This window comes from Pagrus major, chromosome 23 (genome assembly GCF_040436345.1).
Source record: "Pagrus major chromosome 23, Pma_NU_1.0".
Taxonomy (NCBI): domain Eukaryota; kingdom Metazoa; phylum Chordata; class Actinopteri; order Spariformes; family Sparidae; genus Pagrus; species Pagrus major.
In genome coordinates this window covers 13,800,718-13,872,171 of record NC_133237.1, presented here as the reverse complement: position 1 = coordinate 13,872,171, position 71,454 = coordinate 13,800,718, and the positions used below count along the sequence as shown (strand labels likewise).

General features: G+C 40.5%; 5 protein-coding genes across 5 annotated transcripts; 4 read left to right on the top strand and 1 right to left on the bottom strand.

The window, feature by feature from the left end:
- Window positions 1-25,860: 25,860 nt before the first annotated feature.
- LOC141019952 (H-2 class II histocompatibility antigen, A-Q alpha chain-like) lies at window positions 25,861-28,392 on the top strand. The gene is given in 4 exon segments (XM_073494991.1): window positions 25,861-26,131; window positions 27,053-27,298; window positions 27,379-27,660; window positions 28,256-28,392. Coding segments are annotated over 4 exon segments (936 nt in total).
- Window positions 28,393-29,421: 1,029 nt separating this feature from the next.
- On the top strand, window positions 29,422-31,136 carry LOC141020186 (class II histocompatibility antigen, B-L beta chain-like). The gene is made up of 5 exons (XM_073495255.1): window positions 29,422-29,465; window positions 29,570-29,836; window positions 30,083-30,361; window positions 30,445-30,579; window positions 30,690-31,136. The coding sequence occupies exons 1-5, from the start codon at window positions 29,444-29,446 to the stop codon at window positions 30,737-30,739; spliced, it is 753 nt and encodes a 250-aa protein (XP_073351356.1). The 5' UTR covers window positions 29,422-29,443; the 3' UTR covers window positions 30,740-31,136.
- Window positions 31,137-42,563: 11,427 nt separating this feature from the next.
- Window positions 42,564-60,214, top strand: pitpnc1a (phosphatidylinositol transfer protein cytoplasmic 1a). The gene is made up of 9 exons (XM_073494990.1): window positions 42,564-42,626; window positions 42,856-43,004; window positions 47,730-47,818; window positions 50,267-50,274; window positions 53,938-54,009; window positions 55,422-55,517; window positions 57,763-57,918; window positions 58,530-58,593; window positions 58,877-60,214. The coding sequence occupies exons 1-9, from the start codon at window positions 42,564-42,566 to the stop codon at window positions 59,185-59,187; spliced, it is 1,008 nt and encodes a 335-aa protein (XP_073351091.1). The 3' UTR covers window positions 59,188-60,214.
- Window positions 60,215-61,335: 1,121 nt separating this feature from the next.
- On the bottom strand, window positions 61,336-65,230 carry slc25a19 (solute carrier family 25 member 19). The gene is made up of 7 exons (XM_073494603.1): window positions 65,078-65,230; window positions 64,268-64,428; window positions 63,823-63,978; window positions 63,541-63,711; window positions 62,589-62,769; window positions 62,351-62,481; window positions 61,336-62,270 (listed from the first exon to the last, which is right to left on the bottom strand). Exons 2-7 carry the CDS (start codon window positions 64,397-64,399, stop codon window positions 62,055-62,057), a joined length of 987 nt encoding a protein of 328 aa, XP_073350704.1. The 5' UTR covers window positions 64,400-64,428; window positions 65,078-65,230; the 3' UTR covers window positions 61,336-62,054.
- A 146-nt stretch (window positions 65,231-65,376) lies between these two features.
- On the top strand, window positions 65,377-70,712 carry mif4gdb (MIF4G domain containing b). Its single transcript, XM_073495295.1, has 6 exons — window positions 65,377-65,460; window positions 66,230-66,342; window positions 66,547-66,656; window positions 66,940-67,095; window positions 67,596-67,688; window positions 68,546-70,712. Exons 2-6 carry the CDS (start codon window positions 66,264-66,266, stop codon window positions 68,771-68,773), a joined length of 666 nt encoding a protein of 221 aa, XP_073351396.1. The 5' UTR covers window positions 65,377-65,460; window positions 66,230-66,263; the 3' UTR covers window positions 68,774-70,712.
- Window positions 70,713-71,454: the final 742 nt, after the last annotated feature.

Genomic DNA, 71,454 nt, shown 5'->3' with positions numbered 1-71,454 from the left:
ATATATATATAACTTCATGCCTCTGAAATTATATTTTAACATTTTCCAAATGGCAACACTGCAGTACTTTTACTTACTTGCAGTCGAAAGCAGGATTAGTTGGAATGGAGTAATTTTACATCATCGTATTTGTACTTTAACTTTTAAACTTTAAACTGCAAGTTTACACTTGTGTATACTGTATGTAATACACATGCTTTTAAACAAGATCTCAATTAAATTCATGTTGTATTCATGTTGACATAATCAGACTGATTTGGATTGGTCTTATCTGCAAGGTGACTCAAATGTTTCAGAAAATTTTTTTTAACATCTCCGGGATTAAAGGCCGAGCTCCAGTCCGGCCAAAAGTGTTTGCTGCACACCTGAAGGTAATGTTGTGCAGCACTCTCTGCTCTGTTTGCATGAAATAAAAGTCCAGCAATCACCCGCTCTCATTACAAAATCAAATTGACGAGTCCTGATGTGTCCTACCCCGAGAGGTCAAACTGGCATCCTGTGACAAATGAGACCTTATCTGTTCTGTTACGCTTCATTATCGGTGGACATTTCTTTATTGTGGTCATTTGAAGTGTGATGCACGGAGACATGTGTTCTGTGCCATTATTCAGCCCATTATTTCCACTGGACGGACTTAATAAACGACGAGCGTGTCCATTAAGAAACAGACACATGTCACAGACGGTGACAGTCACATTTGTGTCACGTGTGTTAACTTCCTCACATCTCGAGGTAAGTGTTTCCAAATGTGACATGCATGTATAATCCCCTGAATGTGTGTGCGTGTACAGTATTTTTAATTGGAGGAGCAGAGGAGAGGCGGAGCACATCGAGCAACATCCAATCACTGGTTTTCCTCAAAGGAGCACTGCGCCTGCATTATAATCCACTGTATTTAGGTGTGACCCAGGTGAGTGAGCCCAGCTATCAAAGACAACAAACTGTTTACAATGAGGAGATGGCTGCAGTGCACTCCACCTCCACTTCCACCTCCACCACCATCAATGCCTGCCTGTCACCTCAGTTCCATTTGTGCAAATGTAATTTCAGAGGCAATTTGGAAAGCGAAGGGAAAATCAATGGTGTGTGTCACAAAAAAAAAAAGCATTTCCTCATTTGAATCTGTTTAAGACTCGAGACTGGTATTCTTTCTGGGCTTCTTTGTAAATCAGTTACAAAGTGGAAATTGATACTAGAGGAGGCGGCTGAGATTAGGTAAATGTAAAGTAATTCAGGTGCACAAGTCGTCCACTCAAAGACACAGAAGGAAGATGAAAGAGGTGGAAAAAATCATGCAAAATGGGGTTAAAGTCCTTAATTTTTTCCTCACATTGACATTAAACAACAAAAGAGTTCTCATCACATCTGATTTTGAAGATTGATTATTATCTGAATTCTGTTAATAAAGAGCAGGAGTTGTCCGCAGCCTGAACAGCTAGAGACGAGCTGTAACCATCAGTGATACTGGAGGAAGGAACTCATCAACTCATGGTGTGTCTTTGTTCCCACTCCACAGGTGAGACGAAGAGGCGGGGTGAGGGTAGCCGTGTGTGTGTGTGTGTGTGTGTGTGTGTGTGTGTGTGTGTGTGTGTGTGTGTGTGTGTGTGTGTGTGTGTGTGTGTGCGTCTAACTTTCATCATAGTCTAGACAGCACCTTGGAGCCCCTCGGATGAACTCATTAGCCTCAATCTGAAGGATCATTAACTCAACTTTCCCATCTCTTTCTCTCTCACAGCCTTGCTCGTTTGAACTCTGCCCACTCCTCCCTTTTCATCCCCTTTCTCTTGCCCAGATCTTCCTCTTTTCTTTCATTTTCTTTTCAGCTTCTTCCTGCTGTTCTACTGTTGTGCTTTATCATTTATACAGCAGCCATACTCATCTTTTTGGTTTAGTTTTCTTGTTTTTACACCCATATGGAGGGTGAAAATCAGAAAAAGAAAAAAGAAATAAATGAGTAATGACTAATGCCAGTAAATGCAGTAGAGAAATTAATTAATAAAAATGACATACATTTATATTCTGTTAATCTGCTTCTGTATTGACTTGAGGTTTGTATTTATTGTCCTAGTTCTTTATTTTATTTTATTTCCCATTGTATTGCCTCTGCCAAAGAGGTTGTTTTCACGTGTGTTTGTTTGTTGTTTAGGTTGTTTTTGAGCAGGATTACACAAAAGCTACGAAAAGGATTTCTACAAAACTAAGGTGCTTGTTATATTATTAATTTATTTATTTTTGTGTTATTTTAACCTTTCATTTTCTTTCCAATTATTTTTTTTCTGGATTTTCTTTTGACTTTTCTTGATGCAAATGATTTCAATAGCAATGTACTAAATTACCTGCTGAGGTACACTTATGTACACTGCAACGGAAATCTACTTGTGCGCATTGCTACAGTAAGTGTGGTCAGTCAAAGGTGAACCACAAAGTCACATTGCAAAATCAAATGGACAGTTTGGGTAAAACATTGCTGAGTCACTGTCAACCTGTAAATTCAACTAATCTTTCCGATAGTCAGAGGGATTTGATCACTTGTACTGTCGCCATATGATGTGAATTCAGTGGACACGAAGCATGAAACTAACTAAAGTATCTGGAAAAAGGACAGTGAACTAACTGTGCCAACTCAGTCATTACTTATTCAACAGGATGTGGCATGGTGAGTTTTTTTTAAAATATTCCTTCATTGACAAAACAGCTTTTGCAATTGAAGTGGTTGTGAAAACTTTCTTTACTGTGTTTGTGTTGAGTTTTGCTGCGTCCCATCCATCAATGACAAGGAACAGGAAGAGACACAAACTGACAAGAATTCACTGCATGAGAAAACAGCAAACAACACAGAAAATCAATAAACTGAAAACTTTTTAACATCTCTTGATGCCTCTGCACTGATTGGCTGATGTATAGCAACCAGTGTCTCCATAGTGATATAGAGCAAGCAGCATAGCTGTGAGGACGGGATGATCAGCAGCCTGAAAAAAGCTCTGCGGCCACTGTGACAAAGCAAAATCATTATATCTGAAATTCTAGCACACACAGTCATGCGCACAAGCACGTACTGTACAGTATGTGCACACACACGTGCACAGGAGGAAAACACATATGCACATACACACACACACACCTCAAAGTGCTCCTCTCCTTTACAACATCACACCCTAATAGCTGTGATATCGAGCAGTCGTCGTTTAATCTTGGAGGTGAAATGCAAGCTGAGCCCCCGAAAATGAAAAAAGATCTCTCACAGCAATATCTCTCCACTGGCAATAAGTTCAGATTTCATTATACATTATGCAAGAGACAATCTTCTGCTCTAAATTAAATGTGCATGACACCTAGATGGCTGTCTGACCCACTCGATTGGGAAACTGGAAGTCTGAAATTACCTGGATTAGAAGACACATTATGGCCGCCTTGTTTATAGAATTGCTAAATCTAAGTCACGCTGGCCCTGAAGCACCATCGCTCCAGGCTGTACATGTTTGGGTTTTAGACCAGCATTAGGGAACACTGAGAAGTGGATTGGCTCTCAGTGTATCCATGGAAACAGTCTTGACATCGAAGCATCAATCACGGCTCTGAAAGGTTGCGCGTGCATGATTGATAAAGATGAGTGCAGATGTGGAAAAAGAAGAAGAGCGTTTGTGTTGGTAAAATCTCCTCACCCTCAATTTTTTTTTTTAACTCTCCACATTTGAAAGCGCTAAACCTGCGGTTTAGTAGTTCTTGTTTTTTTCTATTGTCTGTGGCTGTTCTGATGGTAAATAAGTGCTCTACTGTTCCTTACCACAGTAATCTTCCTGCATTTATGGTATATCAACACAGCCTCCCTTAAGAACACTTTTTAACTAGAGGAAAAAACAGAGAATTATCCCACTGCACTCGTTAGGAGAGGATGCTTGTACTTTTTTGACTAAACAGCCCTCAGTCTCTACACCCTTGAATGTCCACAGTGGAATGATATAATTTCCCTCAAAACATTTAAAGCACAAACTGATCTAATCACAAATCCAGTGAACATTTTCAAATTGGTCAATGTTTGAGGCTAAAGGGCAGGTTTTCTTTTTACAGCAAAGCAGCATTACAGCGTTCTTGTTTTGGATTTGAACTACACCCTCGACTTCAGACGCAGCTAACGCTTTTAGCTTCTCAAGACTTGATTTCGCCAGACAAGCTGTATGGAGATCATTGAAACAAGTCCCCATCTACTTCAGTTGTTGAGGGGAATGTTGCAACGCTGTTTTGTTGTGAAGCTCCAGAAATGGTTTGACGGAACACTGCAACACACTTAATATAGTCATAAGTCATTATGAAAACAATGTGCAGTATGTCCTTGGTTTGGGGTTTTAGTCAAATTATTTCCTGTTTTTATTTTCTAAGTTTTACTCTTCTTGTATGTCAAGTTGTTCTATTTCCTGCCTTTGTCTTTTTCACCACCTTTACGATTGCCCTTTAGTTTCACCATTTCCTTTCCCAGACATTTGTCAGTATTTCATACTACCAGTGATTTTAGGATATTTGTCTTGTGTTTCTGAACTTGCATGATTTTCTGATTGCTCCCTTGGATTTGTTTGCTGGTGTTGGGCTGTTTTCCTGGTTGGACCATTGCTTGGCTCAGCCTTTTGTTCATTAAATGTGGCTTGCATTAATATTATAAAACAGCACCAACTCAGCTTCAGTGTCTGCATCTGGTCCACTTCCTCATGTTCCTCGTTTCTCTGTAAGCACAAGCGTGACAGTACTTCCCTTAAGACTCCTGACACCATCAGGCCTCAAGGAGTGAGGAAACGGGAGCCACTGCACGAAGTGCTGTTTTGACAGTCCCAGCGCAGTAACGGGGACAGACAGCGATTTATAAAATCCCTCAAAGGTGTTCTGTCTTCAAATTGCTGTCACTGTCCATGTTAATATCACCTCAGCTGCCACCACACAAGCGTGCGTTTGACAGCACGTCTTAAAGAGTCTGCTGGAATTAAGTGTACTGAAGTTTGTGGTAGTTGTGTGTCCTACAGTGCGGGATAAGTGTGTCCATACATGTAATATATGCTAATGAGCGGCATGTGTGAATCCCCGTGGTGAAAACACACACAGCTGAGAATGGCACCCTCCATGTTTTCAAAATTATGTGACATAATCACCTCACACCCTCCTGCCGCTTCTTAATAACTCGTCCTCTCTCACTAATGAACCGGCCACATTTCACTGCTCTGATGAGGCCCAAATCAGGCAGGCATGGTGCTTAACGCCTGGTTCATACATGACATAGAATCACTGATGGCGATGATACTATTTTCTTGCTAATAGGTTAAAAGTTAGGAGTAGGGATCAGTCATTAATGCTAAATCATCAAATGTGACAAGATTGCTGAAAAAAGTTTTTTTATGCTACTTACAACAAGTCTAACTACCAACTAACAATTCTGATATCCAGAACCAGACCCACAATATAAAACATGTAAACCTCACTGTTTAAAACTCATTGAGATCATTGTCATGAAAAGTATTGTGAGGCTTGCTATGGCACTAAAAACAGAGTTGGCAGCTTGCTCTGATGGAATGAATGAAACACTGAGTTTTATAATGATTTTCAAAGAAACTGCATTTAATGTGGATTAGTCCCATCTGGTTGATACCTGACAGGTTCATGCAGACAATTGAAGACGAGCAGGCAGGATGAGTACAGGCAGGTGGTGGTAGGCGGCTCGCAGGTTCAGGTGGCAGAAACTCAGAAGCAAAAACAGAAGGTGAGAGAGCAACATCACAGATAGGATGAACTGAGAGAATGAGAATTGGCAGAATGAGAGAATGAGTGGGAATTGGCCGGATAGGTATCTACAGGGCTGATGAGGAAGTGAGATGCAGGTGAGGAGGCGGGAGGGAAGGTCTGGCACCTGCAGAGCAGATGAGGGAAGTGGGAACAGGTGAGCTGGTTCCAGGGCTCTGGTATTGTGCATGCTCACTCACTGACGTGGCTTACTAGGACACTTAATTGGATGGAGTCATTGTTAATGTGATCGGTCACACCTGGGCTTTTCCTAACAAGTCAAAATGTCTGTTGAAATACTCGCCTGCACTCCAGCTCATAAACATCTTTACCTTCCGCTATTTTCTCACAAGTGCCTGAACTGTACTGCGCATGTGCAACTCTCAACAGAGATGAGAAGGAAGCGAGATGGCTCACTCCTTAGCAGATCCAGAAAATAATGTTCGTTATTACTCTTTCTGGCCTGCTTACTGCTGTGAACTGTAGCTGCCATTAGCTCTTTAGCTCAGTTAGTCGTGCAGCTAGCGGTTCAGGAGCTTTGAACTAGGCCTTGGACGAGCCAGGGCTAGCTGGTTAGCATGCTAACTTAACTTAATATCTCTGAGACACAGTATAAAGGTATCATAATGCCAAATGTTTTCACATTGTTGGTAATTTTAGTTACTTTTTGAATGTTCTCAACTAAAATTCTTTCCGTGTAATGAGCAACAAATGTTTTACTTTTTGAAAACAGATATCCTCCTCTCCTGAGTTTACTGCATCAAAACTGTTCAAACTTTGGCAGAAGTTTTTTTTGTTTTTTTTTTGCTCATGACAACCCCCTCACTCATAATAAGTACAGAAAGGAAATATTTTTTCGGGCCTTAAATGTGTGTTACCACAGTTTGTCAGGATGTTCAGTGTATTCTCAGCAAGAGCAGAGCAAGATGAAAAGCAGAACAACCCACGGACAAATTTTCCACCAAGCAATAGGAGGATCAAAGAAGTTCTGAGCGAGCTGAACCGAAATCCTTGATGTGCACACTGAATAGCTCAATTTTGAAAAGCAGCAGCTCCGTGTTTAACTTGGATTAAATCGTGTCCTACTAGACACACAAATGAAGCGTATAAAGACATCCACCCCCGCCAACCCCAGACCCTCCCTTCCAGTCTATTCACCTGAATGTAATGCCATCATTAAGCTGGCCTACTACGCCCATCTAACACCAGTGTTTTTTGTCGTCTGATCGATGGCTCCAATAAACCCCTTACTAATTTGGGCTCAAGCTCAACCCCCACTATCGAACAGGCTGAGAAACAAGCTCTTTCCTCCTCAGTAACAGTGGACCAACTGGACCGAGAGGTTAGAAAGTGACAGTAAAGGCCAACTAATGATGCTGAGCAGCAAGAGGCGAGGAAGCCAGGTCTCTTAGCAACAGTTTCTCCTCCCTGCCGACACTCTCATACCGGCTGGAATAAACAGTTTTGTGTGTCTGTGTGTGTGCGAGCAGATACATGTGGGTACTGTAGCAGACGTCATCAGTTTGACACCACAAACAGCTTAGCATAATGTCTTGTGGCAACTTGGAACAAACACTGCTTTTGTTTTCTTGCAAGTGTGAGTGTGTGTGTGTGTGTGTGTGTGTGTGTGTGTGTGTGTGTGTGTGTGTGTGTGTGTGTGTGTGTGTGTGTGTGTGTGTGTGTGTGTGTGTGTGTGTGCACTGCATGTATTGTGTCTGTAGTAAAATGGGTATATGTGTGGTGTGAAGTCTGGAAACTTGTCATTACTTGTAACATGTTCGAACCCTCTCAGTGTGAGCAGAGCTGCAAATCAGTTATTGGTCAACTATTAAATTAATCACCAACTATTAACTACTATATAAGTTAAAATTCTCTGATTCCAGCTTCATACATATGATTTTCTGTTTTCTTTACTCCTCTTTGACAGTAAACTGAATGTGTTTTGGTTGTGGACAACAATTTGTGACATTTATAGACCATAGTTTGAATCACGGCAGATGCAGACATTGATATTTGTGGATGTTTTCTTGCTCAGATGTCTGTGCACATAAATCTGATTCTACGTCTGTGCTGATGCCTCTGCACTGTCTTGTTCTGTGACGTTATTAATAGTGTAAGAAATGTATTTTAGATACACAACGCGTGAGTGCATTGCACCCTCTTGAGTTGAGACATAGGAACTTCTGTTTCCTTTCTTTACAACACAGAGGGAGAGGTTTAAGGTTTACTCTGAATCCAACCAGCCACAACACTGACATTCACTGCTGCTTGATTTATACTAAACTAAATTATTACTAAATTATTGGTTGTTTGAGATATTCTTAATCCAGTTTTCATTACCTGAAAGGAAGAACAACCAACCTTTGAAACTGCTGTTGGTATAAAAATCAAACTCTCTTTTTCTATGTTATGAACAATATATCATATAAAGTATAATAATTAGATACATTAAAATAATATCTGATCTTTTGTGAAGCAGCTATTATTTTTATTTCATTTTTTTTATTTGATTTGAAGTTTTCTTTCTTTCTTTCTTTCTTTCTTTCTTTCTATTTTTTTTCACAGAGAAGTAAAAATGTCACCTCCTCCCCAGGTAAGTGTGATGTCAGTGCCTCTCTTCCCTTTAACTCCTACATCTCTGAAATAAAGGTCTCTGGTGATATCTTCTGGTTGAAAAATGTACTGCATATTACATTTTTCTGTTGTTTATGAGTGGTGTTTTTGAAATGCCCTGGAACTGAGAAAGTTCAATATAAACATCTAATATATCGTGTATATGGTGTGTGTGTGTTATTGTCATAAAACTGTACAACCTGACTTTCATCTGAAACAAAACAAGGACAGAACATGACATACACCATATATTTTCCAAAACAGTGAGTTTGCTCACTAAATAGCTAAACATGCAAGAAAATGCAGGAAAAGGCTTAAATCAATATATAGGTATGCTCAGGCCTACTCCTTCCAGTATAAGAGAGCAGCCTTTCAAAAAAGTGTAGAATTTGCAACTGGTTTAATCAGTGATTTAAAATTTTTCCGATTACTGCTTTACATAACAAGTATAAACCATTAATATGACTGTGACAAAGAAAATAATTATCAAATATCTGGGCAGATTTCACTATGAACAACAACATAAATATGTAACTTCGGACATTAATTATTGTAATAAACCTTTGTAATGAGTTTTAAACATTATAATGACAGTTGACCTTCTTACTTTTGCTGAAGCCTTCTTAGTAAGTTAGAAACTCCCCCTTTATCAATTCATTATTGGCATATCTGCAGACTTGATGTTTATCACTCTTTATTAAAAAAACTTGCAGTAATAATAATTTTCTAATACCTTCCAAAAAAAACAATGATCTTTTCATTATTATTATAAGATGAGACAATCTTTAATCAGTGATTTAGTTAATGAATATTAATGAGGGTTTTCACAACCTGGCAACCCACAAGTTGTTTTTAGAAGTAACTTACAACTGATCCATTAAGCATTATCAAATGATTTATTAATCATCAACAAAGTCATTTGTTGCAACTTATAAATCCTTCATTGCAGATACTTAGTGGTATGGAAATATTGAACATATTTTAATATTTCTCAGTTTGTTACCCATAGAAATCTGCAACCCCAACCTTCAACTTCCGAGTATGTAAATTCATATGAAAACGACACATTTCAGTAGAGATTAGCTAAACTAATCCTTCAGGGTTTGTGTAACATCCTATCTGATAACATGTCTCATTAAAATTGCTTCAGATTGCTTGACATCCTGTCAGTTTTTGGATGAAATGAAATGCTGTAATATTTAAATGTTTAATTGCTAATACTCCCAATAATGCCTGTGGAAGAGATTTTAAGTTTTATTTTTGCTTTTCACCATGAGGTGCAGACAGTTTTCCGTGTTTTTTTTAAAAACTAAATAAACAATCTCTCTTTGTTTTCATGACTGAATAAACTGAATAAACAACTGACCTTAAAGGACAACACAATTTCGTACTGTTTTACTTTGTTTATATGTGGCGGACCCTGCCTCAGACCTTTTTCTGGGGACCTTATTTTCCTCTGAGAACAACTTGTTTATTCAGTTATGGAAAAATAGTTTCCAGTTTCCAGTTTGAATAATGTAATTTGATAATTTGCAAATCATGAGACTCAATAAATGTTTTTTAAGAAAAACGTTTCTTAAATGTACTTCTTAAAGGGCTTTGGACATCAAAATTGCACACCACGTCTGGGCCCTTTAATCCTGGCTTTATATTTCAGAACCATAGGTCAGCTCTACATGTGGGTTCAGTCCTGGATCAGAACCAGAGACTACATATGGTCTGTGATCAGAATCAAAGACAGAGGAGAGCATCATCGGGAAAAAGACTGAAAGGGTAACTCCAGCAATTCCACATATTAAAATATGTTTACAGGTCTTGGGGAATTTGACTGCATATGTGAAAAAAGTAGTATAAAGCCTTTTGTGGCTCCAGAGGAAGCTGCATGTAGCCTGATGAAATGCCTACAGTGATGGCTGAGTTGCATTCTGGGTACTGTAGGCACCAGGTTATGAAAAGCAGTCCGCAGGTCTAGCATTGCACTCCTCTAATACTGCTGGACTCATTACGGACAGTTTAAAAAACAATGAATAAAACTAATACAGCAGAACCAGAGATATCACCTTATTTATTCTTCCTTTTCAAAACCTGCTGCCTACATTACCCACAATGCAACTTAGCCTCTGAGTGACATCACTGGAGGCAATTTATCAGATTACATGCAGCTTCCTCTGGAGCCACAAAAGGCTTTATACTCCCCAAGACATCCCTGCAAGCACACTTCAATGAGTAAAACTGGTGGAGTTGCCCTTTAATGATACTGTATACACCTTTTTTGTATTATTATAGACCTTCTAAAGTATATGATGTGTTTTCTATATACAATAATGAGTTAAAATATATGTAAACATCTTGTTTTTATTGATTAAATCGTGAATATCCTGAAGCTCTTTGCCTGTGAGCCAGAATAACACACAGGACTTCCGGTCACCTAATTAAAAAAATAATATCTCATTAAGTGTCTGATGAAAGAGCCAATACGGAATCGAATCAATCGATAGCATCCAGACTAATGAGCTACAACACGTTTTAACTATTACTTATATTCATTACACAGCAGATCAACGGTGGGGTGGTCTTTCATTGTGGCGCTTTTACAGTGACAGTCAGGTCCTCTCACTTCCTGTCCTTCTCTCTCTGTCTCTCGCTTGACGCAGCTCCTCCACACGGCTGCGCATCCCTCCACGGAGCTGTCAGGCAAACTCACAGGAGCGGGAGGCACGCTGGTACATTAGGTGAAGTGTCCTTTTTACAAGTGAGCACGGTGAGACGAAGAGCTGAAGAAGCGAGAAGACGACGAGGAGCTCAGTTCTGGTCCGGGACGCTGTTGTTTTGGAGCGACTTGTCCTGGAGTTTGGTGTGATCTCTTCACACTTTCCGAGAAAATTAACGCTGCTGGTGCAAAACTGGAAACTGTGGTTTTAACAGCAGGGTTGTTGTAAACCTCACAAGACCCTCTTGTACTTCTGGATCTCTCTCTTTCCATCTCTGTGTGTGGAGACTCACGTAGGCAGAGCGGAGGTGATGCAGAAGTGAGGGCGCATTTAGGGGATTTGTGGATCTCAGTGGCTTCGTCTCATTGGACACATGATTTCAATTAAATAAGCCGAACTCATTTAGAAGAAACCCCCCCGAAGACCGAAGAGTCCGTGACACCCACACCCTCCTCTGAGCTGCCATCACCTTTGTGCAGGGACTATGTTGATGAAGGAGTACCGCATCTGCATGCCTCTCACAGTGGAGGAGGTAGGTGAAGTTCATCTTGGATTGTGTTGATCTCAGCCCTTTGTGTGAAGGAGAGTTTGTTGGATTCGCAGTTTTAATGTGGAATCGGTTATTGCAAAGTTGTCAATGATGCGCTCACGGTTTTGCGCCAAAGGACACGTTGAGCTGCTGTCACCGCGGGGTGGAGCTGCTGCTGCTGTCTCTCTCTGACAGATCCACTACTCTTTGTGTTGAGGACCAGTAGTGCGGTGTACTGTAAGATAGCGTGCAGCAGCAGCAGCAGCAGCAGCAGAGGGGATCATGTGATTATTGGAGGTAGTGAAGGACAAACCGTGGATCTGTTTTACTGACTGTTTTTTCCTGTGATTGTACATTTGGATAGAACACCTCACACACCACACGGTCACACATGAGGAGTCACCTTTGTGCTCCTTGCAGTAAATGATGCTCATGCAACCAGATTACACATGTATCACTCTGTATGTGTGCTAAATGACTGAAATGCAAATTTGATGCACATTTTTGTGTGAGGATGAAGGAGAGGAGCATCTGCTGGCTGAAGTTCCCCTCAGGTCACAGTGACACAGAAACAGCTTCACGATCCAGCAATGCTGCTGCTGCTGCTGCTGTGGTGTTTCAGTTTATTTGATTCTTATGTCACACAACATCGGTATGCGATGCCATAAAAGGTGTAACTCATTTGTGACTGTGTGCGTTTATGCGGGTAATCTTCAGGTGATTCATTCCAGTGTTGCCTGAACCTAAACGACAGATGTTCCAGCTGAGGTGTTTTACTGTGTCATAAAGGATCTGCACACCATTTAATCCAGTTTATGATGTGACAGAAGCTCTCACTTGTAAAGGTAACCAGTTCAACTCTGAATAAGTGTGTTGCCACAGTAGATCAGAGCCACTAACATTAAACCGAGGGTGAAATATAGTCGTCATCAGAGCTCGAGCAGCCTCTCCTGTAGTCTATCGATCCTTATCTTCTTTGGTCCTCCTGATTAAGTAGTTGCTGCGAGTTTCGTATAATTATCAGCACGCTGCTTTATCACATGGTGTCCTCAGGCTGATTGTCTCTTCTGCTGTCATTCGCTCCAGCTGTGATGGAAGACACCATCGTCCTCTTTGGCCAGGCAGCTAAAGGCTATCACATCTGTTGTTGTAATGATTATAACGGGGGTTCAACCTAATCTATTAACCTGCCTTTGACTTGACTTGTAATATATTCATTTTTGCAGTGCACGTCTGCACACACAGACATCATCAGTAAAACTTGGAACAGTGTTGAGAAAAGGATTTTCTAATGCAATCGTAATGTAAAAGGAAAACCATTAACTGCTCTTTTCTGAGTCAGTCCAGCAACAACTAGAGCTGCAACGCTTCGGTGAAGTATTTTGATAACTGATTTGTGGTTTCAGTCATTTCTAAAAGCATAAATATCAAACATTTGCTGGTGAAGTGCGTAAGTGTGTGGATTTGCTGCTTTTTTCTGTCATCTATGATATTAAATGAAGAGTCTTTGGGTTTGGGACTGTTGTCTGGACAAAGACGTCACCTTGGCCTCTGGGAAGTTGTGATGAGCACTTCATCACAGATTACTCCATAATGACAACAATCATTCATTGCAGCCTTGGCAGCAACAAATTACATTTTGAAGTGGTCATCTGAACCAGTGCAAACGACATATTTGTGCTGCTTTGTGTTCTGGCTCTAATTGGACGCACAATAAAACACATCTTCTCACATAGTCACCACACCGTATCTTTCCTCGCACTCGTGATGAGTAATGATTCATCCGGTGCTTTGGTGTCCTGGTTATAGTATACGCATTGCTTACACAACCCGTCATAAGAGTCACGAAGCAGGATCTCCTCGAATGGCACTGCAGCATGAGGGCAACAGGCTGGACTGTTCTGTTGCACAAAGGCATGACCAGACGGTTACATTTTATCACCATGGGCCCTTCAGGAGACTCTCATCTCCCAGTGGCCATTAAGTTGAAGCACTGCAGGGAAAACAAATTGGAGACATTGCCGTGATGATCTCTTTATGGTCAGAAGTGCAGTTACGTTGGGTTTTACAAAACCGCAGAACTATTTGCTTTCGAGCAAATAATGTGCAGTTATGTGAGTATTCTGTTGATTTAACACCTTTCTGGCACACCAAGGTGCTATGGATAAACCAAAAGCAAAAAGTGATTAATTTGTATGGACAGACGACAAACAACAAATGCCATGTGCGAATTGAGGTGCAAAGTCATTACTTCCCCAAACGCTCCATTGTACGTGTACACACAGATACACAGAAACCAGAGTTTCTGTTTTTTAAAACTTGCATTATCCACTGAGAAATTAACGAAAATGTTGAAAAACGGCATATCTCGCAATGTCAAGGAAAGTGAGGAAAAATTCCTGGATCCACACCAACCAAAGTCAATTGGGTCTATTCTGGGCTGAGACCCATCCTGAATCCAAGTTTCATGGAAATCCATTCAGTAGATTAGGTGTAATCCTCCTGAAAAAACAACATACAGACACCGATGAAAACATGACCTCCTTGGCAGAGGTAATGAAATACATTTTTGTCAAAGTTTCTCTTTTGTACATTCTGCAAACATGTCAGCCTCTTAAAGAGGAAGAGAGAGGCCAGAGTGTGAAGCATAGAATATAGACAAAACCAAATGCTGACGTCATCTTGCAGAAACAAAAGCTGGCCGTCAAAACCAAATGACACCTTTAAAACAAGTCGCGTCACAAAGGTTATCGCATATATATTTATAGTTGTGTTCGATGTCATCGTGAGACAAAAAACTTTTCCTCTGGCAGACAAGTTTGGAATTTTGTCCTAACAGTGATTAGGACTAGATATACAAGCCTTCTCCTTGCATGAAGTAGTGCTGAGCATGTTTTACTGCAGCCTGAGAGACAGACTCCTGTTCTGATCAAGGTAACATCAGTCAGTGTACGGTCAGTCTCTGGTGCTTTCCATATGTTTGTTTGTGTCCCTGCATACTTAGATGCCTCACAGCATGTCTCGGCCCGGGCCCAAGATCTTGTTTACGTCCCCGGAGTAGAGACTCTGTGCTCTGACTAACGAGACGCCTGTTCCTTCGTTGCCCCCCGAGGAGCTCGTGGCTCAGCCACACAGTGACCTGGTTCGCACACGGCAGATGGTGAGAAACATGCTTATTCAGATGATCTGCCAGACGTGAAAGGATGAAGGAGGGAGAAAGAGGGAATATATGTGTTTTGAGAAGGTAATTGATTGCTTCGGATAACTGACTGCCTGCCTCAGTCAGCATGATTTTGTTTTGGGGCGGCTTTGGCTCAGGAGGTAGAGTCTGTAGGGCTTCAGCTGTATGCCGAAGTATCCTCGGGTAAAATACTGAACCTTATATTGCTGACACACAAACACTGCAGGAAGTGCTGTATCACTGCTGATGGGCAGGTCGGCACCTTGCATGGCAGCCTCTGTTGTCAGTGCACGTTAAGGGCTTTGAGTAGTCAGTAGACTAGAAAAGTGCTGTTTCAAGTCCATTTTGGTCACTAATTGTTGTGTGGGTCGACGACTCTCGGAAACATCTGTATGCAGAGATTTTGAGGCGGTACTGAACAGTACAACAATCACCATGTGCTTGCACTTAGCTTAGCTTAGCATGAATACTGAAAACATGGGAAACAGCCAGTCTCGCTCCGTCTAACGGTAGCAAAATCTTCCTACCAGCACCTTTGTACAGTAGTTGACATATAAACATGCTATATGGTGTTTGTGTGATGGGGGGTTGCATGCATATGGACTAAAAAATAAACTATATACTATAAAAAATTGTCTTGATTTGTAGGTTATAATTTGACACTTAAAATAACAACCTCATCCTATCAGTGACAAAAACAAACACTTTTAGTTGACGTAACTTTGGCAGTTGCAGTTGCCCCAAAGGTTACGTTGCAGCCATTGTCGCGGCTGCTGTCTGAGGTGATCTACTCGACTGAATCCAAAACTTTTGGTAAGTATGAATCATTTACACACCCAAAATAGTAAAAATAAGGCCCAGTTTAAAATGCAGAAATTCATTAAAGTCTCTTTAAGTCCTCTGTGTTTGGTTAATCTGGTTTGGTGTACTGCTTACAGCATTGTACAGAGTTGAATATGTCTGTTATCAAGTGTTCTCCTCTATGTTATTTGCTGCTATTTCATTTTATCCTCTGTATCTTTTTTCCCCAGTATGCCTCAAAGCTAGTGCACTGCCAACTAGTTTCCCCACAGGGATGCGTTTTTCTATTCCTGATTATTGTCTCATGATATCTTAAGTACCAACTAAAACAAAACTCACACACAGCGGTGGAAGATTCATTCTGACGTTCATTTTCATACCACACTGCACAGAGCTCTCATTGCCTCATCAATTACCATGCAATTTCCTCTGCAATTAATCAACCATTCACTGGTTAAAGAACAGAGCATCTTTCCTGCACCTGAGCAGCAGTTAAATTTCTCTCTCAACACTTGCTTGATCAGCTCCTGAGTAATGAGCTTCGGAGCACGGGCTGAGGGAACCAGAACGTCATCTTTGCTCTGGTAAAAGACAGGGGAAGTGTCTGTTTGCCCTCATCATTTACTAAAGGCACTAGTCCAAATTGGCCCCCAGATTCATTAAAATGGAGCTTGGTTCAACTTTCAGTCAAGATACTTATCTGATTGGCCCTGGATCTTCATTAAAATCCTCGAAGACCTCCTCTGATGCTGCCAGAGAGCTGTTAAATCAACAGACCGTTCAAAATTCATTCAGTACTTTCACTCAACCTCCAGATATTTTCTGAATGGACCATATAGTGCAATAACTAGTACTACTTTTTTCTGTCAGACTGCCCCAATCTCTGTATGTGCAGTTTACTTAAATCTTTCATCTACAGTTTATTCTATTTGGCTTCGTTTCATTCCACCACTGGTTGTGACTGGTCGGTTCTCTACCTGCAGTCTATATAAGGGGTTATATATCTGCATATCATTACTTGAATTGCTTCCATTTTCCAGCTGCCAGCCTGCTGGCTCATAGGACAGCACCCGTTGTGCAGATAATTGAAAACGTGGTGGTATTGTCGAGGTTGTGCACAAACCTCGTCTCAGATTATGGAACCAACTCTATTAAAGCTAATTTTCTGTGCTTCTCCAGCAGAGAACTTGTCTTTCTACGTCTGGCTGTTGCTGTCTCCTCTTAATGCATTATTTTAGGGTTCTGCAACATCGGAATTACATTTTAAGTGCATTAAAGCGGGACAATGGGCAATTGAAGGCAATTTATGCAATCTTTGTGCTCAGGCTAAATAATAATTTGAATGGGCTACAGCACTGTGTTGGTTTGTGAGCCTCAGAAGAGATAGTCGAGGAAGGGGATTAGGATTTTGGTGCAATGAATTAGTAAAGCAGTGGCAAGTCAGCAAAGCTGGAATACACATGTACAGTCTGTTCTTGGTGTCTGCATTCGTTGTGTTTTCATCTTTGGTCTGTTTGACTCTAATTTTAAGATCTCAAGGTTTTTGATTTAACATATTGTCGTTTTTGTTCATTTTGGCCTTGGCTTCTTTTTGCACCTCCTTTTGTCTACTGTAAAAAGTACTCCTTTTTTAATCCATAACCAGCAGTAAGTATAGGGCCATTTTGTCTGTTGTCCCAAAGATAACAGATCAAATTGCATGGAGATTGCAATCTGCTGATCCAGGGGTCTAAAACTTATAGTGTATAGATGTGAGCCAATTTGGCAAGAGGAGGTTATGTTCTTGTGCATTTTTCTTTTTTCCCCAAAATTTCTAATATCCATGCCTTCTCTGTCAGCCAGGGGAGGATGTAGACAGGCATGAACTACATCCACGACACATATACCATTTTCAAACCCAGAGTTAGCGTGAGAGACCTCAGCAAACTGACTTGTGTTCTTAATCAACAACATTCTTAATTAGACACATCGTTGTTTCCGAGGCTGATGATGGAAGTAGCCTCTGACAATGTAATGGTGGGTACTTTTTCAATACCTTTTGCCTCAGGCTTTTAAACTCAACTCACCAACTGAACGATGATCCAGAGCCTCGTAAACAGAGATGGATGAAAAAGTTTTCACAAGCCAGCGCCCTCAACTTAATTGCGCGTGATAGTATTATGCCTGACAAGGGACAGAAATTGTCAGCCCGGAGTTGTGACTTCATCACAGCCGATCGGAGCTGTAGCCAATAAATACCTGCAGAGTTGTTTGACCTGGGAGTGAATGCCGATTGTAGCCTTTTGCATTGAAGACAAAAGCCAGATGTTAGTAGGTGTGAGTGGATATTTTTGTCCAGTATGAAAGGAATAATAGTGTTACCAGCTGCTACTTTTCACCTTGCAGCAAGAAACAACAGAGGAGGAAGTCAAACAAGGTTCCCCAGACTCACCTGCCTTTATAACAGTGTCCTGAATCAAAAGAATACCTCTAGCAAAACATGTACAAAGGCACCGAACACCTTAGTTTCACATGAAGATAAATCAGGCATAGTAAAGTTTCCGAGGCGATTTACTGAGAAGGCGTGGCAAGGTTACATACTGGAACAGACGAGCAGGCAGAAATAGCAGCATTTATTATCTGGTAAACAGTTTTCTATTCATAGAGGAGAGCGGAGGACTAATTTAAGAGCAGTTGTGCCGGAACAGCTCGTTGGGTGACAGGAGGTTGTGGGAACCAGGGTGACTAGTGAACAGGTGAGAAAAGATATCGTCCAATGGAGGGGAGAGAGTCCATGCCTTTGCCTCCATGACACAAGCAAAACATTTAAACATGCAAATTAGGCATGAAGTACCCTTTAGTATTGACTGGAATACAGTACACATAGTGGGCTGGGAAGAATGACAGTAAAACATGGTGATTAATAGGATAACATGACAGAGGCAATAAGGAAAGAAAGCCAAACAAAGATGCAACTGGTTCACAAATAGAGAGTGTAATACATCAATGAAAGGGCCTCAAACACGCACACGCACACACACACACAAAAGCCACATCACTAAGCAACCCTCCTACTGGGGCTTCATAGGTGTTGAGAGTTATAACAAGAGGTCTGGGTATTGGATCTCTCTGATGTTGTGAAGATGAAGGTCCTAAAGGAAAGAAGAAAGTGTCAGTAAGCCAGCAGCAGGTGGTCAGCAGCTTAAACAATAAAAACATTTGATTTAAATCAAATAAATAAATGTGGAATAAGGGACTGAAGGATCAACAATGAGGAAAACAATGGGGAAAAACTAATGAAAAATACATAAACTGATGTGTGACTGTTGTTGGAAAGTACATTAGCTGAAGAGTGAAAGATGGGGGGGTGCAACATTTGAGAACATCTTAGAAAACCATCAGTGCACTGCGTGAAACAGCAGTCTGACTGTCGTCTGCGAGCTCCGGCACACACTTGAAAACAGCAAGGTGCTCTCTTTGCAGCCAAATGAAGACATTCATTTGTCATCCTGTGTCGATGACTCTGTGATACATTTATTTAAAAAAGAGTTTAAATTTCACATAGCAACTCTTCCCACAGACCACGTTGTACCAAAGCTTGACATCTGTTGTGCCCTGTTCCTGCTGCCGCTGGCTATGTGTTTGAAAAGCCACACACATTGCAGTAGTGAGCTTCAAACAGAGGCCCTGTGGGGTTAGAAAAAGCAGCGGCACATTTTTAATGGTCCCTTGCACACATATATACACTCCCTAGTCCCACACACACACACACATTGTACTGACTCTTGCTCAGAAGCCAGGTACAATGCTTTAATTCCAGAGAATAGCAGCCTCATTGATATATTATTTAGTGTCTCGGGTTCACCAGCAGAATGCTGCTGAAATAGAGGCAAAGTGAGGATATTTGAACTCAGATCCGCTCTGCTCACTTAGATCAGTTCACAACATTTCTGTAATTCCCTCATACACAAGAAATAGATAAAATAAAATGAAAATAAAATAAATAAATAAAAGTTAAATAACCAGACCAATTAAAAAATTAAAAAATATTATCAAAAGGCAATATCCAAATCACAGGAGCTGCTTTTTTATTAAAAGTGACAAAACAGCATTACATTGAAGCCCTGTAGAGAGATCTAAAATCACATCATCATGATTTGAATAGTTTTACAGCGAAAATGAAAATTCTGATGCAAAACTGGTCCTTCCCACTGTTCGTGAATCATATCGCAATCTAAATATCTTTCAGAATAATCACAGAGGGATTTTTTTGTACCATTTCGTGCAGCCCCGCTGGGAGTACAGACATAGCCTGAGGTAAATAGGGACACTCAAATACTATGTCTGAATAGCTTAAACCAGATGAGGTGTAGTTATTCCATCTCTGTTATGAGCGCCAGAGAGTTTGTTCTGTAAGGCTCCACTGAGGCTCACACTTCATCGCTGCTTTTATCTTTTTGATTAGGAGATGTTGGAGATCCCAAAGCTGCTTTAAGCCTTAAAGAGGCTGATTAGTGTTATTACTGGAATAAGCTGCGTCTGTTGAAGCTGAGGGTGAAAGCTTGGAGGACTGGTGTGTGAAACACAGGTTGTCTCAGCGGGTCTCGACCCCCTAATTAACACAGAGGCCCCCCCGCGCATGTCAATATCAAATGTTTGACAGCTGATTGGTCTATATTGGTGCTGCTGCTGCTGCTGGCATTGATAACCCCACTGTTTATAATTATGCAATCTATACAGTAAATATAGGTAAAATTATAAATTCTGGGGTCCACAGTTCTGCTCCCCCTCTCCATGTTGTTTTCTTATTCATCCAACAGAAACAGTTTTTAAACAGTCCTTATCTTGAAACAGAATAATAAAATGTTGGGAATGAAACAATTAAATCCTGGTGTAGTGTCGGAAGACTTTAATAATAATTGGAGACATCCATGGAGGACTGGCAATTCACTCCCAATCAGTCTGTTAGAAGTGAAGAAGCCTTTTGAAAGAAAGTCTTCAAGAACCTCTAGAAAATCCTCTAGCCTTCATTAAGCACTTAGATATACCATGACCTACAGTATGACTGAGAACCTTCACAGGCTGTGGAGGTGATGTGTGTTCAATGCCACTGAGTTGGTGTGGGAAGGAAATATAATAGTTGACTGACAGCGCTGGTAAAAAGGTTGAGTTTGAAGGGAATGCTACCATTTTCAGCCATGAATAAAAGACATTTTAAGCAAGAAACTAAAAGTCAACTCAGTGGCCAAGCTGTAATCACACCTGTACAATCTAATGCAGTCAAATCCGGCTGTTCCGCCATATAGTTTACTTTTACAATCCCTATAATGACCAAGGTTATGGTTGGTGGTGATTATATTCAAAGGTGTGTCAAATATTCGTATTCATTAAAAAAGATGTCAACTTCCTCTTGACCAAAAAATCATTTTATGGATTATTTCTTTAAATACGATTGAATCGATAATAAATGGGATTGAAACTAAAGATTCGGACATGCCATTCAAACACTGTCACCACAAATCTTTTCAGCATCACACTAAATTTGCACCTGATCAACAGCTTGTGTAAATAGCAGGATCCTGACTGGAATTTGAAATTATATGAAAAAGCAGATTCACATAACCTGAGTTTGTAGCGATGGACAAAGTGTATCTCTTTTTTGATTGGTTTTAGCATGAATGAGCCTAATAAAGTTCACCTGTTCACTGTGCCACCGAACAGGCTGCACTCCGACCAGTTTAATGTGCAGCTATCATCATTCACTTTACCAGGACAGGAAACTCTTATTTGCCTCGTACCCCACCTCCTCTCTTCCTGTCCCCCTAAACCTCACTTACTGTCAACATCCTGTCTAAACAAGGACAAACAATAGCTACTGAGAATAGAAGCTGTGCTGACACATTGTGAATGAGTTATGGGACAGGTGTTAGGAAAGATGCAGCGTGAGAGGGGAGCAGCTGGACATGTCACACTATAATGTGATCAGAATGTATCAGGTGATGAACTGTGTGTGATCACACACGTTAATACGATAATGGGGCGTGATTCGTTGTGATTCGTTGCTATATTCATGATGCAACTTCAAGAACCATCTTAACAAGATGTTAAAACAGGAAGAGGGATGGGAATATTTTTTTATTATATACCATTGATAGTATTGAATCTGTTCATCGATACTCAATCAGTTCCCTTATTGATTGTTGATCATGTTTGTCAAGCTGGCTGTAGCCTGAGAGCTAACTGTAGTCAATGAAAGAATTGGATGTAAGACTCCTGAAACAATCATTGTTCACAAAACAACGTGACCGTGGCAGTTTACCAGTGGCAGGTGTACCGGATGTTTACTGTATGCTGACTGTTTGATACTTGACACTTGGTCAGGTTTAGGAAAACATCACGGTTTGTCTTAAAATCACTATGTTAATTATGTAACTTAAGTTATAAATGTACCTACATCAACCACCTTAGTAAATTAAAAGAACGCTGTTGACTCAAACAGCAGCCTCGCAGGTGAAAGTCCAGTGCTACTTTGCTTGACTTCCTCCTTTGCTACCTTAACATTTTTCTACATCCACAAGAAGTCGCTGCCTGACAAGAAACGTAAAAATTGCTCGTAATAAGCTGCTTAGACAGTCAACCCATATGGTCATTGATCTGATGAGGACAGCCAGTCTAAAACATAGGATAATTACCCTTGGTAACAGATGTGCCGCTTGCAATCCCACATACAGTGTCAAATGAGGCCCGCAGAGGATCCCTCATGCACAAAGTTTTTTTGTCAAGCTTCAGAGTTTGGTATAATTCAGCATATTAGAACTGCCACAAGTGGTCCTCTCGTAGAGCATCGGAAAATGAATTGCTCTTCAAGGCATCTAAATATTGCTGCCGATCTTGTTATTGTCCCATCTATTTATACTGCTAAGTCCAAATTCTTTAAATGTTTGTTTCACAGATGTGACACTTTCACACAATCTGTACAAGAAACACGCAAATGCGCACACACACACACACACACACACACACACACACACAAAGGTGTCCATACACAACCCCATGTGTTACCTTACTTGCAGTCCAGAGAAACATAATTCCAGCAAACACAAAGGAAATTGTGTAGATTTAAGTTTCACAACTGCATTTGCACATTATCCTCTCCCATCGCACGAATTCACACACATGCAGATGCTAATCATTGTATCACTCTTATTCTGGTGCGCGGGCGAACAAGTGCATGCGCCACCAATTAAATGTTCCTTTATCAAATCAAAGCAAGAGATTCAACCGATTCACCCAATGAGCTGAATAATTATCTTCTGATCCTTTGAAAAGGTTTGGCTTTCAAAGGGTAATTAGGAGACATTCACTTTATATTCCTCTACTGGTATAAAGCCAATCAGCTCCCAACCTGGTCATCACCAAGATGCAGTTACAGCAACATGTGAAACGTGCAGCTCTCTCTCTCTGCATGTGCCATTAACCTTTTCAGCATATCAAAGGGCTGCTTCACTGTGAAACAGCCCGGTGTACATTATGAAGCGTGCAGAGTAGAATCAGCAAATCAAGAGTTTAATGTAGTGGCCACATGACACACACACACAGACAAAAATATATGTCCATACCAATCTACAGTGTGTGGGTGTATGCAAAGATACACCATGTGCATACTAGAATAACTGGTACAAGTGTCCCTGGTTGCTATAGGAACATCAGCAGCTCATGACTGATTAGAAATCTCTTTGATGATTCTTTCTACTCCTCTATGAGTGTGTCAAGGTTTGTGCATGTGTGTAGATTTGAACCCAATTGACCTACGCACCCGTTTTGTATTCCTGAGAAACAACAGAGGAAGAGAGTTCACTGAGGGCCACACAGTTATTAACATCATTTGTCATCTCACATTAAGGTGTTTTGATTAAAATATTCACGCACCTTTAATGATTCTTACTGTGGTTTGAAAGATCTCAAAATCTGGCGAACAGCTGTTGTGTTATCTCTTTAGCACAAAAAAAAATACCCAAATGCAAGACACAGAGACGGGCAAGTGAAAAAACAAAAGGCAAGCTTTATTAACGTAAGAAATGTAAGAAACAATACAGTAATGCAAAAAACAAAAGAAAAACACAGGCTAAAACACACAGGGGTGAATTAACAAATGAAACATTTATACATTACTCCTAGTGATTTAATTTACTTAATTGCTTCGAAAATCACAAAATTGGCGTTCATCTGTGAATATTATCTTCGCTTATTTTAGGTGATAATCCAAAATTGAATTATAAAAATCCCATAGGCAGTTTGTCGAGGGGACCAGGCCGATGCTAACTTCCGGGTCGGCCTACAAAAATACTTCATCCCTACAGTACTCTATGGCGCACCTATTGCTTGTTTGTGTTCTCCATTTCTAAACGTTAGCTACTGTTGCTCTCTGTTAGCGGAGAGCGGAGATAATGTGACCTTCACAAAGAAAATCCCTGTCCAGCAGCAGTAGACAACTAACATCTTCCACAGGCAGGCAACAGAAGGTCTCATTTTTCACATCACTTTACAATCCGCTCATGAAAAAGTGATTAATGCATGTTAATTTCTATAAACTGTTACATACAGCCATTTTAATCAAGTGCAAGAGGCACTCTGTGTGACACTGGAGCATACATATTTGAGCACACAGGCTTTTTATGAGTGCTCCAGTGTCGTATTTCACAAATCTATAAACTTTTATTGAGGATAAGAGATATTCATAGGATAATATTTCACATTTGCAGTGTCGTTTATTCATCGTGTCCCTGGTGTGTAAGGGCCTTTTATCTCCTGTGTTTTTGCAAAGAAGCAACAGAAGGCAAGTGTAGACTCCTGCTGAAACAAAAAGCACCCCTTCTGTTTATCTCCATAAACTAGTAAATGTCAGCTAAGCAAAGATGTGACAAGGATGAATCACTCATCAGAAAATTGGAAGAGGGTGCTCGCGATTAACAAACAATGATAGAGAGAAGAAAATCTTCCCAGGAGAACGTCTTTGACTTAACTCGTGTGCACCAAGAGTACTATTTGGAAAGCTTTTGAATGCCAAAAAACATTTTCAAACCACCAACTCGGAATCGCTCATCTTGTGGAGCATGAGGAGATTCTAGCAGCCTCCACATTGTAACACCACAAACACTTGTCACAATATTTTCTTCTTGTGCATTTGTTCCTGCCTGGTTTGTCTGACTCAACGTTCCTGGGCAGCTAGTCAGTGCCACGGGTGCAGGTGGCCAGCAGCATGGATCCTCGTCTCTCTCCCTCTGTGGCGTCTGTTGCTCTTGTCAACAGAGCTCCAGTGAGTTATTCTCCGCTCTCCACATTGCTATTTCATTGCAGTGATGTGACTTTTCGAAGAGCTACTCTCAGCGCTTTTTGTTATATTTTTTTCTCTATTGCCTTTGCCTTTACCACAATGTATGACTTCAATTTTTCACTCGACAAACAGAAGACATGAGACATCCAGACCATCCTGTGCTTATAAGGTGAAATTTAGTCTGCCCTGTATTCATACACACACACTTGTAGCTTATGTCTGAATGCGTTGGAGGCATATTCATCGAAGTACGCTATTCTTGTGTGACAGCTATTGTTGGCACAGAGGTCATGTATGCTCTCATAGTAAATTATCATTGGCCGACTGCCTGTGAAGATCATGTGAGTCTGGCTGTATGTGTGTGTGTGTGTGTGTGTGTTTGAGAGGGTGCTCTAAAACTTTCTGCAGCTGTCTTGACGTTAGCCTACTACTGTATTTGTATCCACGTCCACCATGTTTCTCTCGTTCCGTTCACAGTCGACTTCCTTCACGTCAACTGACTTTTTAAACGCAGTGAATCTGATGAACAGTTTACATTATCGTTATGTCTTCAGTGTAACATGAAGGATTCTCTCTCTCTCTCTGTGCCCTTCATTTGACACAGAGGTCGCTTCCAACAGAGCCTTGAAACACCCTGCATTAGATGGTTTGGTCTTGTGCCAACAGCTACCCTTTGTTCTCGGGTCTGTTGGTCAGCTGCTAGATTGGAAGAAGCAGTGAAGTCATGACACTGTGCTGTATTAGCTTTCTGCTGTCTGCAAAGAAACTGACTACAGACTGTGTAGGTTATTTACTTAGATGCTGAGAAAACATCTTACATTTTCACATTTGGTGATTGGTTTTACTTGAATCTGAGGATCATTAGGTTTTAACAACATTTTCAGTACATCACAGATGATCTTAAAGAGAATGGTTTTCTAAAATCTTTGTGGAAAAAGTACATCGGGGTGCCATGCAAGGTGCCGACCTGCTCATCACGTTTGCTATCCTAAGAACCCGATATTTCTATGCTCAGCCATTCACACATCGTCTCACACACAGATGGAACAGCCATCGGGAGCAGTTTGAGGTTCAGTATGTTGCCCAAGGACGCTCCGACATGCAGCCTGAGCCGGGGGACAAACCACCGACTGTCCAATCAGTGGTTGTCCAGCCCTGCCTCCTGTGCCACAGCTGCAACTGTCAGCCTCTAGATGTGAAGGGAAGCACCTTTCTGGTGGACAGTCAGAGCAGGCCAGACGTTAGCGTTTCTCTCAGTCCTATACACTTCACAGTCGCACTTTAGCAAATGAGGGGTGCAAGAAAATTAGATTATCAGAATTTTTCATCTTAATAATTCAATAGTTTATTCTGTATGCTGTATTATGATTTTACATTTATAGAAACATCTGCCTTCACTTTCACTTTGACCTTAACAGACATGAATAAAACGTATTGCAGTTATTGTGTGATGAATTATGCAACTGCAGCTCGGTTCAGTTGGCAGTATTTATCATCATATTCAGTTGTATAATTTTTCTATAGCCATTTGTCTATCTTACATTCAGTGGATCGTAGTATATTAAGTTTAGTAACTCAATCAAACAATTTTGGATGATTTTTAAAATTTAAATAATATTAAATTAGTTTTTTAAATAATACAAACAGAAAAAAGGAATATGTAAAAATATTAAACATGATCTTCATGGGATTTTCATCTGTTCTGAAGGAGGAAACTGCTCTGATTTATCAACCTACCAAACAGAGGAAGTGTAAAACTATGAGGATGTGAAGAGACGACAAAGCATGAGGAAGAAAACAAACAAAAAGCATCACATGTTTTCTTTTAGATTGACGTCATTGATTGATGTAATTTTTTAGGTATGAGGAAAGGTTGCATTGAACACAGTCAGGCTCGAGTTGTCGCACTTCTCACAGAAAATCAAGAGATGTGACAGCTCACTTAAATACATGCAGACTGAAAGAGATGTACTTCCAAACTCTTCTTATTTTCTCAGGAGCAGTTTGCATCTATGCACAAAGTAAGTACGGCTTTCTTTTGCATCTAAAACAGTAACGAAAATGACACATTCATGAGATTATTTGTCAATCTTTTAATGATTGTGTGTCACTGAATTGATGTATGGATCGTTTCATTTTCCCAGGAAGTCATGAACTTTGTCACACCTATGGATGCTTTGAATCGAGCGATACTCAACTCAGTTTGACACTGGATGGTGACGAGGTCTACTAGGCAGACTTTAAAAAGGAGCTTCTAGTTTGGGAAAGCAGACTGCCCACAATCCTGCATATTTCTTGGGCTTATCAATATGCGGTATATTACAGATCTATATGCCAAAGTAATTTACTGAGATGGAAACCAGACAAGTCAGCGAGTGCAAAGCCAAAAGGTGAGAGAACAGTTTGTGTTGTTTTTTTAAATAAAGAAATATTCAAAGCACACTAAATGATGTGTTATTGTATCCGTCAGAAGCACCAGAAATCATGATCTACCCCAGAGATGAAGTGATAAAAGAGGAGGAGAACACTCTCATCTGCTTCATCAACCATTTCTTCCCTCCTACCATCAACATTAAGTGGACCAAGAATGACCAAGAAATAACAGTGGAAGATCCTTTCAACAAGTGCTTACCCAATTCTGATGGGACGTTTTATGTTTTCTCCACCCTGAACTTTGTCCCGAAGCAAGGAGACATCTACAGCTGCACTGTGGAACACGAGTCACTGAGGATGCCTCAGACCAAGTTTTGGGGTGAGAACAAAGAAGCTTAATGCTTTGTAGTATTTTAATATTCTCTCTGTCTGATAGAAATGTAGGAATCAATTCTGAAATCATTAAGAGGAGACCTATTATGCATTTTTGATCTTTTCCTTTCCTTCAGTGTGTTATATAGATTCTTATGTATGCAGAAAGTCTTGAAAGTTAGAAAGGTCAAAGTCCGCACCAACAGAAGCTCCCCTCTCCCACAGAAAACACTGCTCCTGAAACGCCTCGTCAGTAGTCTCGCCTTTAATTCTGTGACTTTGTGACATCACATTTTCATAATCATGCCTAGCGGCTAGTTTAACATGTAAGAATTGATAAAGCACAGCTGCTCTGTTGTTGTTAGCAGTGCTGGGTCAGGTGAGTGTGAGCTGACCAATCAGAGCAGACTGGGTATTCAGGAAGGGGGACCTTAAAGAGACAGGAGCTAAAACAGAGCGCTTCAGAAAGAGCACTAAAGCATGTAAACCTGTTCTAGTAGTAACCAAAAATAAAAATATGAACCTGAAAATGAGCAATATATGTCTCCTTTAAAGATTTGTGTTAACTTCAAATAAAAAAAATGTTCTCCTGTCCTCCCCAGATGTTGAAACAGATGCGATTAGTAACGCTCCAGCTGTCTTTTGCGGACTTGGCCTGAGTCTTGGACTTCTTGGAGTTGCTGCAGGAGTATTCTTTTTCGTGAAAGGAAACCAATATCAGAACATCCAGGAGGCCTAGCATGTATACCATATCCAGCATGGTGATCACATCAACCCTGGTTCATTATCTCAACTGTCTGCTATCAAGCATAAATGCCCAAAATACCTTTAAGAAAAAAACAAGGAACATGTATGAATGAAGCTGAATAACTTGTATATCGTAAATTCACTGAATGTTGTTTCGCTTCTGTGTGACAAATATTGTAATCAAGGTTTGTCTTTTTCTATGTGTGCTGTCACTTTTTAATTGTTTTTTAATACCATTTATAACTCATAATAAAAGCACATGAATGCAACTGAGTCATTGAGCTTTCACTGTAGAAATCTATATAATATGCTTCAATTACCAACTTATATTGAGGATTGCCGACTTCTCTTCCACCACAACTAGCTCATGCAGATTCTCCACACACTTTCTTTCATTTGATGAAAACCATAAGACTTTAAACCTTCTGTATATACATAATCCTTCACTTCCATCTTTTAGGTGTCTTGAATATGTTTTTGGAACATCAGACTCTTGGAAAACAATAAGCAAGCATGGATGTTAGCAGAAGATGAATGTGAACTTGATCATTTCTGACATTAAATAAAGTCTGTGTTGGAGTATCTATAAATTAATTTGAACAAGAATCAGGTGCACTGACAATAAAGGGTTTTTAAAGGAGCCAGAGTTTGCTGCAAGACTGTAATGTAAGTTATGGTGAAAATAAAGGCAAATAACAGTCATTGTTGTCATTGTTATTGACCTTTGTGAAAAAAGTTGTAATTTAAGTTTAAACCAGCAGACGTTTTTATTCTCTATGTTTTTTTCCCTTATATTTCTCTTGTGTCTTTTCTTTTTCCGCATGTGGTGTTTGTGTGTTTGTTAACTCTATTTTGGATGACACTTAAACGATCCCTGAAACAAGGAACTACTAAAGGAGGAGGGAGTTTCAACTTCGGGCGGGCACATTCTTTCATATTGTTGACATGTCAGTGAACCTGCGTTCATTTCCGAGTATCTGTGAACACCAGAGGAGCTTTGTTCCTGTAGTTCAAGAAACATGCATGTTCTCCTATTTTGTTTGATGTTCTCTCTTGTCAGTCCAGGTGAGTTGCTTTACTTTTCTGCTTGAATGCATCAGTGAGGTTTAAGTGATATGTGTTATATTAATTAATTTAATGTTAATTCATTGTTTTCCCTTTCATGACAGTTTTCACAGATGAAGATTATTCACAAACCTCAGCATGTTGTACATTCAAGGGTCCAGGTTTGAAAGATGTAGAGTATATCCTTACAGATCGTTTCAACAAGAAGGTAATGAAGGAGTTCAACAGCACAAGAGGGAACTGGACAGGCTTCACAAACTATTCAATTGAAGTGGCAAAACGTTGGAACACAGATCCTTTTGATGCACTACAGAGAGCATTTGAAAAGAACATATTGTGCACAGACAACATAGACTACATCCAAGAATTAGGTAAGAACATATTTTCTCAAGATTACTTTAAATCAATTGCATAATCACAGATATTTGGACTTGTTGAAGCAGGAAAAGCTAAGGTTGAATTATAAAACATAACTCCCAGTTAACACTATTGTAGCACAGGACAACTGATTCAGAAATGTGCAGTAATTCACAACATACTCATCTTGTCTAGAAACACAAATGCTGTGCTTGTGTTTTTTTCCTAATAGAAAATATGAAACATCAACTTTTTTCCAGGTAACCTTACAGCTGTACCCACCGTCAAGCTGAACTCACTGAAGCACCCGTCTGTGCTTGTGTGCAGTGCCTATAACTTCTATCCAAAACAAATACGACTGACGTGGTTGCGTAACGGCCAGGAAGTGACCTCAGCCGTCAGTTTTTCTGAAGTGATGTCTGATGGGGAATGGTACTACCAGATTCACTCCTACCTGGAGAACCACCTGACTACAGGAGAAAAAATTACCTGCATGGTGGAACATCTCACCCTCTCTAAGCCAGCGCTTCATGTCTGGGGTTGGTGTGCCACTGTGATGCAAACTGTATGTAGGATAAGAATATTTCAGATGTATAAATGATCTTTTTCCTCACACTTTTAGACCCCTCCCCTCCTGCAGCAGAACGGATTAAAATAGTTGTGGGACTGTGTGGTCTGATGATTGGTTTTGTCATTGTGAGCTCTGGATTCATCTACTACAAGAGAAAGTCTGCTGCATACTTCACTCAATACCAAGGTGAAGACATAAGACACTTTAAAGTTAATTGATTATAAATGTAATTAAATGTAGTTGTGTTATACATTTGTCACTGTGATCAATAATTGTTCTTTTTCTTGTTTTAACAGGACGAGTGTCGATTCCTGTGGAACAACTTCCTGGAGCCGATTCAACCTAGCAGTCTGAACAACCCCAGTATTGTTGGCACGTAACATCCAAAGAGGCCCGAATATGACACTGAAGTAATATTGTGGACAGTTGCAAGTTTTGGTTCAGTTTTTCTTATCATAGTTATTATTGGGTTATGGTTGGGGCTCCTTTTATGTCACACTGAACTGACTAACCAGCACACTGGCTTGACTTAAATGTACATTTATACTGAATGCAATTTTGTACTGCTATGTTTGTGCTCTCGTCATCTTTCTATCTGCTCTATACAACTCTGGACCTGCAAAGGAAGGTTGTTATTGCTGTCAATTCAAACTGTATCCTTGACTGTATCTCTATTCAAAAGGGCCATATTTAATCAATGATCAAATTTACACTTGAAGAAAATAAATGACAAAACCATTAAATTGTTTCAACGTGCAATATGTTTTTTTTATTTAAAGAAAACATAAAAAGGAATTAACTTAAATTGTCAACTTAATGTGAAGAAATAACAGTTTTGATGTTATCACGTTTACAAAAGACACAAGAAGCTTTAGTAGGGACGAGTGCTAACGGAGAGACCCTCTACCATGTCCAGCTGCAAAATAATCTGGCAGCGAGCAGAGTGGAGACCAGGGTATTTAAGCTGGCGCTAATTCCACCAATGTGCTGCAGGTGTGTGAAAGGTAGCGGCTCTGGCATTTATATGGAAAACCATGCCCAGCTTCTCCACAGCACCTCTGAAACATACACAAGTGCAAGAAAACCACCAACAGGCCACAACAACAGTCCAAATGTAACATACAGAACAATGAGGAAATAATCACACAACCACAACCAGAAATTCTTTGTTGTTGGCATAACACATAGTAGAGTGAAAATGCCACAATAAAATGAGGATGTTTGGTCATATTGTTTCACTGTGTTTATGTGAATTTATTTTGAAAAGTGCAGAATTTCACGACACGTGAGCTAATCAAACCTCAGATAATCATCGTCAAGCCAACTGAACAGGCCTCTCTTCTTGCAATCGCTTCCTGATCCACGTTCAGCATTTGCTTTGCCCTTTCTATCAACAGTGGGGAATGCACAGCTTCAGTAGAAGTAGAAGTAGATGGAGAGACTGATATTTCATGCAAGTTCAAACCCTGATAACATTTGTGGTCAATCCTTCTCTCTTTTTCTCTTTTCGTGCTCACTCTCATTTCTCTGTATCTCAGCAGGGCTATAAGAAGTACACTGTGCTCTTTCTCTATCTATGCATAATAAATGAGATGGGTTTCCCCAAGCAACCAGAAATTGAAGTTGCACCAAAACACTCCAGAGTGGAACAGAGGGGACAAAAAGCTTATGTAACATGAAGGCAGGGTTGTTTATCAATATAATATTGAACAAGGCCTGTGAAAGAAAATCACCTGTTTCTTGCTCAAGGCTTCGTTCTTTGAGAAAGTAGAGGTGAAGAATTGACTGAGAATGTTGTGTGTTTAGAGTAAATCATTCTTAGGTTGCAATCGGCTGCAGTTTCAGTACAGCTGTTGTAACGCAGTGTTTGTGTGTGTGCCCACACATGCATATTATGTGTGTGACACAGATGACATCAATCAAAAATCTGCAGTTCTGCATTTACTGTAGCACGCTGTAGCATCCAGCTGTGGGTTTTGCTTCTTTCTTTTTTGTCCACAGGGAGGTTGATTGATCTAACCCTGCTCCTGCTTTTTACTGACTTCAAATCAAACCTTGCAGGGAGGGATATTAAACAGTCTGGGTGGCAAAGTAAAACCCATGTTTCCATTTGTTCTCAGTTAAATTGCTCTGTTACTAAATATGTGTTTGTGTGTGCACGACACCCGTATGACTTGAATGAGGAAACAGATATGATCCATCAACAGCGTCAACGTTCGATGAAGATCCTTTGGCAGCACTCATTCATTCATTCCAGTTGTGACTTACTTTTATTTATTTCTGCTTGTTCTACTAGTTCACAGTGAGCATCTCTGATCTCATCCTTTTCTCACATCACACAGAAATCGATCCACAGGCTCTACTCCACAGTTTAACAGTCCCTGCACTTAAAGGTCTCAGTATATCAAGTGAACCAGCATCATGGGGGTTTCAGCAGTTAAACATCAAACGCCAAAGACACTGATGCTTTTTGAACATCTAAGTTTAGGATAAACAAGCCTTCAGCCGTGCCAGCGGCTCTTTTTAGACTGTGCTTAGGCAAAGCGGTGCTTTGAGCTAAATGCTATCATTAGTATGCTAACAAGCTCACAATGAGAAGGCTCACATGCTGTGGTTTAGCAGCTATAGTATTTAACATGTTTATCATTAGGCTAGCTGGTTAGCATGCTAACATTAGCTAATTAGCGCTCAACACAAAGCACAGCTGAGACTGACAGGAATGTCATTATTTTTCAGGTATTTAGTCGTAAACCTGATGATGCCGCTATAGAACGAATCATCGTGACATTGTGCTAACAACAACAGTCCCTTCGAGATAGAAAACTGGCCTTGATTTGCTTGGCAGAGATATGTCAAAATTAAAACATGTTTATATATTGACGTGTTAATTTGTTGTCATTTTCAGCCGTAACTGTAACGTTTTAGGTTTATTCAGGGAAAACGCAGGTCTTCCCTTTCATTTTAATGAGGGCAGTGCGTTTGGCTGCGGCGGTGGTGGCCGCAGTGCGTTCCAAAAAATTATTTTATTATTATTAATCCATAGGACCAGCATGCTAGAAGCATAACAACATAACAGCTTCTCCTCTTGGCAAACTGATCAGCGGGAGGTTCACAACAGGACACACACATGGTTATGGAGTGACACTCCCGTAACGCCACACCACCCTGCTGTGTTTCACCACACTGCTGGATTTGCTCTGAATGTACCTTTAAAAATATAATGTATAGTTAAACATGGCGGTCTGACGTTTCTGCTGAGCGTATTACCTCCGTCAATGAGGTTATGTTTTCACTAGTGTCTGTTTGTTGGTTGGTTGGTTTGTCTGTAGGATTACACAAAAAACTACAGAACAGATTTCTGCAAAACTTAGATGGAGGATGGGTCTCGGTCCAGAATAGAGCTTTTGGTGTGGATTTTGATAAAGGGACAGATCCAGAAACTTTTTCTCACTGTCTTTTACACTGCAAGATTATTATTTTGGTTATTTTCACAGGGATGCTATGCATGAGTACAATTTGATGCAGATAAAGGCGACTGCTGGAGGTACACCATGTGCTTTACTTAGTGCCCTTCTAGTTGTATGTACTGTGTTGATTCACTAGCTTCTTTGGTAATCCAAATCTCGCCAACAGCGACATCTCCAACTGTTAGGTTTGGATGTAAACTCAAGCTGTAATTTTCTCCAACCTAACATTAGTAAAAGTGTTAGTGAAATAGTATTCATTCAAAGTCATAAATGTGAACCACATAGTGGCTCGAGAGGAAAGGTCAGAGAGTCATTACAATGCATTGTCTTAAAACCACGAATGTCTGCACAACATTTTGTCTAAATTCATGTTGAGATCGTTCACTAAAAGCAAAAAATGACAACCTAACGTTTACCAAAAGGACCCTGGCAATCAACCCAGTAGCTACTAATATGATGGTGTGACCGATTTACCACCTGACAGATAAATTGCCATCCCTACAGCCATGGCTAAAACTCTCCACAGCTATTATATTTCTTTGACAAAGAGTGTTTCTTACGCTTGAGAGCAAATTCCTCCATTACTGTATATGGCAAGTGACACTTGGAAGTATAAACCAAATCATCAGACATGACATTGCATGTAAACACATACATAGTTCATGATCAAATAATGTCATTTTCTCACTTTGCAGGCATTTATCATGACGGCAACATGATTATATACCGCTGGACCACCGGACGAGTTGAGGTCTAATGTGTTTTTGCGACATATTATTCAAGGTTTTTTTAAAGGTTTTGAAAGAAGGAGTTATGTGCGATGCTTTTCAGTCAGGATCAGAAGAATGTCTGACATAATGATGCTGTCAAAGCTGGCTCATGAAGTTGAGAGGCAACAACAGAGAGGCGAGGAAATGAGAAAAACTAGGAAGTAGAAAGGAGTCAGTAATGCAAAGTCAAATAATGTTTGTCAGAAAAAGGGCTGGAGGAGAAAGTGGCATGCATAATATAAATGAGAAGAGGAAAAGGAGTAGTTGGGAGGGCAAAGAAGAGAGACAGCTGTCCTCAATCAAATCCTTTTATGTAATGGCTCCACAGTCTCTCAGCTTCCTGAGCATCTTCTATTGCCTTCTTCTCTCTCTCTCATTCCTTCTCATCAGCTCTCCCTCTACCTCAATCCAAGCCCTCTCCCCTCACCCTTGTTCTCTCCTGTTACGCGCATGCATATGAACACTTCACATCAGTCAGCCACCCAGTGCGATGCCAGGCAGGGAGCAGAGATGATGCATAGTGGAGTGATCCGTAGTGAGTGATCTTGACGTTATGTAATCTTTGGTTCAGTGGCCTCGGACACTGCGGAGATGCGTGATGAGAAGAGACGGGTGGCGAGGAAGTGAGCGGGAAAGGGGTGGAGAGGGATGCACAACAGGAGAGCGCCCTCCCCCACCTGCAGCGATCAGGATGAATAAGTTACGCCCCTCCTGGCAGGTGTCTTTAAGGTGACCTCTCTGTCCGTATCAGGGCTGGTGTCATTTCCACTTCAATCCACTCCTAATAGTGCCTCTACAATATGTTTTATTTATTTCCATTACTAAAGTGCAGGTGAATTTCACCCAGTGATGTTCATTTGAGCAATGCAAATTATATTCCATTCCCCTCCACTGAACTGAGGCGAGGCAGAAATCTTATTTCAAAACCTGGTTATATAAAACTAATATGGACAGATCTATAATACTGTGGCTGTGCATCAAACAAGTGATAGTTACACAGTGTGTGACATGTCAGGAAAGGTATGTGGGTCGTCTAATGCAGGGGTTCTGAGCCATTTTGAGTGGCAGCACCCCAGAAAAATCCTATAAAAAAATCCCTATAATAAAGGTTTATATAAACTATAGTATAGAAGGCTAGTGTGTGGTCTACTACATCCATGCTGGACTCTTTGACTGAGGCCATGAAATTAGGAAAGGCAATTGTCTACTGGTGTTGCGCTACCACAACGTGCTTCCCCCGAGCCAGCTGCCGATGTGACCAACACTGCTGTGGCACGTGAACCTATCAAACCATTACAGGGAGTTAACACCCACCTTCAAATTGTGCTGAATCGGCTTGAAATAGAGCAGTTGTAGTCAGTCATACGGTGTGTTCTCAACAGCGTTTCTGCTGAAACAGCAGTGTGTGATGTGCGTGTTGTAGTTCAGTCCTTGTGAAAAAATAGTCGGAGCTGGAGACTGAAGGATTTTTTGCAACATGAGAAATACTGTTAGGATAGGGAAAAGGACTGAGCGTAGACTAGTAGTAGAGTCTGAGTCTCCTTTTTCAGGTTTTTATGGCTGGCTGAGCCATCAGTTCTGATGATCTATCCAATAAAAATGGTCTATGATTTGATTTTATTGCGCTGATATTGTCTATTTCTTACTACTCTTATAGATTGCCAGAGAGCTTTCAATATAATTTCAGCCATGACATTTTCTGCGTCTTCTGTCTGTGTTTTCTATAACACAGATTGCCTCTCTTTAAGATCTGTCATATCTGGTGCACACACCGCTCTGTCTCTTATCACTCCTTTTTTACATCACCGGCTCTACTCTTTCTTTCACATCGCCCGCCACAAAGTCAACCAAACTCTGAGTGTTCACATATTCCTTTTATGGCGGAGATCCTGTGGGTCATCAACACCCCTGACACAACTCAGCCCTGCAGCACAGTGTAATTTATAACAGTGTATGAGCTCCTGCACCTCTGTGCCCACCACCAGGCCTCCTGGTTGTATTTTTAATGGGGTTCTGTGATCTGTATGTTTGATATTTAGCTGTTCTCTGTTTACCATGATGCTGGTGGGTTTCATTAAGTCTGTGAGATGAAAAAGTAGATGGAAGTTGCTCTCTCAGACTGCCTGAAGGCACAATGCCACGTCGCTGTATGTGTGCGTGTTTTTTTTCTTCATCTGATGGAAGATTTTGAGTCTGCTTCTTGCAACTGTATTTATAGACATGCATGCTGTCTTTAGATCCATATGCAATATATCAACGGATGTCCTCATCCAGTATGAGATTAGGTGATTATAATCAACATGTTTTTAGGCAAGTCTTGCCACTCAGCAGCCATCTTGGCAACGCTCCTGGGCAGTTGTTTCGGGCTAACATTACCTCTATCTAAATGTATGGGGAGAAAGCCATTACTTTACTGTCAATGGTTACCGGGACATAAAAACGGCATGTATAAAATCACCGGTCAAATCTGATATCTGATCTGAGCTCACAGGTGTCCTTAACAACTCTGTAAGGACACACCCACACAGAGTTTAAAAGCCTGCAAACTCCCCTCCAGTTAGTTTGAACTGAAGAAGCCTCTTGGATGAGAGGTGAAATGTCTGCAAGAGACTGAAAAATGTCCAGTTGCCTACGATACAGCAGCATTAGAAGAAAACAAGATGTGATCACTGAGTGTAAACAACAGAGCTCACATTGTGAATGTTTTTTGAAAGATTTACAGTGCTACAGTGTAATTCATTCCATAATTGAATGTATTTGCAGGCCAAGGTTTGGTGGCATATGGTTTAACAAATTAAGCTCCGTCTTTGCCAGCGTATATGAATGTCCCTGAAAATGTTATTTTGGCCACAGTTTGTGTGCATCTGCTGTGAGAGGCTGGGTGTTTATATCTCTGTTCGCCCTCTAATGTTGAAATATTTCATCCACCATATGGGTAGATGAGATATAACAATATGGATGCATTTCACAAACATATAACAAAGTATGGTAAGAAATAACCATCAAATCACTGCTTAGTAGTACAAATAACCACGTAATGATCGTCAAATGAACTGAGACAATGATTGTGGCAATAATGTGATATTTTATTGATCCTCTTTGTGTGTTAAGTATGGTCCGCCAACGCAGATACACACACATACAGATCTCTCTCCCTCTCTGTCATTCACACACTCACAGTCCTGAAATGCACATAAACACAGGAGCCATTTGTCTCAACAGGAGCACAGTCATTTAGTCCAGAATACAGAGCGCTCACAGCAGTAATTACTCTGTCTGAGGCAGAATTTTAATTACATGTTCGCATTTGCCCAGTATTGTCTTATGTGTGTGCGTGTGTGGCTCTGTCAGGATTCTTATCTTACACTCACACTAACACACTCCTTGGCTGCAGCACAATGACCACAGCTCGTTGCCACCTGCTGTTGTGTGAGAACAGAGAGCCAGAAAGGCAGAAAGAGACACAGAGTTTGATCACAAAGGCTTAAGGCTTTCATCTTGAAATTGTATTTTACATTTTATATGTATATTAAGTTGCGGTGGCTCAGTTGTGACTCATGTGGCAACTCGCATGTTTCTGTAAAGTACTTTGTCGTTATTGTTGTCAGTGTTGTTTTGGGGAATTTTTTTGCATTTGCAATCACACTCAAATTATGAAGATGAGGATGTGAGTCATTAATTCGTATTTGTGGGGGACTACATTTTAATGTAATTGCTGCCATTACCTTGTTGAACTGATGTTGTGACATTTGTATTATGTGTATCTGCTTGTTAAACCAAACGTTTTTATCATTTTAGGAATTGCACAGTTATTCACTTAATGCGTGTAGTGGAGTGGAGTGGAGTTATGCTTCTCCAGGCTTCAGGGGGCTTGCTTGAATAATTTAATTGTAATACATGTTTGTACTCTTCTTTACCTCAGACATCCATTCCTTTTTGAGCTTTTGTTACCTATGCTGCCTTCCAAAATTGTATAATTTTCACTTGCAGTAAGTGCTGCAGCCGCCCATTGTTGCGTGCTGGGATATACTACTCCGTTGATGCAGCTCCTGTCAATGAGCTGTCATCTGTCTGCGCCCTCTCAGCAACTCAGTCGATTTGACGTATCTAAGGCTAGTGGGTCAGAATAGCCAGAAAAGCATAATGAAGAGTATGTTAGTATGAGTATTGTAACACAACCATACAGTAATACTAAGTTGCACGCTATCAGCTCCTTCCCTGCTCTCTTGATTCCTCCACTCATTACCCCACCTGTGTTTCTCCGCCTTTCTCCACCTGCACCTCATCCCCTCACTAGTTGAGTTTGTATTTAAGTCCAGTCTTTGTTGAGTTATTTGTTGTGTTTCCCTCATCCTGCTCTTGTGTCTGCCTGTTCCTCGTATTGCCGTACTTGACTCAACTTCACCAATTCATCTTCTTGCCTGCCGTCTCCTGCATTTGGGTCCACCTTAACGCTATTATCATAACTGTCCATCCAATAGTAGAATATACTGTATTCTGTACGTATGTAAAAGGAATATAAGGAAACAAGGAACAGAAACAGCTGCCTATCTGACACCTCTAAAGCCCCCAGATGAAATGTTATATCTCCTTTGTTTAATCCATACAGAAACTACAGTATCAAAATGTCATTTCGCCATTATCTGCTGGACTAAATCTTTGCTTGGAGCTGTAATGGCAAATTGTCGTTTTTGAATAGGATGAGATTTAATAGATAGCTCTAACCTGTTTCTAGTATTTGAGGCTGTTGCTTCCTATTTGACAGATACGAGAGTTGTATCAATCCTTGCATCTAATTTCTTCGCCCGAAAGCAAGTGAGCGCATTTCCCAAAATGTCCAATTATTATTTTAGATTTCTATTGTTTTTTTCTTTTTTTAAAAACCTGAAATGGGCTACTGTCCTCCACCTCCACCTGCAGCTTTTACTGCATAATACTGTAGCATTTGTGATGTAAAAACAGTAAGGAAGGAAATAAAGAGAGCAAACTCAAGGTGTTTTTTAGGTGTCATTATTTTTCTTGGGTCAGCTCGCCCTGCCAGTCTCCCCATTCAAAGCGGTCTTTTAGCTCTCAAAGCCCTGTGATAACTGGCACTAAGAGTAGCTTCATGTGTAATGATGCTCCGCCATTAGTCAATTTCAAGTTATCTGCTCACAATACGCTGAGTTGTATAAAGAGGACATAGCGGAGGAAAAAACTATCTCTGTGCTTGTGATACAGCATCTTTTCTCCTTCCTGCTAAATGCCTTGTTTGTCCTTAGAGAGAAAGAGAGATAATAAGAGATTATTCATGGCCGCTTTAATTTGAGCAAAGGCCACTTTTCCCTCCGAATCATTAGAGCAAAGATTTCAATAAAAACAGCCTCTCATTCATCATCTCTGAGGCAGACATCAGACAGGAATACAATGGCAGGCAGGCAGGCAGAACATCACAACAGCTGGCATGTTTACACAATATGTCTGAACTCTGAATGAGCCAAGGGAAATGGGCAAGATGGTGCTTAATGCTAATACATTAATGTTTCCAGCCATCAGTGTGATCAGAGTGGCACTCAGGGGTCCTCTCGAGTGGGTACTCTGCTGCCTCGATGCTTTTCATCTCGCATGGAGATTTATGTATGCTCTTCATCTTTGTTTTGCCCAAACAGGAATCTCTGGAAATGTAATTATTGATCCCTCTTTTAGCTGTCTGGATGTCATGTTCTCCCCCACTCTCAATCTCTCTCATCATCTCTGTCCCCCTGATGACACATTTCATACAGACCCTCTGAAATATTCATCAGAATAATACTGTGATGTTTTGGCTCATCACAAGGGGTGTATGAGATAATGTAAACTCATCACAGCAGTTACTGCACCTGGAAATACATAATTCACTTTTGCAAACAGTGACAAAAATGTGTTTAGTATTTTTTCCTTGTATGTCTCCTTATATACATATTATATATTGGCGCAGTTTTACACAGATGATATTGATTATGCTGTCATTGAACCCAACATGACCCATCTGTAGGCCTAGAGCAGTTTTTCTAATTGTTTAAATCTGCATTAATACATTTTTTGGCCCCTTGGGTGCACAACAAGCTGTAAACACAACATTAACATATAGAGTGCTGCACAAACAAGTCCTAAAATCCAGAAATGAGTTAACATTTATATACTTCTAGTTCCCTCGTTAACAAGTCAGTGGCTTTTCAGCGTCAGCCAATGATGTTTTCATCATGTCTCTATGTGTGTGTGTGATCACGGCAAAATTTGATCTTGGAGACACCGTTTGTTGTGGGAACTACCACAAAATCAGTTTTGAGTTCTTCGGCTGGTTTTGATATGTCTGACTGTCTGTGGAGAGATTTTTTGTCAGTGTAGACATAGTATGATAATGTACTGGGCAATAATATAGTAATGAGCCTGAATTATGAATCCTAAAAGTCCCTAAAACCTGCAGCCAACTTTAAAAGGCATGTTTTATTTAAAAGAAATTGCCAAAATTACACAATTTGTCATTGTCAGGAGCCGTAAAAACAGGATTTTTTTGTCGGAGATTCAATTTTTCAACTGTCCTTGAACTAACCGTGCACTACAAACGCTCCTGTTATTGGTCACACTTGTGGGCATGTGGAAAAATGTTGTATGTATGGATAATATATGCAACTAGAAATAAACAAAATAAAAAGAAATTCATTTTTTGATTCTATTTATTTTATTTATGGCATCATGGCTGTGTTATACTGTGCAAAAGAAAGTTGGCTAGAGGAGCGTTATCCCCCTCTTCTAGCCATGATTGTAGTGTTTCCATAGAGGTGCAGGACTTATATATTACTCTGAAAAGACAGTCAACAGTGACAAATGTGACAGGAGCAAAAAACACCAGGAAACTGTTTGGAGTTCAGAGGGTTTAAACAAAGTTGCCAGATGTGTCTGAAATAACACCAGTGAGACTGGTAAAGTTGAGAGCCATAACACCAAAACATTGTGCTGAATGATGTTGAAATGTGTTGTAAAGAAGAGGAGAACTTCAGAGTTGGTTTTGTTAGTATGAGTGACACCTTTCACATTCAGGTAATTAATTGATTCACCAGTTATACAGAATTACTGATGAGATGAAGCCGCTTTTCAAAAATATTATTTTGTCCTACTTCCTGTCCTGTCTACTACAAATCATTCATTCTGCCCGTGTGCTTTGTATGTCTGTCAGGTGTGTTTGTGTGCGACTTGAATACAGGTTCCTCATCTATTATGCCTACACTGTGAGTGGAAAAAGTATGCCAGACTCCAACAGCTGTTCAGTCAGAAACACACCGCTGTCCACATTCCAGCTGGGAATACTCTACCTCAGCCTCTTGGTCTCCTGTCATGGTGGGCAGATGGAAAAATGTAACATTGCGTTAGAAGAACTTACACCCTGAGCTTGTTTACTGGTGCACACCGGCTCTGCTTATTTCTCCGCACTAGTCGCTATCACATTTCTGTTCTCCCCATTCCTTGCTTTTTGTGAGTCACAAGTCAAGTTCCTAGGAAGTCCTTGTCCATTTTTTCCGTTAGCTTAACACCGCTATCCTTGGTTGGAGCTCTGTTTGTGTGTGTGGCAGTTGAGTCCTACATGAACTCTTGGCATTCCAGCAGCGCGGCATAAGTCACCGTCAGGGCCGGATCGATTTCCTCAGGCCCGGAAATAGGCCTACAAGCAGTCGGAAATCTCTGTCCTCCCTCCAGCGCTTGCCGTTTTCCGAATGTATGGAAAATAGTTTCCAAGTGACGCCCGAGTCCAGCCTGTCAGCTCCACCAAAAGTGACATTGTCATTGGGCCAAGTGGGTCAGTCAGTGACAGTTAGTGAAAGATGTGTGTGCTGACTGATGAGTCACAAGGGGCCGTGGGATGGGGTCACTTAACTGGCTACTGGTGCTGCTGTTACTATTGTTGTGCTGCCCGGTCATGACCTTATATGAGGTCTTTGTCACTATGCTGCAGACAGCTTCTAATCCCACAGCCTCCCAGGTGTCATGCAGCGAGAGTGGTAATCCTGGTATTTTCCTCTCTGTGTTTATTTTGATGGCTGCTGTTGAGTTAACAGCAAGAGTGTATTGTTTCCATTTGGAGTTTCAGAACTGTACCCTAACAATGTTAATATGTCTACCCCCAAATGTCACCCATGTTTGAAAAGGACAATTGATCTAATATCAGGATCTTTTGCGTGTTTGTTTGTCTCCTGTCTCCTGTCTTTCAGTACCGGATTGGCCAGCTGTATATGATCAGTAAACACAGTCATGAGCAGAGTGAACGTGGGGAAGGGGTGGAGGTGGTCCAGAACGAGCCGTATGAGGACCCCGAGCACGGATCAGGCCAGTTCACAGAGAAACGAATCTACCTCAACAAGTGAGTGCCTTGTTACATATGTTCAGTTTAATGAAGTAGATAAAAACGTAATAAATAATGGAACTATTTTAATTAGTTTATCAAAGTAAAGTTACTTATATTTTATCCCTTTTTGATTGATGTTTCACGGAAAACACTGCTCCTTAAACGCCTCATCAGTAGTCCTGCCTTTAATTCTGTGACTTTGTGACATCACACTACGTCACCATGTCACACATTTACATAATTAATACCTAGCAGCAAGTTTGGCTTATAAGAATTGATTTAGACCTCCTTCTCTGTTGCGGTGCTGGCTCAGGTGTGTGTGAGCTGACCAATCAGAGGAGACTAGGTATTTAGGAGGGGGGCCTTAAAGAGACAGGAGCCAAAACAGAGCGTGGGGAAACAGTATGAGGAAACTAATGCGTTTTTTTGAGCACTAAAGCATTTAAACCCGTTCTAATAGTAATGCAAAATAAAACTGTGAACCTGAAATGGGCATAATATGTCTCCTTTAATAAAAACGTAATTATGTAGCATGTTACTAGTTACATGTAAGTGGTTACTTCTCAACACTGATTATTTACATTAGGTATAAATGTGTGTTTTGTATAATACTCCAATCGCAAAAGGAGAAAACTGTCTGTTTATTGGCTAGCTTCAAAGAAACATCAAAGCTGAAGACTGTATTTTATTCTTATATTTCATCTCACTCTAATAATCCTCAGCAGTCTGTCACGAGTCACTGCCCATCAGGCTGCTGACTACAAAGCTTCAAGGAGAGATCCAACAAAGAAAAGATGATGTGATTTGCTGCATAGCTGTCACTGACACTCATTGTTCCTGCAATCCTCGGTGGTAAAACAAAGATTAGACATAGGTTTAGGTGTCAAATGATGCGTTCATGTCGTCATCTATAAGCTGTCTTATTAATATAAATAGCTGAGTATGTATAGGTCATGCTGATTATAACAAATGTAGATTTCAGATATCATCAGGGTTTGTGTTTGTGTTTCAGGTAAAGGTTCAGGTTTCAGTAAAAATATAGTTAGGTGTCTGTTTTCATCTCCCCAAGCCTATTATTCAGCTCAGACTGGCCTTGAGCTTTTATAAACTTGATAAGTATGAAATTGAGTTCATGATTTTCTCTTGTGTGTGTTCTCTTCTATGAGGATTACAATTGAATTAGCAGCAGTGTGCAGTCTGAAGTGTCATCTCCTCAGCCTCATTTGTGAATGCACTCTGAATGCAACACACACCTGCAACATTTCATCCGTGCAGCGGAAACAAAATGTTGTGCACATTTGTACAAAGATATGACAGACACTCGACCTTTTCATTGAGAACAGTGATGAGGTGAAGCCAGGTGAAAGCCTGGTTCTGCAGCTTATTGATTTCCTTATTAAATGTGTAACGATTGCGAAGACTGAGATAGACAAACAGAACAGATGAGCTGGAGAAGATTTTTAAAGCTTTGAGGATGGTTGAAATATGGATTTTAAAGAAGAGTCTGTAAGTTAACATCAGGGATTTATTGTTGATATTTCGCACACTCAGCGGCCACTTTATTAGGTAAACCTGGACAATCTATCACAGTCCAACAGCAACATGTAAAACCGAGTGCACTCCACCATCTTCAGACTTTATGGCCATACGGACTTCAAATGATTTACCGGTTCTTTTTTCAATTAATTGTGGTTCTCTTTTCAATTTACTTTTCTTTATCTCAGCTGTTTTATGTGCATTAGTCAGTGCATGGCTTACTTCCACAGCAATAATTCAGTTAGCTCATGGCCAGTCATATACTGCAGGCCTATCATCGCCCGGTCAATGCGTTCAATAAATCCACACCAGGAGCACAAATCCATCAATTCAACCAACTCTTATCAAAGTAATGTAATTTGAAACTATTGATTTCCATGGACAGATCGGAGCACAGGGTCAGCTGCGGTGCACTTGAGCTGCTATGGATTCAGAGTCTCTCTAGAGAACATGCTGACATGGACAGCTGAACCAAGGCAGGACACGTGGATATGAAGGCCTCAATGAACGGAGGGTTTCACTTCACAGTTTAGTCCTGCAGGGCAACACAGAGTTCAAACTGACTGAACTCACTGCGTTGTTTCCAGGACTTTTCAGGACCATCATGCTGTCAGATAAAAATCTGACAACAAACAGTGGTGATGAGGCTCTTATGTTTACAGGAAAACAACCCAAGAGACCAAATGGGTCTCACTGCAATTTCAGACATTGAAAACCATGTTTTTTATGATCCAAGCTTCATCAGGTAGGGTTCATGTTCCACGATTGAATGACAAAACATGGTGTTTAATAAAGATGATGAATAGCTCTCCTGGTAAAGTGCATGCCTCCTGCAGACTAATGAGGTTGAGGTGCGGGGTTCAAATCCACCCTGTACTGCATAGCTGCATGGAGAAAAACTTGCCAATCATAAACACTTTATTTTTGAACCACAAGAAGTTCTTTAAACGTCTGTCACTGAAGTTGAAAAGATGTCTAAAATTACATTTAGTAAAACCTTTGAACTCTTTAAGGATGTCACTAGTGAACATTGAAAAGACGTCTAAAAAAGATATCACAAAATTTTCATTCCGGCTCTCCACTGGACGTCTTTTCAATGTTGTCAAAGACGTTGGAAAGACGTCTTTTGGATATGTTTTTGCTCAGTGGGATTAAGCTGATAGTGGCTTTCTGAATCCGACTGGCAACTAAGAATGATCTGCCTTTTGCAGTCTGGGCCTCCAAACTCTGGGGCCTCAGAGATCATTGCGATAAAAGAGAAGGCGCACATGTTCAGTGGACTAAAAATTAGTTTGCAAATCCAAACACGCTGCGGCACATTGTTTATGAGGCTCATCACAGACTTGGACACATATGCATCTCATACCCCCTACATAACCAGCAAGAAAATCACTTGCATCAAGTCTCGGCCAAAGTTTGTCCACCATAGGGTTAAATTTAGCAAATCAGATATTTCAAGTGAAAAAAAAGAAAAAAATAGTTTCAATAATTATAATGTTTATGCTTTTTATTTTTTTAACTAGAAATGCTCTTTAATCCAGAATTATAAACTGTTTTTCATGATGTGATCACATTTCATGGTTTGGCACCCCCAGCTTAGCGATGAGATCATTTCCACATCAAAGTAAGGTTTCATAAATAACACATGGTTTTCTGCCCAAGTTATACTTAAGATAAAAAAATTAAATCTGACGTATAAATGAGGCCCCTGAAATGATTCACCTGCTGAAACTAGGTTTTCTAAATCTATTTCTCCTTTTCAATCTCTTCTTAAACTCAAACTGAAGAGTGGTTATGCCCATTTGTTTCACAGTATTTCTGCAGAATTTAATTTACACGTCCTCTTCTGGTGTGATAAGATGACTGATAAGATACAATCAACGACTGTCAAAGACAACTGGGGCACTCATTCCCAAAAGCAAGACAATGAGACGAAGAGAGAGCCACATGGAGAAAGTGAGAGGCAGAGAGGGTGAGGTCCTGTGGCCAGAAGTGACAAGTAAAAGTGGGCCTTTGGGAAATGTGAAGTGTCACTGACAAACTCAGAGGAGCGGATAGTTTAGTGCCTGTGTGTGTGTGTGTGTGTGTGTGTGTGTGTGTGTGTGTGTGTGTGTGTGTGTGTGTGTGTGTGTGTGTGTGTGTGTGTGTGTGTGTGGCAGATGAGGTCAGTTTAAGTGACAGATAATTTAAGCAGTCGCTGTCGGACTGCCTGCCTCTCCACCCACAAACCACCTGTTGCCATGTTATAGCTGCAGTCTGTATTTAAGGCAGTGTGAGGACATGTGACCAGTCGGCTGTGTGTGGACTCTCCCCTGGCTGTTTGACAGTCTACTGGAGAGAGACCAGAGGGGAGCGTCCGTCTCAGGTCCCAGTGGTCCGTACTGACTCTCAGTGTAATCTCCATATTCAATTACAGCTGGCAGACACAGAATAAGAAGGGAAGAGGGTGATAATATGCGAGTGAAATTAATCAATGGCTAGTTTAAAAGAGAATTATCCTGAAAGTGAAATTTGCTGCAACATAATGATGGCTTTGTGTCCAATTACTGTGCTATTTACCGTGCGCGGTTGGCTGATAATCAGTTTGCAGATGTCTGGATCAAAGATTAGTCTCCACTAACTTATTCTCTCTGTTTCCAATCATCTGGACTTATTGTTCTATTGTTAAAATTATCAAAGTTTCAACGGAAAATCTGAGTTTTCCGCCTTGTAATAATGTGTATTTCTCAGATCTGTGGCTTGGCAATTTTCCCTCCAGCTAACAAAGCTTTGGCCCCAGTTGTTCCCTTTCCTCAGTAATCATTTACATTTTGATTGGACGCCCAATAAGGTGCTCGGCCTCTTGGCTGCAACTGCCAGAATTTAGAATCCATTTGTGCCGAGTAATAACCGGCTCTCTGTATTTTCCACCCTCCGTGTCCCTCTCTGCATCTATCACAGTGCAAGATCCACTGCAGGGTGCAGGGTGTAATCAGTGTAATCAACTTCCATAGGGGCCATCATGGCTGCCTTGCATGGCCTCCATTATCGCTCCACGCAGTTGGATGCTTGTCATTGCCTTTTGTGGGTGGTCAGAAAAAAAAAGTTGGGGATTACTTTGACTGTACATCAGCTATTTGTCCCATCTGTCCTCTAACTTTTATGCCTGTCTTTCTGCTTCTTCTCTTTCACTTTACAAATCAATCCACTCTCTCTGTGTTTCAGCAAGCTTCCCAGTTGGGCCAGAGCAGTGGTCCCTAAAATTTTCTACGTCACAGAGAAGGCTTGGAACTATTACCCGTACACTATCACAGGTAATGCTTTAATTACTCGAAGTGTTCATGTGTGTGTTTTCATTTGGCCCCCTTTAATTACTTACAAAACATTATATTATGTAACAAAAATTAACATTGGTTTCAAAAAGTAGAACACCACTGTCTAAGGATCCCCCTCTGTAATAACATGGCTTCAGACTCCCATTTTCTGCAGCCTTCTACAAACATTGCTCTGTTCACCTGCAATTACATTGGATCACTTGGAGGGCAACCGCACATGGAAGCAATATTCTGTCAAAAACAGTCCATAATGAGCAGAGGTGAGGGAGGGACAGAGGGATGGTGGAAAGGACAGGCAGGTTTTACTGGAAGATAATTTGCATCACTATCGCTGCTGGAACATTTAAAGGAGACCTATTATGCGTTTTCTTTTTTTTCCTTTCCATCAGTGATTTATATACTGTAGGTTCTTGTGCATGTAAAAGATCTTGAATGTTAAAAAAGTCAAAGTCCGCACCAACAGAAGCTCCTCTCTCCCACAGGAAACACTGCTACTGAAACGCCACGTCAGTAGCCCTGCCTTTAATTCTGTGACTTTATGACATCGCACTACATCACCATGTCACACATTTGCATAAGTTATGCCTAACAGCTAGTTTGATCATTTGATTTAGGACAGCTTCTCTGTAGTTCTGTAGGTCAGGCGTGTATGAGCTGACCAATCAGAGGAAACTGGGTATTTAGGGGGGGGCCTTAAAGTGACAGGGGCGTTTTACACAGACGGGGAATACAATGCTGCTGCACCGGACAGTGTGAGAAAATTGATGTGTTTTTGAGCATTAAAGCATGTAAACCTATTCAAGTAGTAATGCAAAATCAAACTATGAACCTGAAAACGAGCATCATATGTCTCCTTTAAAACGAACGCTGTGATTCTCACAGTTACTACAGCGGCAACTTAAGTATGAACAGAACCCTGTGCATAACAGTTTCTTATTAAGTGTCCCACTCGTGTTATGCAACACCACTCACAGCGTGAAAAGTCTGGGTGATGTGTTACATAAGATGTGACTGAACCTGTTATCTGCAGCTCTTCATGTGTTATTATGGCACACTGAATACACCTGACACTTTAAGTGGTGTTTTCATCATCTGGAACTGCCAGGATGAAATATCCTTAAGGATTGAAGGTTCCACAACAAAGCTGACACAAACATGCTGTCACTGTTTGTGAATGTGTCAGACAGCTGTTTTGTTATTCTTCAGTCATCCTAACTATGTTGTGTAGAGAGATTGCTGTTTCATCTAGAGTGCCATCATACAGTCTGTCAGAAACTTTTGCAAAGTTTGTGACAAAGTTTCAGCAAAAGCAGAACTGCTTTATGACTTTTTACAATTGGTAGCACACACTTCTCTGTACTAACTACTTCCCTTTTCCAAACTGTTCAGACAGTTCTCTTTACCAACCTGTCGCTCAGCACAACAGTCATATATCCAGAAGCACTAATGCAACCAAAACAAAAGTCGCTTATTATGCAATGGCCTATGCTGCAAGATGCATAATAATCTGAAATTAAGATAATTTAGCTATAGATGACACATAAACAGCAATGCTTGTACCCTGTCTGCTGTATTTGGCCACAGTTTCTCATCCACATCGTCCATTATGTCCTCTCTTACAAACCACCTGAGAGACAATATTTTTGCATACCTGAACCATCTCAGGCAATCTTCTGCATATACTGTATGGCCGGGCATCCAGGATTCATTGTGTACAAGAAGGACATCTGATCGTGTGGCTGGTGGTCATGAATCTTCCACCTCTGTGAGGACAAGAATTCCCCTTTGGGATTGAGGACCCTCTGTGGAGCCTCTCTGTGTCTGGCTGAAAAACTCACTTCTTGCCCTTTTACAGAAAATATATGGCATGAAATTGAAAAGCATCTCCTGCGTGGATGCTGTGCTGAAATGGGAATTAGCTGTGGTTGGTTGTGTCTTTATTACATGCTAGGTTTTGAGCATAAATGATACGGCTGTTACAATACCATGAAATAGGGAAGTCAATGGTTAACCATTAATCGGTTTCACCATTTATCGGTTAACCACAGAGTGACTTTCTCGACTGCACAATAGTAAAAAAAAGTCTGCGGATATCACATAGCATGCATGCATATGACAAACACTTGTGACCAAACATTCCCTCAGTAGGACCATGCGCATGTAAAAACAATCACTGTCACACAGACGCAAACAATAAGAATGTGTCATAACAGAATAGTCTCCTCCCATGTGCTTTCTGTGAGATTGAAGTGCTATTGCTGAAGCTTAATGGTCCTGTCTCCATTTTGAACTAAATTGTTTTTTCTTCTCAAATCTCTTCTTGTCTCTCTGTTTCATTTCCTTGTTGTCTTCTGCCTGTCCTCCCCCCATCTCACATCTCCTATTTCTGTCCGTTGTACTGATGGCCTCTGCTGGGAATATGGTTAGAGTACACGGTGAGTAGTTTCAGTATGTGTGCATCCATGGACGTGTTTCACACAAAATCACACATACAAAGAAACACTTGATCCAAAAGCTGACATGTGAATCTTTGTGGTAGAGGTTAAGGTGAGAGTAGATACACACTTCCTGAAAGCTGCTACCACAGGATGGTGAACCCTGTCTCCAGCAGGAATTCATGGTCACTTGAACTGTGACATACCAATGTCCTGCTGCACCATCTGTCACACTGTGAACATCTGCAACTGTATTAGCTGTGCATCAGTGTATCATGAACCAATCTCTTGCAATACACAAGCCATTAGCTGTTTCCTTCTTTTGATTAATTTAACTTTCTTAGAACTTTCTGGCAGTTTCATAAAATAAATATTAGATTTAAGTCACATTAAACACATTATTGCATGAATAGTAGTGTCAAAATATCAATATATAACTGATGACTGCTATTTTAGATTTTTTTTATTTAATATTGTGACACAACTGCCTTGTATGTTTGTCTTGTAACAGAATGTTTGCACCATCATCATTGTCAAAATATTGTTTCATTAAATTTCCACCCCTAATATGTGTGTGTGTGTGTGTGTGTGTGTGTGTGTGTGTGTGTGTGTGTGTGTGTGTGTGTGTGTGTGTGTGTGTGACAGAGCGAGAGAGACATGTTGGTGACATTATGCAAATATTGTTCTGACCTTCATTCATCAGATTGTGCTCACATCCCATGAAGTCTAATTCAACAGAAACAACATCTTGTCTCAGATTTTAACATTTTCCACACAGTGACATTTAAATCCCCATCCATTAATTCCCAACAGAATGTTTTATTTTTTCCTCTTAATTTTGCATTTTGTGTCGTACATACAGTTATTATGTTCAGTCAACAAAAAACAGTAACCACGGCCAGTAATCAGTATCAGCTAGTCAGAGTCACGGTGGCAGCCGGCGAAGGAATATAACCTTGATGTTCTTCGAATCTTAAGGTCTTCCCAGGCCAAGTGGTATATGTAATGTCAGCCATGGGGTCGCCTCCCAGTTGGATATGCCTGGAATAATTCTTCAAGGAGGTGCCAAGAATGAATCCTGATCAGAATGCTGATCAGCTGACTGTTTTTCAAGCAAAGGAGCACCCGTTCTACACTAAGCTCCTTCAAGATATCTGAGCTCCGCACCTTGTCCCCAAGAGAATCGCATTTCAGCTGCATGCATCTGAAATTAAATTGAGCTCCTGACCATAGTTGAAGCTGGAAAAGCAAAATCGACTTCCAAGAGCTTCACCTTCAGGCCAGATCTTTTCTTCACCAATTGTCTGATGCAACACCTGCAGCCCTGCTGCACCAATCCTCCTGTCAATACCAACTAATCAAGCGAATTTCCCCTTTAAAACCATTAAGAAACCCCACAGCTCTCAACAGAAATAACTATTTAATTGACTGTCACTGAGAAAAAGCACTAATGATTGGCTCTGGGACACTAGAGGAACATTAGCCTGCCCACCTTATGTCTAAAGCAGCAAGGAAACATCAATGAAGCACCAATAAAATCAGCAGCCGGCTGATCTTTTCCCTTGAAACCACACAGATACATGGAGCATCTGGATGTTTGAGGTCATACCAAGTGATGTGAAAGTAACTTTTTCTGACTTCATTCTGAAAATGAGTCTCCCTTTCTTGGAAAAATGCTGTAGCTGTACAAAGCCGCTAACAGCATTCTCAAATTAGCAATCATGGGGATTTTGATAAGAGCCTCTGACGAGACAGAGATCCACTTGTAGGTTAAACAAATATTTATAGTCTGTGTGGATGGTGCTTGTGTAGTCACGCAGCCTCGTGGGACTGATTCAGCTTTGGAGCAATTTGTTATGATTAGCCCAAGGTGGGTGGTGATGATGATGCAAAAGACGAGGATAATGATTGGCAGTGGCAATGACAGTCACTTTGTTATTCTAAGAGGTAGAGGTGCTGCAAAGTCATGTCATGCTCTGATTTTTATCAGTCTATTAGTACAGCTTACTACTGAATAGATTTTCCTCTGCAAACTCCCCAACAGCAGGCTGACGTTTTTTGACTTTTTGTGAAATAACTTTTGGATAGATTGCCGTGAAGTTTGGTAAACCCATTCTTAATTCACCCCCTCAGGGTGAATTTAAATCACTTTAGCGATCATATGAGCTCCATCATTAGGTCAAAATTTTGATTGGTCTAATACAGTGATTTATAACCAGCTGCTTAAAGCTGTTGTGCTTTATTTTTATTAAAATGAGTGTTAAATAGCTCTATATGTCAGAACAGACAACTCAATAAAGAGGCAGTCCTGTCTGCTCGTCAACGTGCAGAGAGCAGGATCCTCCTGTTTGCTGCTATGTCTGGAGATTACCACTGCGCATTCATGCGGTGACGTAGAGAGGAGGGAGGGGACTGCTAATTGCAAAACGAAGAGGAAGTTAGCTAAAACGACAGCAATGTTTACGGCAGCTTTAACATCAGCTGGTTAGCTTTGGCACTGTGAACATGTCAGCATGCCGACTTCAGTTTTTGACTCATAGCAAGGCTGTGTGTAAATCCAGCATCACAGAGACACGAGAGTGGCTTTAGACACTTCGTGGGTAGTAGTGCTCTAATGAGACTTACAGTTGGTATTTCATCCTTCAACTTTTGTAAGGAAAGCTGAAGTAAAAATGATAACAGATTAAAGGAATTTAAAGGTCCTAGGGCAGTATGTGAAAAATAATGTGTTTTTTAACACTTAAGCCTGTTAAGCCTACATTTTCTGGTAGACATCTAAAAATAAAATTATGAACCTAAAACAGAGTATAGTATGAGAACTTTAAGATTTATACTTTTATTTTGAATTAGTTTATATATATTGAAGTTCCTGAACAATAAGGAATATGATAAGGAAATGAATGACAAAGAGTCAATGATAATGTCAAATAAAAGTGACTGACATTATCGGATCGAGGTTCATGTGCTCATTCTCTTCACATGCCACTTTTCCTGATGTCTCACTCAAACACTCACAAGGTCAGTAAGACTGACAGGCAGCACTGAGTTACTGCACTATAATTACAGTACAATACAATCCTTCTGTTTCCTTTTCTTTCTGTCTTCACACACACACACCAATGGATTCAGCATGTATCCACCATGAAATCCCAGCATCAAGCCCTATAGCCCCTCTGTCATCCATCGTGTTGTCTCTGTTCCACTGTGCCATACATAAACACACACACATTCAGACACACCGGCTTGTACATCAACAGCTTATGTAACCAGTATTCCACTCTTTGGTTGTATAATGATTGGTGGTGTTAAGCTTTAATTAAATCAAACTGTTGTGTTTGAGAGCCGATGAACAAAAGTCATCATGGCTAGATGCAATAAAGTATGCGTGTGTGTGTGTGTGTGTGTGTGGTGATGTAGAAAGAGAGCGTGTGCGCTGCAGTTGTAAATCTACACAGTGAGAGAATAATCGTTATTGCTCATCTGGTTTGGTTTGGGCAATAAAACCCAGATGTAGAGACACACAGTTGGTCTCACATCTCGTCCTGTGGATCAGTTGACAGAAATATTTTACCTTCTTAAACCATAGCTGTGTCATCATCATCTGACAAAGTTGACACCGTGCACATCGATTTCTCACCGTCTTCTCTTGTCCACCCCCTCCAGTGCTCCTTCCTGCCCAAGTTTTCCATCCACATAGAGACCAAATACGAGGACAACAAAGGGAGCAACGATAATGTGAGTAGAGCTCAGGGTGTCGTGTGGGTAGATCTGACAGGAAAAGAGGGGCTCTTAACATGGCTCTCCAACATTTGGCCTGTTTTTTAAGCATTGCACGTTTGTCTATTTCTTTTTTTCTTCCCTTATTCTTCTCACTTCTCACGCCTCGAAATAAGACCTGATGAATTCTCTTTGTCCGAGGGTTATTGCATCATTGTGCCATCTCTGAATTGTGAGATTTTGCTCATAAATCAGTCTTTTTATTAGACGAAGGACATGGATTAGCACTCATTAAACTATGTCCTCAATTTTTTCGGACAGAGTGAGTGAGTCCTTCTGTAATATTGGTATTTTTGCCTTAGATAAATTACCTGTATTGCTATCTTGAAGGGCAAGTTGGAGCCCTTTAACAGCTTGTAAAACCCAACTCACATGCACTAACATGCACACGCATCCAGCCCGCCTACCAAAACAAAGAACAGAGAAGCTTGGGTAACAACACACATAGTAAGTGTGACTTTATTCTCTGTTCAGGATGCCATTACTCCACTATATCTGAATACAGCAAATAGTTGTTTGCTGCTAAGTTATGTTTAAAATCTCAAATATAGAACCTTCAATAATTCATGTAATAATAAAGACAAAAGATGAGGAACAAACACTGTACATGAAAAGAGTCAGTGTTGACTTTCTCCTACAGCAACATGACAAGCTATACTTGTTTTTGTTGAGTCGTTCTTTACAGTTTAAAGTGCTTGCTCTCCACCTTTCCTTCAGTACAACTTGAAAAATAGTGGCAGTATGGGTAAGACTGAAGGTTACACAATACTGCCTCGATCAATACTGTAGGTGAAAACTAAAAGCTGCAGCACCACTTACTGGTGGCTCATGGGAGTTGCAGACGGTCACAGACGACCATGATTTTACATCTGAAACGGACCGTTCTGTTCTCAAACACACACTTTACCCCACCGCCTTCACCATACGTACAGTCTTTCTTCTTTCTTCCTCATCTCTTCTATTAACCTTTTCATTCCTCTCTTTGCCTTTTCTACGTTGCGCTACATAAAAGTTTGAAGGATGTAACTGACGCAGGAGGGGTGAAATTGTTCTGAATGGAGCATATAACCAACTGAAACCGCTTTCCTGTTCCTGTGTGAGTCAGACACAGGAAGAAATCACTGACCACACGGTGTGTCACTGACTGTGTGAGTCACATTAATCCCTGCAGTTTGTTTAGGGTTTTGTCACCTTCTGTAAAGCCAGAGGGAAGGAAAGAAGCTCCGTACGACTAAGAGGATATTATCTTATTGTCAGAAAGTGTCGTACCCAGTGACGGGGGAAATCACAGCACATCATCCCACAGCATTTGTCAGTGCATCATTGATTAACTGTCCTCCTCACACATTGAACTGTTTCCTGTTCCTCAGATCTTTGGCAGCGAGCCCAGAGAAGAAGAAACAGAGGTTTGGTTTGTGGACATCGCCTATGATGAGATCCCTGAGCGTCACTACAAGGAGTCAGAGGTGATGGGAGTCAAGTCGCTGACCTCAGGACACACTGTTTATGTCTGTATGTGTGTGAATGTCAGAGATAAAAGGAAGGTGGGAAGAGGGATGAAAAGAGAAGAATAGAGGAGAGCCTATGGAGATGGACATAGACGCATGTGAGCAGATTAACAGAATAGTGTGTTATCTTTCTCGAGCAGCGCCGGCTCATTTTTTACCACCAGCTGGCCATCTGCCTCCTCAGAGTGATGGAAATGCATGTTTGTGCATGGGGGAGGTGATGGACATTAGCTGTGGTGATTTGACATTTGTATGCATGTGTGTGCACACCCGTCTATCAGGGTGCGATGGTGATAAAAAGCTGAGCTATTAATAGTCAGAGGGGTCATGGTGTCACTGCAGTGGTGTTTTATTATTGACACCCACACGTACACACTCTCACGCACACACACATATACACACCTCCCAACAGGCTTTACGGTCTTCTGCTTTTATCCGCTCAGATCTAAAAATAGCACAGAGATGCTGTCCAGAGCTAAAAGTGGAAGTCACATTGCCGACATAAACATCATTGGATTTTAAAGACAGATGGGTTTTGGATGCACCAGAGTCTCACCTGATACTAAACCACTGAGACCAGTGACACACATGAATGAACCAGTTACCAGCATCTACAGACACCTCAACAGCATCACTGCATTTATAGCATGTGTTGTGCTTTTGCTGTATGTACTTGAAACTTAAGAAAAGATAATGATCGCAGACATTCTTGCTCCATACAATTTCCAGGCTCATTGTATGATAATAATGATAATAATAATAATAGAAAAAATAATAATAAATGTCAACTTAATAGCACCTTTCAAACACAAAAGGCAGCTTAAAGTGTCTCATAAGGTGTGTGTATCTGTGTCAATGACTTGGGTCAATCACAACACTCAGCACTCACCAGACACTCTGGTTCACTCTCTTCTTTTTACCCTCTCTTCTTGTGTAGTAAAGTAACATTTGCCCTCCAGATCCAGTCAGCAGTACATAAAAACCCACAATGGAGGTCACCTTCACGGATCACTGCTGCAGTCAGGTTGATAAATCCACTTTTTAATCCCAACAGTTTAAAAGTAGTTTCTGAGCTCTCCTCCCGTCTGTCAGAATCTGATGTGACTCGGGGTGTTTATTCCTCCAGAAGGTCTGGCTCTGACTCTCTTCTTTAGAGAAAAATCAGCATTTTTAAAAAAAAAATGCTGATTTGTTTTATTGCCAAAAGTTAGATGAGTAGATCAATATTGCTCTTGTGTCTGTACACAAAATATGAGGCTACAGCCAGCTGCCAGTGAGCTTGAACTTACACACACACTGACAGACATAAAGCAGAAGTCCAACACAAACTCATCTGTTTTGCTGATACTGAGTGCCAGGTGACTGTTGTTGCACCAGGTGACGAAGCTCCTCTGCACCCCTGCTGGAATCATACATGTCAATATAGTAATAACCTCCACTTAACTACACAACTTCCTTTTATTACATTTCTTCAATCTGGACGGACATGGATGTAAACTGCAACCTCACTGGTATGCATTTCTCCAAACCGCTGTGCATCTTGGTCTTATTTTTTAATCTACAGATGTAATTTGTGGTGATACTTTCTTTGCCGTCTTTATCACAGTAAAATACCACTTTTAACACCATATAACAGCATATAGAGAAAATCGCTCAGTAAATCTGGAGGACATTAAGGTAAAATACTAGTTGAAAAGGAAAAGCGCTCATTAAAATTTCTCTCCCTCTTTGTCTGCCAAGAAACTTTGTGACACATTTTATGTGCAAATTCAACAGGCCTCTTCCACCTCCACTCCCGAGTGCTTTCCCAGTAGAGTTGTGTATCACCCCCGCACACACTCACAATCAGACACATGACCCTAAGACAAATGAGCACTGCAGTATAATTAGTCTATAGGGAGCAGTGATTAATGCACATAAAGCTTGTGATTAGGGAGCCCTGCTGTGAAGCCTGGCTGCACTCTGCATGAGGCTTGTAATGAGTGCAGGTGATCCTGTCCTATAGGCAGGTGTGTTGGAGTGTGTGTGTATGTGTGAGAAAGACAGAAAGAGATAAATGACTGGAAACAACATTTTAATTAGATATTAGTTGAAAAACAGTTTAAGAGGATGTTTGGCCTTCCACTTTTGCAGACATGCTCATGCAAATCTTGTCCTCCTGAAGAAGAATTTCTTATGTTCCTCATGCCTCATCACCTTATAGGACCTGAGGTGTTTTAAGTCAAAGAAGACTAACCGAGGCCTCCTGCAGGAAGGATGGATCGACACCCAAGATCCCATCATGTGCTCCTACAAACTTGTCACAGTCAAGTTTGAAGTCTGGGGCCTGCAAACACGTGTAGAGCAGTTTGTGCACAAGGTAAGAACAGAGAAGTTTTTGTGTGATTTGTTTTCTTTTGTGTGTGTATGTGTCTCAGAAATAATGCTTTTCCCTACTCAGACAAACTTTTTGACCCGTGTAGATGGATGTCAGAGCCAGAGGCATTTCATTTTCTGCTCTTAAAACATGTGACAAACAACCAGTTGGCTGTGGACCAATGTTCTATAATCGCCCTCTACAATATCTGCCCCATTCGCTTGCTGCAGATTGCCTTGCACCACCTCCCTTTACCTGTGCTGCACAGTTTAAACTTCATATCTCCTATTTCCCAAATCCCTTTCACCGCTACAGCCTCTGTCCCTGGGGTGAACTGTCCCTGTCCTCTCCTTGCCAGAGGCACACACATACAGGCAGGATCATTACTCACTCAGTACCACCAGGAGTGACTCATATTTATCAGTCCTCCAGGGGTGAACGGAAACATTTAGAACTTAAAAATGTTATTAAAACTCTCTACAGCCGTCAAAGTTGACTCATTCTGATTCACATCCTCTCTCTTTGAACTTCCTCCCTGCGTCCTTCTGTCTTCATCTTTGTTCCTTCTGTGATCTCACCTCCTTTTCTCTCTCTTTTTTTCTAATTCTGCTCAGGTGATTCGAGATGTCCTGCTTTTAGGACACAGGCAGGCCTTTGCCTGGGTGGATGAGTGGATTGGTAAGTTTATTAGAGATGGCAGTGCTCATGAAACACGGGCATTTTTTTGTGTGAAGAAAGTGACTCATCTCAAGATTGCAGTTTGATATAGTGGCAAAGCCCTGATCATTTCTGTAGATTGCTCCAGGGACAAATGGATGTTTAGGCAGGCAGCCAATTTGAATGACTCCAATTCAAAGAATACCTCATAGAAAGCATTACAAAACGTTACAGCTAACTTTGTCTCACTCAGAAATTGAACAATCCAATCAGTTTGTCAAGTGTAATGCCTCCATCCCAACAGACATGACCATGGAGGAAGTCAGGGAGTACGAGCGTGCCACACAAGAAGCCACCAACCTGAAGATTGGCACCTTCCCCCCTACCATCTCCATCTCAGAGACGCCCCTGCCATCCAGCACCCGCAGCGGCCCTAACAGCGCCCCGTCCACCCCCCTCTCCACAGAAGCCCCCGAGTTCCTGTCAGTGCCAAAAGAGCGTCCCAGGAAGAAATCTGCTCCCGAGACCTTGACCCTGCCTGATCCGGGCCGCAGGGATTCAATCTTCAAACTGCCCAGCTTTTTCTCCTGGAACTCCAGTCCGCAGCCAGAATGAGAGCGGGGCTGTGCCACTGGTGAACCCCCTCGACCTGTGGATGAGTGGAGGATGCCTGCCCAGCACATCCCACAATTCCCCCCTCAGCTAGCTGAAGTGAAGGAGACTTTTCGCTGTCCAGCTGATTCCAGCCCCTTCAGCAGACTCGCCGGTGTTACAGCAAAGCCAACAGCTCCCAGACTGCCTTTACAGGTACAAACAGGCAGCCTGATCTCCACAGTTAAAAGTCCTGCGAGGTGTAAAGGTTTAGTGCGTCCCATTGAGAGTTTAAGCAGCTGGAGGCTCCTCATTCTTGTCTCCTCCTCAGAAAACAGACAGCCAGCACCATGCGTCAGACAGTTTGGAGTCCAATTAGTCAGATTGAGTGTAGCGTACAGTACATTCCTGAAAATGATTTATCCCACAGAGCATCACCTTACTTTCATCCAAGCTCAGGGTGTGTTGACAAGATATGTTGAGATTTAGTCACTGCACATGAACTTGTAGAGAATGCGTTTATATTTCTGCTTTACCTTTAAGCATCAGAGTCTCTGGCTTTGGTAACTGGACCTTGTGGTTTGACATATCTATTTGTGTGGTTGGGGACTATTTTGACAGATCCTTGTTGGCCACTGTATCAGTTGAGTATTATGGTTCTCACAGTAAGGTGTCAGGTAATTGTGTATTCTTGTATATACTGTATGAACATTATTTAACCAGTAAAATGTCAATACTTCTAAAAGAATATCATATCCAGTGATGATGCTGCTATGAAATTGCTATTGTGTATTTTAAAGGACAGGACACTCAACCTTATTTAAGTGTTTGTTTATTATAGTGAGTTCTGTCAGCCTCAGTGTCTGTAAATTAATTCTGTAACTGCATGATTTTGACTCCAGAGGCGGCTTTTAAATATTTGTGAATTTAATGTTCTCTATGTTTTCTTTGTTATCTCGGCCTCATACTTGATGTTGTGTTTCAACTGAGTTTTTACAGACCGGTCATGTGGTTTGCATGTTGTTTTGCTGCTTTGTGCATTTCAACTGTATTAATTTTTTAGTTATACTGTTGATGGGTTTTGTATTCAGTAAATGAAATTAAAACATGTTGCATCCATAATTGTATGAGCAGTCTTTGTTAATACCATTTATTTGAATGGAATACACCAATAATCTAAAGTAGTTGAGAAGATGAGAGTATTTGTTGAAATGTAACATATATGAAGTGCTTTCAGATGTGTATCAAAGGCCTCAGACTAGTGTGAAGGATAAACACTCATGTTACCTCTTAAATGAGTCCAATCATCAAATTAGATGAGTGTGATGCCAACATTTAAGACAAAAGACAAGACAACACCTTTTTTTTAAATAACATTTGAAAATTGCACACTTTTGCACTCTGATTTTTAACTACACCGCCCAACATTGTATTTACCGAAAAAGAATAAGACCTCAGGCTGTGTCGCATCAAATAATGTAATAATTTCCCTGGAAATGCATTAACGCCAGAAAATGTAATAAAATTTACACCCAACTTGATAGAAAATATAATAAAAACCCACTAATGCATAATTTAGTACTTTCATTTAAACCCAATGTATAAATCACTCTAAAATTCTTACAACACAAAATGTAGAGCTCTGGATTGAAAATGAACAAAGTATTAAATTGTCCGTCAACATTATTACATTCTCAGTTTTGAACAAATACAAATGACCCACTTGAAAATGGGGCTTTCCAATAATGTAGATTATCAGTCAGGACATTTTATTAAATTACTGGGTTTATAACATTTTCAATCAAGTTAAGTTCAAATTGAATTACATGTTCAGGAAATTAAGTTTTAAGTTTTTCAGAATAGAAGCACTACCCGTACAAATGTACAACACTTCAACATTAACTACATACTTTGGTTTTTGCACAAAAGGAAATAATTAAGTGGCAAAGCTCAAACATTTACTCAGAACAGGCATTTCTGTGGTCATTGTTCTAATTATAAAAATTAAATGGTAGGCACTAAAAGTGAGCTATACTACTGCATAGTCAACTAAGTACTGTATGCAAAAGCCACATTCTTCACCACACACGGTGGCATTAATCCAGGGGCTACTGTTAGTGATTCACAACCATTCAGGTATCCTCTTGTCAAAGCACCACTCGGAACTCAGTGTTTAGAAACTTATATTTTATTACAAAACAACGACCTTAAAGTTTCAGTGTTGGACAGACATGTAGGAGCAACCTGAGCCACTTAAGAGTTTCACTTAGCAGGACAAACAAAACTCTCAATTAGCCGTTCATTTGGCCTGTAGTCAAAGGGATGATATTTTGCCCACCACAGTATATAATAAAATAAATATCATACTGTACATGTTTTTTGTCTACACACATACAACCAGACGATCAAAGGACATTTTGCTGAACAATCCTCTTCAATGTAATTTACATTTACATTTACATTTAGGGCATTTAGCAGACACTTTTGTCCAAAGCGACTTACAATAAGTACATTTGTAATTAATTGAAATATGAGTCAACAATGGCAAAGTTATGACTCGTTAATAAAAGTCAGAGCTTAAAATGTGCAAAGTTCAGTTTGAACATTAAATGTTATGACTTATTTCTTTTAACAGCAAACATCAGTAACCCTTTGAAACCCACACTAAAATATTAAATATATTTATTTTAAATCCAAAGCTCACAACATACAACACAAGGTGTGATGATAGCACAAAGACAAATAAAAAAATGAGGTTAAGTTTTCCCAGCCTTATATGTAAACACCACCACCGATCATCGACCCAGTTGATAAATATGTCAAGTGCAAGCAAAGAACAAGGCGAGAGTCTGTTTCTGAAGTGCGTGATCATTATTTTTTGTGTCCCTTCATTATCTTTCCCCGAGGTCTTTGGTGAGGCCATTTGCTCTCCGTTCCTCCCTGAGGTTATGTATGGCATTCAGGAAAAATTCATACCAAAAAAAGGTGAAGCCTGTTGACAATGCAGCCTTCACAAGGCTGGGTGAGAGGCCTTTGAAGAAGCCTCGGACGCCCTCCTCTTTGGCTATTTGAACCGCACAGTCCAGCAGGCCTCTATAACACCGCACCTGAAAGAGACACAGGAGAGAGTGCTTACATACTCACAATAAGTGCTCCAAAATGTGACACATGATGTAGATGAACTTACCTGTCCAAAGTGAGCTCTTGCTGCCTCAAAGCCCCCCACCTGCAGTCTCTTCTTGAAGAGGTCAAAGGGGTATGTGATTGTTTTGCTGATCATTCCCGCTCCACTGCCACAAACTAAGCTCCTCAGGTTTCCTTGAAGGGGGACATAAAAAGACTTCAAACTGTTAACACTTCACATGTGTGTATGAGATGGTGTAATAAATGTAATGGGCAGGACAATGAGTTTGATTTCTGCTGACCTCCTGAGTTTCCAGCTGTGGATGGTGGAGTCAGCAGGTTTTTAAAGATGTTGTAGGTGAAGAACTGCAGCCCGGCGTAGGGAAACACTGCCATCAGTGTTGGAGAAAGGCCGCGATAAAATGTCAGTACTCCCTCTGAGCGGCACATTGTTGACACAGCATGTCGCAGGCTGCTGTACACCTGGGAAGACAGATGAGGAATAATACAGGATTTTGGCAGGGTTCATAAGGTTGAATGCCAGCCAAAGTAAGGTAATTAGTGTGAACGCTGATTCAAAAAGCAAACATTTATGCTTCCATCACACCTTTTTAGACCTGTTATGCTTTTTAAAATACCAAGTTTTTTTCAACTTGTTGAGTGAATTCAGGTAACTCATTTCAGCTTCCAGCTCTGAGAGTATTATAATTACCTCCCAGGTTGTCTAGCAATGCATTTCATCACTTACCTTCTTAAGACTAATGTAGTTTGACTTTTTTAGACAATTCATTTCACATTTTGCATTTCAAGCAATGCTAGGGTTCACAGTAAATACATTTTCCAGCAATATCCCATTTTTTTCAGTACTTCCCTGCAATAAATAACATTTCCTAATGATATAATCAATTAGGCTTCTGAAGACAAATATTCTTTGAGTTGCTTTGTTGTTTTTAGCATTAGTTTCCTTAGATGGATAAAACTTAAAACTGGGGATGCTATGGGCTGCTGTCGTCATTAGTTTGATTTCCACTGACATCCTGAGTTTCCATCTGTTTGACTTGTGCCACATTCACAGTGTGTTAAATTCCTATCTAATCACAGGCTGACAGCTTTCTCAACAACATCAACCCATCCAATCAATAAAACAACTAGAAGAAGAACAATGACTATGAGTTGACATAAGAAATTCCTGACAATAAGTTCTGAAAAAAAACTCTCTGACAGCTACAGTTTATCAGCGGTGACGAGTGCTACCTTGGGCTCTCCCTGAGCTGCAAAGCGTGTCCGCAGTGTGTCTAGAGGCTGGCAGACTACTGTGGCAGAGCAAGCAGCCAAACCGCCACACACAAAGTGAACTCCTGCTGTCTGGCTGTCATACGACGTCGTCTCATGGACCATCTCAGTCAGAAACTCAAAACTGGCAAACTGCAAAGTGAACATACACAATTTAAGTAAACGTTGCTAATACAGGTGAGATAGTTTTGCGAAGTTTACTTGTTTATGTGAGGATGCAGTTTATGGTTTTAGAGGCTCTACCTGGACGGCCCCATAGCAGATGGAGAGAAGCTGTGCAGGGATGTGGCCTTTCCAGAAAGCAGAGAGTCCCTCCTCTGAATGAATGCGGCGGGAGGCCTGAAATAACCCCCAGTACTTCCCCTCCGGCCTCTGCGAAGACACAGGTTCAATCTGAAGCTGTGGGGATAAAAAGGCAGACAACATTAACAGCATATTTAATTTAATGTAATGAAATGTGCCAAGAGAGTGGCAGCCAAATCAACAACGGATGATAAATGTGCATTAACACTACATCATTACGTTGTGTGACACTGACTTTAATATACTAGCTTCAGTATCCTAATGTAAAGTTTATTTCATAGTTTGAAAAGTGAAAATATTGAAAAATCCTAAATAAAAAAGGCTTTGATTCAAACATATACAAAATCAAAATGAGTCCACAGAGAGTAAACAAATACATCATTACCTGAAATCTAATTTTGAGCACGTCAAGGGGGCTGATGAGGGCTCGGGTGACCATCCCAGCAGCTGACCCAGCCAGGGCTGCCTCCTCTGGGGAGAGGGATGCACCCTGAGCCCCGGGGTCATAGCCCACCATGTCTCCACTGCCTCAGATTTCTGTTAACACTGCAAACACAGATTATGATTGGTTTGTGTTTTGTAATAATAGCTCAATTAAAAGTAAACTTAAATCATTTTGTTGGAAAATATCATTCATCCATTTAAAACAAATCATATGCTACATATTCTCCACTAGCCAAAAGCTCTGGCGTCCTTCCTTCTCAAAAACACTCAGACACTGTGAGCTGTGTGATTTGAGAGAAGTGAAAAGTGAGCCAAGATTTCCGTTATATCATACTGCATACTGTGATGATTTATTTTTCTTGCGCTTTTCGACTTTTTTTTTTTTTAATGTAGAAAGCAGCATGCTGGATGTGACTACCCAGAAGTTTTATCCATGTCACAATAATAACTGATTTATTAATTTTTCCTGTGAAAGGCTAGTCAGCTAACAAGTCAGTGGCACATCTCCCTTCGTGGGACATTTTAGATACCGTACCTTAAAATATTGTCAGAGTATAAATATATAGACAGAACTGTCGAGAGTATAATATCATTTAGTATTAATACCAACAACACGTGTATGATACCAGGTACAGTAACAGTCACAACAGGTAGAGGACATGCAGTGGGACCTTGGGACTAGCCTAGCTGACAACATAATAGCCTTTTAGTTTGTACCGAGACACAGGGCTAGAGTTAGACGGACACTTACCTTATAGTAAGTCCTTCATAAAAAACAACAGCTACAGTGAGCTCGAAAATCCCGACAAGGAAAATCCAATGCTAACAGGACAAATATTGGATTCCATCTCTCGCCCAAAAATTGCTAATATTACTTCCGGGTCAGACACCGCGTACTCCACCTATCAAAGCAGAAATAACGCAGCAAGAGGCATCACCCCCTCATTGGAACACACCGGAAATAACACAACCGCGAAAGCATTAGTTTCCCTCGTGGTCCCGTTAATTTTTGGTGAAATGGAGAGAGGCAGGGAGTCATCTTGCCGTGATAGTTCGGCTTTGAAAGGCTGTGTCTAGCGTAAGCTACCAAGTGGAATGACCAGCTTAGATGTGAAGAATTAGCGCAAATTTAAGGTACATTTTTGCACATTATTTTCGAAATGTAAGTAATTGATTTAATCGCAGTCCTTCCCGCCACCCCGACATGCAGTTAACGTTTGCCCGTTTTCTTTCTTTTGGCGAGAGGTTGTAAGGTAAATGTGGGTTAATTAGTTAACGCTAGGTAACTTATACAACTTGACGCTAACTCGTCTTAACGTTTAACGGTTCCCGCGGTAGAGCAGACGCACACAAACTAGCTTGTGTTCATTTGAGATGAGTAAACATCAGCTGTTAGTAACAGTGAAACTGCTGGCGTTACATTTACTCTCGTTACCCAGCGATAAATCAAAATAACGTTACCCAAGTTGGCGTTTAGCTAATGTCAGATGCAACGTTCATGCTAATGTTAACAAACATGTAGCGTGAGCAACTTGTGTGTGGCTAATATGTAGGTGTTGATACGTTACGAATCAAAAGACTACTTTGCTCTTGTGGTGTGTGTTATCTGTTGATTTGGGGTGTCAGCTGACCCTTTGGTTGACCTGAGTTTGCCCGTGTAATCCCTCCTATCCCCCAGTGAATGAAGTGTGGGGAGCGGCCAGTTTGATGACAGCACAGCAGGATTTTTGTGGTTATTGTTGTCACACAAATTGTTCTGTGCTCTCTGTCTGTGATGTATTTTGTGCCCAGCAGGCTTGAAGCAGAACCTCAACCTGTTTCTGAAAAGCTTGCATTTCTTTTGAAAACACCTGTTATACTTTGACCACCTTATAATGCAAAATGTGTTGTCTGATTTTCACAGTGTGACAGCTCTCAGGTGTAAGTTGGTGTCTATAATGGAAAACTCTACCGACGACTACAAGATCCAGTCATTTGACCTGGACACACAGATGTTGCTGAAAACAGCATTGAAAGGTTAGCATGTTACTGTAGTCTTATCACTCGTTTACAGGAATTTCAGTGTCATCACGTGTTGCAAACATCTCCAATACTTTTCAAAATCTTACCTGCATAGACATGTTGCTGCATCGTAATTGATAAATGACCATTCAGCATCCACTGTGTGAATGACAACCGTCTTAAACTATTTTTTTGTGAATGCATTTTTGTGTCTTTCAGATCCAAGTTCAGTGAACCTAGAGAAGGTATCCAATATCATCATGGATCAGTCTTTAAAGGACCAAGTGTTCAGCAAAGAGGCAGGACGCATCTGCTACACCATTGTGCAGGTCCGTACCGTTTGCAGTTTGATGTGCCATTTGTCCATCACCATTTAACAGTCCATGTTAGTTTGTTAGATCAACAGGCTGAACACCATCAAAGCAGAGGGATTTAAGAAACCAGAGCCGGGCTTAAACATCTGATTGAGTGTCTTCAACCAAATTCTTAATCCTCTTACCTTATTAATGCCTAACTGGTAGTTTACACTCGAGCAACGGGAAGCTCTTAAGCCAGCTTACCCACACCACTGTGTTTCCTGACTTTTTGTACACACTCCATCACCCCTTGCAGGCCGAGGCCAAGCAAGGCAATGGAAGTGTGTTCCGGAGGAACTTGTTGAACCGGCTCCAGCAGGAGTTCAAGGACCGTGAGGAGACAAGGAGGCGTTCGCTGCAGGAGTGGGTCTGCTATGTCACATTCATCTGCAACGTCTTCAACTACCTCAAAGTAAGTCAATGATCATTCCCATCAAGATATTTCAAACATCATCAGATTATCATAACGTCTTAATCATGAATACAGAGCAGCATTGTTAAAGCATTGAATAGATTTTCTTTAAGCTGTCACCTTGAGATATCTTTGATTGCATCTTGTGTTCAGTGTCGCAGATGTAAATCTCCAAAAACTTCTGCCGAACACTAAAACTCTACATGTGCCTCTCGAGATGCTGTCTAAATGCAACATCCTGAATGTGTGCTGATCTAAGTGTTTAGTATGTCAATGGTGGGAAAAGGAGACAGGAACATGTGGCCCAGTTCACTTTCACATCCACTGGAGCTTGACTCAGGTTTCACCCTTGATAATGGCCCTTGTTGTTTTGCACAGCTCGACTCCTTTATGGAGACAATCTATTCTGGTTTGTCACTTGAATTATAGTCGAGGGTTTAACATGGGTGTCTTGATAAAAGTTTTAGTCTTGCACTCTCTGTTCATGTCTTCACCTTTAGGTTAACAACATGCCTATGGTGGCCCTGGTCCATCCTGTGTTTGACTGTCTGATAAGGCTGGCCCAACCAGATGCTCTAATGAATGAAGAGGAGGTAACAAAGAATGTGGAGTTATTTCACCTTTTTGTTCTTTTATTAAAGTAAGAACACTGGCACTGATAGATACCATGCATGTGGGAAATTGTTTCCTATTTTCAGAATTTAGTAACAACAACTCTTCTCCAGTACACCATGCTTTATTCACTAAACTGTTTCGGCCATCTTGCCTTTAGCAGGGTGTTGTCTGAGGATGTTTCCTTCATCATCAAAAGAACTGGATGATAATTTGTTGCCTCAAAGGCAAAAAAAAGCCAAAGCATGCTGTGTTCTGAAGCAGAGATCTGTAACATGTTTTAATCAACCTCGCATGTGAGAGAAAATCTTTGCAGGGCAATCGCTAAACCCATCTGCAATTGTATGACAACGATATAGCCTCTGGGGGAAACAGCCAATGTATACGGGTTTCCAGTGTTGCCAGTGGCTATCTGGATAGCATATAGAGATTGAGTGTATATATATACTATATAGGGTATAATAAGTCTCACTATACATTCGAACAGCACTATGAAATGGCAAACTTACCACATAGTCCACTGTATAATGAGTAGTTTTGGACAGAACTCGAACAGATATGTTCATATGAATACAGAAACATTTCTAAAAAATAATAAAGAGCTAAATCGGCATCAGATGAGCCAATGTGTTCTGCCTCTTTTGCTCTCAATACGAACTGATAACAAAATCTTGTCCCTTGCCTCCTTTTGTTTTAGTCAATTTCTTATGTGAATGAATGGTCCTTATTCAAGATTGAATACTTTTCAAGAAAACACACACTTAACAGAGTTTATGTTTCATGAGAGTGTCTTCACTACTCTATAAGTCACTGACCTCTCCTCCACCTCCCTCTGCAGGTGGACTGCCTGGTGCTGCAGCTGCATCGCATCGGAGAGCAGCTGGAGAAGGTGAACAACCAGCGGATGGACGAGCTGTTCTTCCTGCTGCGGGATGGATTCCTGCTCCAGGAGGGCCTCACCTCCATGGCCCGTCTGCTGCTGCTGGAGATCCTAGAGTTCAGGGCTGGCGGCTGGATGCTCAGCAGCACTGCCCACAAGTACTACTACAGTGAAATTGCTGACTAGGATCATTGAAAGGACAAGGGTGCTGAGCAGCTGTTTCACAGGTGTGTTAGCCAGCCTTCAAGCACCTTGGATACCTCTCCTTAGTCACCACTGATTATAAAACCAGCAACATCCTCCGGGAAATCAGTAGAGGGTTTTGTGCAGATTGCGGTTCATAAACTGTAAAAAGACTTTCATTTTGCTGGAGAGTTCCCTGCGTTTGATAATATTACTGAGACATGGTGCCGTGGATGTGGAACGTGCAATAGTTCACCAGGAGTTGAAGTTAAGTTAACGAGGTTTAGCCACATTCAGGTACACTTTGTTTAAAGTTTGATTACAGCTGAAGAAGCTCAAGATATTTTTTATGTTGTTTTTTTATCTTACAGGCATTCCTGTTTTGAGAAAACATTTCAAAGTCCAACTTATTTTTACCAAATCCAAAGGACTTGGAACAGACATTCCAGTCAGATGCAAGCTGATTTGGTCTTTGCTTTACCTTTTATTGTTGCGTGACCAACACTTTAATTTAACTTTAAATCAATATTTTACTTATTTAGTTGAATATTTTAGCGTAGAATTGAAATTTTACTAAAGAATGGAGATGCAGTTCAGAGGAATTTTCTGCCTAATTTGTCCTGTAGGATTCCTGTGTTACTGTGTTTCATTACATTTCGTTATGAGGCTGTTTTGTCAGATAAAGCATTGTGTCTTAATTCAGGGATCTTCTTTTATTTTTTTTTTGTTACAGCTCAACTTACAACTACAACTCAAAAGATTGGTTACAGTTCATATTTAAAATGGGTTTCTACAGAAACTTGTTACACAAGTCGTGCCAACATAACAAGAACAGCATCATCTGATATAGGAGACTTGATAAAGCCTAAGCTCTTAATTTGTAGTAGAGGTGCTAGAGGGCAGTGATGGAATTAGTACTCAGAATCATTTACTTCAGTAAAACTATTACCTATACTAGTAAAAGTCCTACATTAGAAAATTGGAAAAAGTACCAAAATTAGAAGTACCACCTTGGATCAGTGAAGTTGTATTTTAATTCAATATTATTTATTTGTTGTTCATATTTTGTATTATAATCTGAATCTGCAAAGTAGTTTGTAACTAAAGCTAAAGTAAAAAGCACCTTATACCAATATAAAGTAGCAGAAAATGAAAATGCTTGTGAAGTAACTCAAAATTGTACTGAAGAACAGTACTTGAATAAATGTGATTAGTTACTTTCAGCCACTGCTGGTATTTTTCCTCCTCTCACATACTGTATATGCAGGTCAGTTATGAGTATAAAGCCAGTAAATGAGTATTTTACCTTTTGAATTAGACTCCCACCTGCACGGGCAACAAACACTATCTGAGCTTAGTTTTAAGTTTGCATCTGCTGTGACCTTTGTTGATACTCAGTGACGGCTTTATGGTCTTCAGCCAAAGCTGTGCCTTGGAATCAGACAGACACAAACGTAGGACAAATGTGGTGAAAATATAACATCTCTGTCGTTATGTTTTAAAAGCTGCACCTGTGATGATATGTAAATAAGTTAATCCCAATATAAAATTTCGCTTGCAGAGCAGTCAGACAAATCAGCTTTGATCAGTTCAGAGACAGAATCCTCAGTGTTTGGAATGAAAGCCCAGCCACTGTGAGGATCTCTAGTTGTGTTTAAAGATTTGTGGCAAGCTTTATTACTTGTCACCACATTCAAAGCAAGTTGATAAATAATTAAATTGAAACTGATCTTAAAGAGTTAGATAAGGAGTAACCAAGTTTGAATGCTGTAGACACTAATAGTCCCTAAAGGACACAATACTGACTGACTGCAATATATGTTTATATATTTTATTACACTGTTGCAACATTTTTACATCACTCAATTCCATTTTTTTATGGTTGGGTTGTACATTTAATGCAGATTTATTTGTTCTAATAAATCTTGGACGTTTTCATTAATTTGGTATTATGTGTTTATTGGATGTGAAATAACAATACAGTATTTGCTATGTGCTTTTTGAACTGAATGCAATTTGTCAATAGTATGGAAGCTCATTTCCACCAACGTGCTCAAAGGAAATTATCCTGTTAGTCATTAAAATGAGAAACTCTCAAAATAAAGTGAAGCTTTCTCCAAATAATAACTAATAATAACAATAACTAACTGAGGAAATCATCTCAGTATACTTTTTTTAAGGGCCAGATTTGAAGAAAAAAAAAGAAAAGTGAATTGCAAGAAACTGGACTTCTACATTCCCTATGTCTGACCTCTGGAGCTCAGAATTTAAATGTGTTAAACAATCTACTTTTAATTTATTCTCTTGCTTTGCTTGTTGTTTTCACAATTGAAAAGACTACTCTATAAAAGTACAGGAAAAAAGGAAGCCCTGAGGGGCAACTGAGAATTTTTTTTCCCTGGTGATCCATTTTCTTAGTCTTTTCACACATGAAAAGAAAATGTTCTTGTGAAAAAAATTCACTCAGTTTCACACATGAAAAAAAACAACTTTTTCACAGGTGGCCAAAAAAAAAATGAAGGAACTTAGTAAGATTATGCTGGCAAAACCTTCTTTTCCCTCCAGATCGCAAGTCATAAACACAGGAGAGAAAATGATTTAGTTCAGACTTAGAAAATGGATCACCAGAAATAAAAAAAAAAATTTCACTTGCCCCTCAGGGCTTCCATAGGACAAAAAGGTTG

What these genes read in the sequence shown, in the direction of transcription:
- LOC141020186 (XM_073495255.1), top strand. Translation starts at nt 29,444, where the DNA reads ATGTTCTCTCTTGTCAGTCCAG. An exon ending in AGACTACATCCAAGAATTAG is followed by an intron (nt 29,837 to 30,082) that starts GTAAGAACATAT and finishes ACTTTTTTCCAG; the next exon opens with GTAACCTTACAGCTGTACCC. An exon ending in ATACTTCACTCAATACCAAG is followed by an intron (nt 30,580 to 30,689) that starts GTGAAGACATAA and finishes TTGTTTTAACAG; the next exon opens with GACGAGTGTCGATTCCTGTG.
- pitpnc1a (XM_073494990.1), top strand. Translation starts at nt 42,564, where the DNA reads ATGACCTTATATGAGGTCTTTGTCACTATGCTGCAGACAGCTTCTAAT. An exon ending in ACAAAGGGAGCAACGATAAT is followed by an intron (nt 54,010 to 55,421) that starts GTGAGTAGAGCT and finishes CCTGTTCCTCAG; the next exon opens with ATCTTTGGCAGCGAGCCCAG. An exon ending in GTCACTACAAGGAGTCAGAG is followed by an intron (nt 55,518 to 57,762) that starts GTGATGGGAGTC and finishes ATCACCTTATAG; the next exon opens with GACCTGAGGTGTTTTAAGTC.
- slc25a19 (XM_073494603.1), bottom strand. Translation starts at nt 64,399, where the DNA reads ATGGTGGGCTATGACCCCGGGGCTCAGGGTGCATCCCTCTCCCCAGAG. An exon ending in TCTGCTATGGGGCCGTCCAG is followed by an intron (nt 63,712 to 63,822) that starts GTAGAGCCTCTA and finishes TTCACTTTGCAG; the next exon opens with TTTGCCAGTTTTGAGTTTCT. An exon ending in CACAGCTGGAAACTCAGGAG is followed by an intron (nt 62,482 to 62,588) that starts GTCAGCAGAAAT and finishes TCCCCCTTCAAG; the next exon opens with GAAACCTGAGGAGCTTAGTT.
- mif4gdb (XM_073495295.1), top strand. Translation starts at nt 66,264, where the DNA reads ATGGAAAACTCTACCGACGACTACAAGATCCAGTCATTTGACCTGGAC. An exon ending in TCTGCTACACCATTGTGCAG is followed by an intron (nt 66,657 to 66,939) that starts GTCCGTACCGTT and finishes CACCCCTTGCAG; the next exon opens with GCCGAGGCCAAGCAAGGCAA. An exon ending in ACGTCTTCAACTACCTCAAA is followed by an intron (nt 67,096 to 67,595) that starts GTAAGTCAATGA and finishes CTTCACCTTTAG; the next exon opens with GTTAACAACATGCCTATGGT.